Raw genomic sequence first — 52500 nt, forward strand, 5'->3', positions numbered from 1 at the left:
TGATTGGATCATTGGGCAAACATAACACAGGAGGGAGGGGAGAAGCAGGCAGAGCCAGCACGGAGGGGAAACAACAAACCAAACCAAGGTGTGACTGACTGGAGACAAAACACACAGAAACACAACAGGGCTCGCTCCTGGAGGAGGCCTGCTGAAAAATGTGTATTTTGTGATTGGCTTTTCGCAAGGATTAAAATGAATATTGTATGTGTTATGTGAGAAAGTTACGCTGTATTAATTTCCTTAAGTATTACATTAACTATTAAATACAGTTTTAGGTTATAACAGAATGTTAAAACAGAAACTATGCTATGTAAGATATTTGGTTAAGAAAGGACTCGCACCAGACAGCAGCCACAGGACACCTAAATCTTTTAGAGAAAGGGAATTTATTGCTCCCTTATCAGTAGAAAACTAACTTCCTCCTGCCTTGTTCAGTGAAAAAGATGCCATTAGGATTAAGAGGAGAACTTGAAGATTACCAAAGTCCTGTGTTTGAATGGAATTTATGCGTATGAATATTCATACATAAGTGTATGAATATGCAACAGGCTGTTGTTCTCCCTTATCAGTAGAAAACTAACTTCCTCCTGCCTTGTTCAGTGAAAAAGATGCCATTAGGATTAAGAGGAGAACTTGAAGATTACCAAAGTCCTGTGTTTGAATGGAATTTATGCGTATGAATATTCATACATAAGTGTATGAATATGCAACAGGCTGTTGTTTTTAAGGGTTAATCCTCTGTTAACGGGTGTCCTTTTTCGGGCTTGTGTTGCCCGAAAGGATGAAAGTTTGACAAGAAAGTCTCACAAATATCAATGCTTGACAGAAAGGTTTTTGAATGCAGAAGCTGAGGAAGGAATAGAGATGGAAGTAAATCTTGATATAGAAGAAAAGAATTGCTGAGCCACTCTCACTGGATAACCAAGGAGGCAAAGGGCCTGTTAGTTAGAAGGGGTTTTAGGGCTCAGAGCAAAGGATAAACCCACCTCAAACAAGATGTTTTTACCAAGCAGGAAGACTCCACAAGCAAACAAGTCAGCAAATGTTGCAAGTAGAAAAAAGGTCTCAGAATTTTCCACTGCAAGAAAACTGAAAAACAACTTCTGGCTTAAACTGTAATGTGCTAACCTTTAGTGATTGGAGAATAGTAACATGAATATGGTAATTATAGTAGTTGTGATAGGCTATAGATAAAAGCTAAGGTATAGATTGGTTCTATTGTATTAAGATGCTCAGTAAAGAAAAGTATATAATGCATTTGTAACCTAAACTCGGGGTCTCCAGGCCTGCCTGCAGATGCAGCCGACGGCTGTAGGCACAGGCTCTGTCTGCTGTAACACCTTGGATGTAGTAAACTGCATTTGGAAGAGCCACCTGGAGTCCCGCATCTCTCAATCAGGCTCTTACAATTGGCGCCCACGTTTTAGTTGGCAAACTCGGACTTATTGACAGTAAGAGACCTCTCGGTGAACTCAGTAGGAAGCGGCCGCGCGGATCAGGCACCTGAAAAGAAGGTGACCGGGGCCCGGACAGGAGTTGCTGCTGGACAGTGCCTGGATCGGAGCCTCCATATTCAGCACCTGCTGCATAGCTGGACGGCAGGTGAGCACCGGGAATAATGGGGCAGAATAAGTCTGTTCCTCGGAGAGATGTGTATCAGCATTTAAAATATTTAATTAAGTCAAGTCCAAAATCCTTGCCTAAGCGAGAGCTCAAAGAGCTTTTTAAATGGACTATAACTCGTATCCCAAATGCTGACTCTGAAGCCTTCTATACCAGAGACTGGGAAATCAATTTAATTTATTACACAGCTCTTCTCCCCAGACTCCACTCCCAGTTTCTCTGCCTCCCTGTGGGACAGGGGGATAGGGAACTGGGGCTGCAGTCAGTTTATCATACCTTGTCACTGCTTCTCCTCCCTCATGGGAAGGACTCCTAGCACTCTTCCCCTGCTCCAGCATGGAGTCCCTCCCACAGGACTCAGTTCTCCACAAGCTCCTGCAGTGCAGGGGCTGCAGCTCTTGATGAAGGGCAGCAGCGTGAGTGCCCTGCAGGATGCATCACAAATCCTGGCAGCACAGGGCACCTTCACCGCGGGCTCTCTGCTGTGGAGAGTTTTGTGCAGGAATGGCTTGATGAGAAAGGACACAGTCAAATTGGCCTGATAAAACTAGATGGGAAAGGAGGCTAATGATATCTTGAAGGACAGGGTGTCCTTCAGAAGGGAAAGTCTCGGTAAGACTGTATCAATAAGTTGCAGAATTAGGGACTGAGAGTTAGCTCTAAAATCACAAAAATGCAGAAGAGACCTTCAGATGATGTAATGACGCAAATAACACATTAACCAATGATGAGCTACAGTTTTGCACTATGCATGAGCTAATTAAGTGTTGTATTTAACCAAGTGTATGATTATCATTAAACTGAGAGTTTGCTGATGACCGTCTGGTGTCGCCTCTCCCTTCTTCGACAAAACTCTGCACACACTCACAGCCCGGAGCCTGCAGCAGCTGGGTGGGGGCTGCAGGGACATGGGAGCCCCTCTGTGCCCCCGGGCAGGGTGAGCTCGCTGCCTTCCCTCAGCACCTGTGGGATCTCAGCACATCACTGTGGATGTGCAGAGACACCAGGGGAGCCCCTGGGGGGCTCGCAAACCCTGGAATGCTGCCAAAAGGGTTTGGTGGTTGGATTTCGATCCATCAAAAGGAGAAGAACCTGTGATGGAGGAAATGAGAGCTTCTTAAGAGGAAATGAGAGTTTCTTGGGTGTGAATGGTACATTTATAGAAGGAAATATAAATTTTAGAAAAATAGGTACAGGGGGGTCATGAAGGCAAGATGGAGGATTCAGGGCGTGGTCCTGTGTTCTTCTTTCTTCTTCATGTCTTCCATTTTGTGTGGTGATGTTGGCACTTGGGGATTGGTTCATGGTGAAGGTACACTTGTCTATAAGGGTGAATAGTATTGGGAAATAAAGGTAAATATGGCACACGTAATTTTTACTATAAAAGACACAACCGCCCTGTGGGCGGGGGAGAGTGCACTCGACTGTCCTGCTGAGCGGACCTCGGCTGGGCAGAGAGAAAACTTTGTAGATAAGAGATAATAAACAGAACTGAAGACCGAAAATCTGAGAGTCCAGACTCATCCTTGGCAATCGCGGCCGCCCAGAACCACTGTCCCCGTGTTGGGGCAGAGACACACAACAGCGGACCCCGACAAGCACCCCTCTCCAGAGCCAAGCAGGGAAGCTGAGCAGGCTGGGGCCCTCGTCACAGCAACTTCAGCAGCCCCTCACTGAAAACAAATTGCTGGGAAAGCAGCTAAGGATGTATCCCTGCTTCCCACCCAGGCAGCAGCTGGGGTAATTTACACGCAAGCAGGTCCATAGTGATGCCATTTTGGATTTTGCCTTTTTTTTTTTTTTTTCTTTTCTATGTTCTCTGTATCCTTCACACATAATTTGCTCTGTAGCCTATTGTATTAGTGACTTATTTTCCCTGTAGTTTTCCATGGCCTTTCCCTGAAGAAAAAGAAAACAAATTCCAGAGCTCCAAGCCCCAGGGGTACAAAGCCCCTGTGCTGTCTTGGTTCTCCCTGGCTACCAAGGCTGAGAGCAGCTCTTGGAGATCCAAAGTACAGCCAGTGCCAAGGGAGGGCTCCAGAGAAGGGGGGAATTCCATCACCACTTGTGCTCCTAATTGGTGATTTCATCAATTATACCGATTTGCTGAACTTCGAAAAGCTTTACTCATCCCATGTGGGTGGGCTTCTGTGGACATCTCTCCACAGCTGGCCCTGAAAGCCCCCAAATAAAGATCCCTTTTAGATTACCTCCTTACTAAAACTGTCTCAGGTTTCATTTCCAGGACAGGAAAAAGGCAGCAGTACAGGGAACGTGCTCTGGCAGGACCCCCAGCACACCTGGCTGCCCCAGCCCGGACAAGCCCCTCATCCTGGAGCCTGCAGCACCTGGGAGCTGCTCCCTTTGCAGCTGCTGTCCTTGTTTGTGCTGGGAGGGTCAGGAACAGACACGTCTGTGTGTCTGTCCAGCAGCCAGCAGTGGCTGGGCAGAGTTAGACTGAGCTCATCCTCCTCCTCTGCTCAGCCTGCGTGCTGAGTCCAGCTCTGGCTCAGTTCCAGACAGGGACACGCTGGGGAGCCCAGGAAGCTGAAGGGGCTGGGGCATCACTGCTCCAGGGGCAGGGGAGGGAACAGGGCAACTCACCCTGCAGCAGGGAACCTGTCCGTGGCTACAAAGACCTGCAGGGGAGGTGCCCAGAGGCCAGGAGCACACAGGAGGCACCCTGGGAGTGTGAGGAAACACTGCTTCACTGTGAATGTGTGGAGTTCCTGTGAGCAGAGACTCCAAAGTACCTGGACACAGTCCTGGGCATCTGCTGCCAGGCTTGGAGCAGGGAGAGGGGCTGGACAGGGAGCTCCAGGAGTCCTTTCCAGCCTCAACCAGTCCTTTTGGAGCCTGCAATTCCCACAGCATTGGGAATGAGGGGAATGATCCCCTCCCCAGAACACAGGATGTTTGTGTCACTGCTAATCACAGGTGAGAGCAGTGGGTCTCTGAGGTGTCACGGGATACAAAAATCCCACGAGGATGTTCCAAACCCAAATTACTGTCTGAAGCAGCAACATGCCAGAGATGGTGTCCTCTGGCATTCCAGGCTCGTTTCACACAGCAGTTTGGTGGGGATCCTGTTCCTCACAAGCCCTGCTGACTCCTGGAGCCATACTGCAGTGAACAGCTCCTGTGAGGCCGATCACCCAGGAGTGAGAATTGAGAGGAACCAGAGTGAAGGATCTCTGCCAAGGGCTGGGAAGCCTCAGCTCATTGCTCTCCATGAGGGTGTTGTTACCAGCTCCAAATCACACAACTCTCCCTCCCCCAGGAAAATAGCCAGGATAGCAGAAGTGACAAAAACTGTGAACATTACAGTTTTTGAAGACAGGATTACACTGACACTTCACAGAAATAAAAAGGTGTTATGTAAGTCACACTCTTTGTCTCCCTGCTTCTGACCTTGAACCTGGGAGGGGCCATGACCAGAATCTGCCACCTCAAACTGTTCCCTTGTGCTCCAGCACACCTCCATTCCACATCCAGACAAACTAGGAAAAAAAAGGTTTTATTACAGCTTTTTCTATATAAATAGAAAAAAAGCAGCATTTTAGTGAGGTGAAACCCTCAGCCTGGGTTTCAGCTGGGTGAGGGCTGCTGCTGGACCCAAACTGAGCAGATGAAGGCATCCCCATGACATTGTGAGGGAGGGGCCGTGTCCCCCCACACCTCCAGGGCCTCTCAGTTCATTTTCTTGCGCTTGCGCTGCCCCTGTGGTGCCTTCTGCGTGGGCAGGGGCAGGGACAGAGTGCCCAGCTTGTGGTTCTGGTCGTTCTCCAGCCCTGGCACCCCCTTGGCCTTGGACACCCTGAGCCGCAGGGCCTTGGCGATGTCCAGGATCCTGGGAAACAGGAGAGATGGCATCAGGGGGGCTGAGCCCCTGTGCCTGACCCCACAGGGGCCCACAGCCCCGGGAGGGCCCAGAGGGGTCTCTGTGCACAGGGGTGCCCTGGAGGCAGCAGCTGCAGCCCTCCTGGGGACAGGGCACTGCTGCATTCCAGCGGTCCCAGCCTGCTCCGTGCTTTCCCCACAGCACATCCCAAAGCTGGGCATCAACTGCCACAGCCAGCCTGGACTCCTGGAAAAGCTTAGCCCCAGAAAGAAAAAGGGAAAATGGATGGAAACCAACAGCAGACTGCTTTTAAACCCACTAACTCCACCACTTCTGATCAAAGAATGTAACGGGCAAAGTAAGTGGTGGCATCAAAACCAATGAGGAAGCTTGAAAACCAAGAAGTGACCAAAGGTTTTGGTAAGATCCAGTAAAAACTAAAGTTTTGGCCAGAAAGCCTGATCCAATGAACTCTGCAGGGCCAAGGACAGGAGCACAGCTGGAGCACAGCTGCAGCTGCCAGGTGATTCCTGGGAAATGCAGGTCCCGCACCCACAGACAACTGCCTCTCCTTGCCTGGGAAATCAAAGCCCTCCCCAGGCCCAGAGACAGTCCTGAGCCCCCCCAGGGTCTTTGGGTAGGAGGATCCTGGCAGGTGTGAAGGAACAGGATGACTCACCTGCTCTCTGAGAGCTTCATGTCGTTCTGCAGGACGGTGAGATCCGTCTGGAAGTTGTTAATGTGCAAAGCCAGGGCAATGACATAGGCGGTGATTTTAGCCTTCATGGATGCAGAGATCAAATTCTGGATGCTGTGTGGCAAGAGGGAGAACTCGTGAGGTGTGCAGCCTCCTGATGCTGTGTGTGTGGCCCCTCAAGCTGGGCTCTGCCAGGCCTGTGCCTCAGGAGCACCACACACCATCCCTCACCTGCCGTTGTTGTAGGTCAGCGAGGTGAAATTCCTCATGAGTTTCTTGCTGATGATGTGAGGGCACTCAGGACCCATTGGATCTAGGGCAGAAAGGGGCTTTGCAGTGGAATGAGAACACACACGCTACCTTGCACTGCCCACCCACCACAGCAGCACGTGTATCACCCTGACACTCAGCATGGGACATCAGAATACCCACGGGGACCACTCAGCCCAGCCCCGGGAATCCCACCACTTAGAACAAACCTAAAATGAACCTTGGTGCTTCCTTTCTAGGTCTCTTACTTTTGCAGGCCTGAGAGAATCCCAACAGCTTTTATTTCCCCAGTAAAAGCAGTCTCCCAGTTCCATACTGTGCAATCTAAAATGCACACACACCTATGCATGTGTTCTTTTTGCCACAAAACGCTGTTAAAGCTGAGACCACGCTCACCAGTCCCTACCACCACCAAGGTTAGTCATTCCCACATTCTCCTTGGACAAGTCCCATGGGTGACTGCTGTGTCTCAGCAATGCAGGAAGATATTTAAAGCCAGGCTTGCCACTTCCTCCTCCCTCAGCTCTGCCAAGGACTGACAAAGACACACGAGTTCTGAGGAGGATGGCAAGTCTGGGAATTCTCAACCAAAATGTTTTGTGTGGTGCTGTTTCCTGAGCAGGACCCTGAGCAAGGCAGAGGTAGGACCCACACACTCAGCTGGCGATCAAAGGATGATGAAGACTTTCCCAAAAGCATGTGTTTATGAGCTGAAAACTCTCTTACGCTTCTTCTTGATCACTTTCTGCTGACTGAACTTGATGAGGGTGTCCAGGAACCAGAGGCATCGGGCTTTGTGGTCCCTGCTCTTCTCATCAGCGGGCAGGAACTTCAGCTCCTCCAGAACGAAGGAGCAGAGGCTGCAGGAGGGAGAGGGGGAGCTCAGCTGCCCACAGGGCCCCTTGCTGCTGCGCACACCGGCGTCCCCCACGCGCCCCGAGGCAGGGGCTGCTCTGCCACGCCTGGATGCCATGTCCTCCCTGTGCCCTGAGCTGTGGCACTGGCAGCAGCAGCCCCAGTGCCCCTCAGGCAGGACGTGGCCCCTGGCAGGGCCTTACCTTCTCTCCTCTGCTCTCTTGGCCATCTCCTCCGCGGTGGCGCTGGCCAGGGCGGCTGCTGGCACGCGCAGCGCCTCGTACTCGGCAGGAGACAGCACTGGCAGGATGGTAAGGAAAAGAACCTGGCCTCGCCCTTCCAGGCAGGGCAGTTCTGCCCACACTCACCTGACAAGTGGGCAGGGACCTGTCCAGGAACCAGGGCCTCTCACAGGCTGTGGCACAAGCACAGCATCCTGCTCTCCAAAGCAAAGGGGCAGGACACAGCACCTGCAGGCCCCAAAAGCCAGGGCAGCCCCAACACCTCGCTCCCAGCTCTTGGCCTGTGAGCAGCAGAGGCTCAGCTTGCCCCCAGCAGCCCAGGTGGCTGCATGGCACAGAAAAGATACAGTCCTCAAACCTGTAGACGTGCTCGGGCCGGTCGGCGTCCTCGTGGCACGGCGGGAGGAAGGCAGAGATGTTCTGCACATCATCCTGGGCCATGTCCTGCATCAGAGCTTGGGAGGGAAGCGGGACAGGAGCGTTTGGATCATGATAGCCAAAGTGCAGAGAACAGCAGCACAACCCAAATCCTTTAGAAGCAAGTTTACTCAAATGGGTCGACACTACTTTAGTCACGATTGTAGTTTTAAACTTTTAAAACTTCCATCAAGAACCTTCTGGTTCTGGTCATAGAAATTTAGAAAGACCAGTCCAGACTAGAGAAACACAGCTAGGAAAGAAGGGCACCTAGCACAGTTTTGGCACCTGTGTTGCAGTGGAAACCCACTTGGCACAAAGCAGCTCTGAGAGCACAGTCCATATCCACCTTGGAACAGAAGGGGTGAAAGGTGGTGGGATCTGCAGTCCACAGACATCTCTCCTGTTCGTGCCAGTGGCACTCCCAGGATCCCAGAAGTGCTCTGGAGAGGTCTTGTCTGCCCTCCCTCCCAGATGTCCATAGTCAGGGCAGCCCCAGCTCTCTCCTACCAGCTTGGAAGCCCCCAGGGATGGTGACACCACACTGTGCTGTGTCCCAAGGCTGCACCGCTCTCTGAGGTAAGGAGGAGCCTTTTCAACAGCCATGCCACAGAGCTCAGACCAGCTAAGCACAATGCCTTTATGCCAGTGAAGCCATACCCCACAGGAGCATCCAAAGCAGGCAGGATGGACACTGATGTCACAGGGACCTTCCCTCATTCTGGCCCAGCAGGACCAGAAGCAGCAGCTCCTCTACACGTACCCATCTCAGCTGTTGAACCAGCTACCTCCTCATCACTTAAAGAAAACCCCTCTTCTTCCTGCCACACCTGGCATGGACAGACAGCAAAAGGCACTTCAGGTTGTCCTGATGACAGCCCGAGGCAGAATCCTCTCACCTGTCACTCCCTTGGCATCTATGACGTTGGCAGCTGCTTTTGTCACAGCCGTGCTGACGATGTCGCTGCCCACGGCGTTCATGCGGCGAGAGCTCAGAGCTCGCTTCTGCTTGCTGGTTCCGAAGGCCTCAATGCACAGATCCATCTGCACAAGGCACAACACGCCCTGGAACACCCCGTGCACCCAGGGGGACACAAACCCCGCTGCTCCTTCCACAGACACGGCCTCTAACAGAGCTGACAACTCCCCGCCAGCCAAAACCCGCAGCACGCGCTGGTCTGCCAGGGCAGGAGGTCACTGGGGTGGGGACCAGCCTGAAACAACCAGGAAAACCAGGGGAACACTCCTGAGCCAGGCAATGCCTGTGCTGCCTCCTGGTTTACCCTGCAGGACAGCAGCCTCCCTGCCAGCTGGACAGTCACAGCTTTCCACTTTACCTTCTCCCTGTAGGATTTCTTCTGGTACTCCTTTGTGTCGTCAGGCATCACGTTATCTGCAAAACAACAACAGTTACTGTGCCTGGACAGGAATTCCTGTAGTCCTGCGACTGACAGGCTTGGCACAGGATCTCCTCCATGTGACCTGGGTAATTACAGGACACACCAAATATGAGAACCTGGGAAAAAAAGGCTTTTTCGGCTTTTTCTACAAAGCCCACATGGACCGACCCATGCCCTGCTGCACAGGGTAAAAATCAGCTACCAAAAGATGTGATCTTTTGGGTTCTTATCCTGGGGTCAATGAAAAAAAACCAGTCCTGCTGGATAAAACCTGTTTTGGGGCTGTTTTTGTTATTTTGGTTATTCAGGGGTCCAATTCCTGATGAGTCTCAGGCCTCCCTCAGCAGAACACACCCAGACAAGGCTGCACTGGAGCAGTGACACTCTGTGAGTGACTCCCACCCTCCACACCCAGCCTGTGCTCCCCTCTCCTGGCATGCACAAGTGAAGGAATTGTCCTTGCTGCCTGCCAAGGGAACAAGGCAGCAGGGACAAGGACAGAGCCACCCAGCAGCTGTGACTCCCAGCACCTCCCACCTGAGAGCAGGGGCTGCATGTTGAATATTTCAGCATTGTAGACCTCCATCTGCCCAGAGCTCTTGTCTAGCACTCCAACAAAGTACCTGGGGAGAATGGGGGCAGTTGATTAGTGAGAGGCAGAGCAGTGGAAATTATTTGAATTACATGGTTTTCTCACACCCCAGCAGCTCTCCCACCCTGCACATACAGCACTGTGATTAACCAGGTTACCTCCAAGGCATGTGTACATATAGAAACAGAAAGACTTGATACTCTAAGTAAATGCACAAGTCTTGAATCCACTGAATTAGGTAATGTGTGGGTGCCAGAGTTCTGCTGTTTTCTTTTCTCTTTTTTTTTTGCTGTGCCAGGACGTGATGGCCATGGCTTCAACAACACCAAATTTCCAAACTTCTTCCCAGAGCCCTGGATCTCCAGAGGTGCAGGCAAGCAGCACTTCAGCCCCCAGAACCACCTCTTCACAGTGTTCAGAGGCAGCAGCACTTAAATCTGCCTGCAAACAATACTGAATTAAGACCTGCACCACACACATTTGTTAAACTGCATTTATCCCTCCAAACCCGAGCAGAAACACAGCCCTGGTGCTCTTTTTTCAGCTGCAGCATCTCACAGTGGACACTGCCCCAGGTGAGGCTCCATCCCTGCTGGGGGCACTGCTCAGCCAGGACAGAGGCTGCTGTGGCCGTGCTCTGACAGGCTCTGCAGAGGGAAGCCAGGCCCTGGTGCAGAACTGCAGAGCACCTCAGCTGCAAGGGCCCCAGACAATGACCCTGCAGCACTGCCCAGCTGCTGGTAAAGGCAGCTCCTCCATCCTAGCTTCTTGGAAACAGAGCTCCATCCTGCTGCACCACTCCATACCCTCACCCCAGAGGTCACAAAATGTTTTCAGCCTGGCCAGATTTACACACCACAGCTTCCACTGGGTGTGCAGGAAGAGCCAGAGCCCCGTGCCCAGGGAGGAGCCCTGAGGCAGGCAAGGGAAGGGAGCAGGAGCTCTGAGTGTGGCAGCCCTGTGCTCCTGCTCTGTACCTGCACAGGGAGTTGCACTTCGTGGCCTGGCTGCCAAAGTTGTGTCCCACGTAGCAGAGCCGCTCCGTCTCCGAGACCTGGGGAAGCAGAGAAACCCTTGGAAAGGCTGGGGGAGAGCAGAGAAACCCTTGGAGAGGCTGGGGGAGAGCAGAGAAATCCCTGGAAGGGCTGAGGGAAAGAACAGAAACCCTTGGAAATGCTGAGGGAAAGCAGAGAAACCCTTGGAAAGGCTGGGGGAGAGCAGAGAAACCCTTGGAGAGGCTGAGGGAAAGCAGAGAAATCCCTGGAAAGGGCTGAGGGAAAGCAGGAGAGCTCCTTGGAAAGGCTGAGGGAAAGCAGGAGAAATCCCTGGAAAGGCTGAGGGAAAGCAGGATAAATCACTGGAATGCTGAGGGAAAGCAGAGAAACCCTTGGAGAGGCTGAGGGAAAGCAGAGAAACCCCTGGAAAGTGCTGAGGGAAAGCAGAGAAACCCTTGGAAAGGGCTGAGGGAAAGCAGAGAAATCCCTGGAAAGGCCAAGGGAATGCAGGAGAAATTCCTGGAAAGGCTGAGGGAAAGCAGAGAAACCCCTGGAAAGGCTGAGGGAAAGCAGAGAAACCCCTGGAAAGCCTGAGGGAATGCAGAGAAACCCTTGGAAGGGCTGAGAGAAAGCAGAGAAACCCTTGGAAAGGCTGAGGGAGAGCAGAGAAATCCCTGGAATGCTGAGGGAAACAATAGAAACCCCTGGAAAGGCTGAGGGAAAGCAGAGAAATCCCTGGAAAGACTGAGGGAAAGCAGAGAAACCCCTGGAAAGGGCTGAAGGAAAGCAGAGAAACCCCTGGAATGCTGAGGGAGCCCAGTGCCAGTGCTCTGCCCTGGCAGAGGGGACCAGCACAGCAGCCCTGCCCAGCCCCAGTGCTGCAGTTTAAATTTGGATTCCAGGGGTTCATTTCAGCTCCAGCACTGGAAGTGCCTGCAGTTCTGCAGCTGCAAAGGCAGCCTAGCAGGGGTGCCCCAGCCACCTGCAGGTATCCTCATGGCAACGTGTTGGCTTCTCTGCTCTGCAGAAGGGTTGCTGCAGAGCATTTCCCCTAGGGATGTGGCTGGAAGGCCCTGTGCTCTTTGGGAGGAGTGGATGTAAAGGTCAAGAGCAGCTCCCTCTGATGGGGGGCTCAGCTCCCCCTCACAGAGACCCCCTGGGATGCACAAAGACACCTGAGGAGCAGGTTTCCCAGCGAGGGCAAAGCACACTGACAGCAGCTCCATCCACAGGCACACGAACCTTCGGTTAAAACATGCTTATTTTGAATAAAATACCTGCTTTTAATGCTCTGTGCACTAAAACACAAGGCACGGAGCTCCACTATCAAGCTGAGAACTCCTGTCACCATGATATTTAATGAAAAAGCCTTCTGCCAGGATTTTCCCCTCCTGAGGAGCTGAGGGCCTCAGGAGAGAAATGCAAACAGTAACTGTGCTGCTGTGGAGTGCAGCAGGTGCAGCTGGCATTGGTGCATGTTGGTTGTTTCTGATTAAAAGCCAGTCACAGATGCAGCTGCATGAGACTGAGAGTCACAAGATTCTGTAATTCTATTCTATTCCTGTTCTTTCAAGCCCTCTGATGAGCTTTTCTCTCTGCTCTTTTAGTACAGTTGTAATGCAGTATTTTAATGTATATCCTAAGATAATAAATCAGCCTTCTGAGAGAATGGAGTCAGGCCTCGTGTCTCCACACATGGGGAGCTCCCAGCAAACTCCCCAACACCACACCAGACTTTTCTGCAGCTCAGGGAGTTATTCCAGACAAGAGTTAACACACAGACCATTGCTCCATTTGCCCTTGCTTTTCCACTTCTTACACAATTTTCTCGCTGACTTATTTTATGGCTGCTGCTGAGCTCCACTCTCAGTTTTGCTGTCCCTGAAGCCAGCCTTCTGCAGCTTTCCCAAACCCCTCTGATTTTATGGATCCCCATGGTTCAGTTCATCCCTGGTTCTGCCAGCTCCCCCCTGCAGTGTCCCTCAGGAATGGCAGTGACAGGGACACCCTGGAACACAGGGACACCCTGGAACACATCCCTGTGCAACATGCTGGGCTGAACCCTGACTGTTTGACACAAACCTGCTGCAAAGCCCAGCAGAGATTTCACAATCCCAGAGCGGTCTGGGTCACAAGAGCCCTCAGAGCCCCTCCAGTGCCACCGCAGCCACGGCAGGGACACTTTTCCTGTCCCCCAGTGTCCAGCCTGGCCTGGGGCACTGCCAGAGATCCAGGGGCTCTGGGCAGTGCCAGGGCGGAGTTCCCCGCTCCAGCGGGGTAATTAATAACCTGGGTAATTAACAACGCTCGCAGCCCGTTACAGCCGGTACCCGCTGTCCCGGAGCCTCACCACGATCCGGCGGTGCCTCTTGCGGGGGTGCGCCGAGTCCCGGTTCCGGTACACCGTGAAGCGCAGCGCCTCGGGCCGCTCCAGCCGCCCGTTGGCGAACCGCACTGCGGGAGAGGAAGCCCGTGAGAGGCGGGCCCGGCCGCCATCCCCGAGCGGCCCGGGACCCGCCCCGCGGCCCGGCCCCGCTCACCGAGCGCCGCCGGCCGCTCGCCCTCGGGGTCCCCGCGGTAGCGCCAGGTGGCGGTGGCCATGGCGGGGGCTGAACGAGGCGCTGCCTGGGGATGGCGGCGCGGATGGCGATGGCGGCGCCGCTCCTCCGCCTCTTCCGCCGCTGCCTCCCCGTCGTGGCAATAAGCTCAGCCCCGATTGGGCCCGGTGAGACCTCCGCCGCGGCGTAGAAGTAACGAGGCCGCCGGTTGGCTGTCAGCAGGGCCCGCGCCGCCAGCGGCCGGAAGTGACGCGCTGTGTCGGCGCGGCGGGGCGGGGCCGGAGCGGCGGGAGCGGGGCCGGGGCCGAGCCCAGTCCCAGGCCTAGGCCCGATCCCAGGCCCGAGCCCAGGGCCGAGCCTCCGCGGCCCTTCCCGCACGGACACCGCAGGTGAGCGGGGCGGGGGGCGGCGGCGAGGCGGAGACCGGTGGTCACAGCGTCGGGTGTCCCCGTTATGTCCCGTGTGCGGCCCTCTGGGGAGGGGCACGCATCTTGGCTGTTCCAGGTGACGCGAGAAGGAAAGAACGGGGAAAACGAGGCAGTGTGTGGGAAGAGCGCCTTCCGGCAGGAGACCCGCGGCGACCGGCGGCACTTACCGCTCCGCACTTCTCAAAGGCTTGGCGTGACTCAGTTTCCCCGCGCTGAGTACCCCGGGGGCAACTGTGAGTGAGCTCCCTGTTGTGCCTCCATCCAAGGACACTCGGGGGGATTCCTGGGATGTCCCGGGCACGGCGAGGAGCTGCCCGGCAGAGACAGGGATGGCAGGAAGGAAAAAGCAGCAAACGCCGTCCCTGTTTGAGGATGGACTTTCTCAATCGGCCGGGTTCCACTTGATCCCTCCTCAAAAGTACGGTTCTGGCCACGTGACCTTTTCTTTTTTTGGGCTGGTTTGTGGTCCTGTGCCCTTTGGTGTTGTCTTGTCGCTGCTGGAAGATACACGTGAGCGCAGGGAGTTCTGTGTGTGTGCCCGTGCGCAGCCTTCCTGCCCTCCAGATCCCACGCCCTGCTGTTGAACCCTGAGGAGAAGTCAGGGCGCGGCCGAGGGTCGCCCACGCAGCGCTGACTGGCTCCACTGAGGCAGGAGTGGTGCTGTGTTAGTGAGAATCAGAGAAGGAACCAGCCTGCCTGCTTGTCTCGCTGAGCAGCGCCTTGCCTTGCCTTGCCAGCAGCCCGTGGAGGGTTGCCACCTCTGTGAGCAGCATGTTGTTGCTGTAATCAGACTTTCTTACGAGCCAGGACTGGGTGTTTTGCTCAGGGGTGTGAAGGTGCCCCACGCTGCCCAGCTCCAGCACGGCTGCGTGGTGCTGAGCTCAGCTCTGTGGCAGAACCTGGCCTTTCACTGCTCTTCCTTGTCCTCCAGACTGCTGCCTCTGGTCCTGTGCCCATCTGGTGCTGGTGCACTCAGCCCAGTTTCTGTTTGTCTGTCGGCTGCCACCTTTTCTCCTCACTGCCACGTTCACTGCAGCACTTTGGGTTGGGAGGGCACCTTTTCTTGCCCCACCCCTGCCACAGCAGGGACACCTTCCCCTGCCCCAGGTGCTCCAGCCCCAGTGCCCAGCCTGGCCTTGGGCACTGCCAGGGATCCAGGGGCAGCCCCAGCTGTGCCAGGGCCTGCCCACCCTGCCAGGGAGCAATCCCATCCTCTGCTGCTGTCTGTTGGTGATTCCTCTCCGTGTGTGGAGACACGAGGCTTGACTCCATTTCAGAAGGCTGATTTATTATGTTAGATATTATATTGAAATACTACATTAAACTATACTAAAAGAACAGAGAGATCAGAGGGCTACAACAAGAAAGAACAGAATAACAAAAATCCTGTGACTGCTCACAGCCTTGGCACAGGTGGCTGTGATTGGTCATCAATGGAAAACAATCCACATGGACCAGTCATGGATGCACCTGTTGCATTCCACAGCAGCAGATAGTAATTGTTTACATTTCTCTCCTGAGGCTCCTCAGCTTCTCAGGAGAGGAAAAATCCCAGCAAAGGATTTTTCATAATATCATGGCTACAGCTGTCTTTCAATTTGAGCTCACTCCCTTTTCTCCTTGGCTGCAGACTCCTAAACAGACTTGTCCCACCTTCAGTGTAGCCCCCTCAGAGCTGGCAGGGCACGGTGAGGTGCCCCTGCAGCCCTCCCTCCTGCGGGCTGGCCAGCCCCAGTTCCCTGGCGCCGTGCTCGCTGCGCAGCTGCTCTGCTCCTCCTGGTGGCCCACGCAGCGCTCCTTTGTGTTTTGCAGGACCATGGATTTCCCAGGGCACTTTGAGCAGGTCTTCCAGCAGCTCAACTACCAGCGGCTGCACGGGCAGCTGTGCGACTGCGTCATCGTGGTGGGCAACCGGCACTTCAAGGCGCACCGCTCGGTGCTGGCCGCCTGCAGCACGCACTTCCGCGCGCTCTTCACCGTGGCCGAGGGCGACCAGACCATGAACATGATCCAGCTGGACAGCGAGGTGGTGACGGCCGAGGCCTTCGCCGCGCTCGTCGACATGATGTACACCTCCACGCTGATGCTGGGCGAGAGCAACGTGATGGACGTGCTGCTGGCCGCCTCCCACCTGCACCTCAACTCGGTGGTGAAGGCCTGCAAGCACTACCTGACCACGCGGACGCTGCCGCTGTCGCCGCCCAGCGAGCGCGCGCAGGAGCAGAGCGCGCGGCTGCAGCGCTCCTTCATGCTGCAGCAGCTGGGGCTCAGCATCGTCAGCTCGGCGCTGGGCTCCTCGCAGGGCGCCGAGGAGCCGCCCGGCGCCGTGGGCGCGGCGCTGCGCGGCGGGCTGGAGCAGCGCGCCGCCTTCCCCATGCGCCGCCTGCACAAGCGCAAGCAGTCCTCCGAGGAGCGCGCCCGCCAGCGCGTCCGGCCCGCCATGGACGAGCCCGTGGGCGACGTGGCCGCCGAGAGCGGGCAGCCCGTGGTGCACTCCAGGGAGGATTTCTTCTCTCCCGACTCGCTGAAGATGGTGGACAACCCCAAGGCCGACGCGGTTGCCGACAACCAGGAGGACAACACGATCATGTTCGACCAGTCTTTCGGGGCTCAGGAGGATGCTCAAGTGCCCAGCCAGTCAGACAATGGCGGGGGGAACATCTCCCAGATGTCCATGGCGTCCCAGGCCACGCAGGTGGAAACCAGCTTCGACCAGGAGGCCGCTGCTGAGAAGAGCAACTTCCCGTGTGAGAATCCGGAGGTCAGCCTCGGTGAGAAGGAGCACATGAGGGTGGTGGTGAAGTCTGAGCCGCTGAGCTCCCCGGAGCCTCAGGATGAGGTGAGCGATGTCACCTCCCAGGCGGAGGGCAGCGAGTCGGTGGAGGTGGAAGGAGGAGTGGTGAGTGCAGAGAAGATAGAGCTGAGTCCCGAGAGCAGCGACCGCAGCTTCTCGGACCCTCAGTCCAGCACCGACAGGGTGGGAGACATCCACATCATGGACGTGTCCAACAACCTGGAGCACAAGTCTTCCTTCAGCATTTCAAATTTTTTGAACAAAAGCAGGGGAGGTGGCTTTGGCACCAGCCAAAACAACGACGACAACATTCCCAACACCACCAGTGACTGCAGGATGGACAGCGACGCCCCTTACCTGATGAGCCCGGAGGCGGGGCCCGCCGGTGGCCACTCCTCTGCCGCCGTCTCGCACGTGGAGAACCCGTTCAGCGAGCCCGCGGACTCCCACTTTGTGAGGCCCATGCAGGATGTGATGGGCCTGCCCTGCGTGCAGACCTCCGGCTACCGAGCGGCGGAGCAGTTCGGCATGGATTTCCCCCGCTCAGGCCTGGGCTTGCACTCGCTGTCTCGGGCCATGATGGGCTCCGTGAGGGGCGGGGCTGGCGGCTTTCCTGGCTACCGCCGCATCGCCCCCAAAATGCCCGTGGTGACCTCTGTGCGGGGCTCGCAGCTGCAGGAGAGCTCCTCGGGCTCGCAGCTGATGATGAACGGGAGCGCGTCCTTCGAGGCCGGGCACCTGTCGCAGCCGGGCCCGCCGCAGCTGACGCGCGCCTCGGCCGACGTGCTGTCCAAGTGCAAGAAGGCTCTGTCGGAGCACAACGTGCTGGTGGTGGAGGGCGCGCGCAAGTACGCCTGCAAGATCTGCTGCAAGACCTTCCTGACGCTGACGGACTGCAAGAAGCACATCCGCGTGCACACGGGGGAGAAGCCCTACGCCTGCCTCAAGTGCGGCAAGCGCTTCAGCCAGTCCAGCCACCTCTACAAACACTCTAAGACCACCTGCCTCAGGTGGCAGAGCAGCAACCTGCCCAGCAGCTTGCTGTGAGCTGCCGGCCCGGCGCGGAGGAGCCCCGCCGCCGGCGGGGACGGGCGGGCGCACACCGGCGTGCCGCGGTGCCAAACACAGTCTTGGCTCTGCCATTGGGGATATCCGGTACCTACCTCGCGGGTGTCGCCGCCGGAGCCGCGCGGCGGGATGGGGATGAGGCCCCACTGTGGGGATGAGACCCCACTGTGGGAATGAGACCCCATTGTGGGGATAAGGCCCCATGGGTGGGGATTAGACCCCACAGGTGGGGATGAGACCCCACTGTGGGGATGAGACCCCATGGGTGGGGATGAGACCCCACAGATGGGGATGAGACTCCACGGGTGGGGATGAGACTCCACGGATGGGGATGAGGCCCTACGGGTGGGGATGAGGCCCCATGGGTGGGGATGAGGCCCCATGGGTGGGGATGAGGCCCCATGGCGGGATGGGGATGAGGCCCCACGGGTGGGGATGAGGCCCCACGGGTGGGGATTAGACCCCACAGGTGGGGATGAGACCCCACTGTGGGGATGAGACCCCATGGATGGGGATGAGACCCCACGGGTGGGGATGAGACCCCACGGGTGGGGATGAGACCCCATGGATGGGGATGAGGCCCCACTGTGGGGATGAGGCCCCACTGTGGGGATGAGACCCCATGGATGGGGATGAGGCCCCACGGATGGGGATAAGACCCCACTGTGGGGATGAGACCCCACGGGTGGGGATAGACCCCAGGGCGGGATGGGGATGAGACCCCACTGTGGGGGCGGGGATGTGACCCCACGGCGAAGAGCCCCTTTGCAGGGCAGAGGGGTGACAGCACGGGGGTCTCCTGAAATCGCACGGTTTGAGAACAGCGAACTGACGTGCGCGTTTTTTTTTTTTTTTTTTCTTTTTCCTTCTCTCTAAAGCATTTTGTAACAGTGAAAGCATTTAAATGATTACTGTAACATGAGTTGCTGCATTACGTGAGGATGGTGGTGCAGAGCCCTTACCTTTAAAAGAGAAAAACGGCTTAGGCTGCACCTGTCTGACATAATGCTTTAAAATATGCTAATTATGACAATAGTTCTAGGATTATGAATGTATGTTTGGCTGTTTTGTAGTAAAGGACACTGTGTAATCAAGGTGCTTAAATTAAATCCCAGACAAGTAACTTCTGGACTGCCAGGTGTACATATAACTTTAATACAGCAAGATCTGGATATTTGGCTGTTTTTTTTTTTCCTGTAGAAACGAGTATTAAGTGGTAAGTGAAGTACTGTCTGTTGTTTGTGCTATTCCTAGCAGTATTTTAACCAGTTTGTATCTCCTATGTTACGATTCTATATACACAGAAGTTTGAGCAGAGCTTGTCTTTGTCTGTCGTTTTGAAGGAGAGGGAGTCTGTGCTGGCTTTTTTGGCCACGGAAGGCAAGCAGCATCTGGCTGCTGCCAGATGCCCACAGTGCATCTGGTCCCCGTTATGGCGTGAGCATGTTGTCTTTTCCTCTTTATCTCCAGGCTTTAATTTCCTGCCCGGCGCGCTGGGCGACTTCCCTTGGCAGCTGTGCATCTGTCCTTGGGGCGCGTGGCTCCCAGGTCAGGAGCAATCCTGCTTTGCCATATTGCACAGAGTCACAGGCTGTGCTCAGCTGGAAGGGAGCCCTCGGCACCACTGTGTCCAGCTCCTGGCCTTGCCGGGGATACCCCAACAATCCCATCTTGTGCCTGACACTTCTTCACCTCAGGCAGCCTTGGGGTGCTGACCCCGTCCCTGGGGATCTTGTTCAGTGCCAGACCAGCCCTCTGGGTGAAAAGCCTTTCCTGGTAGCCAACCCAAACCTCCCCTGACTCACCTTCAGCCGTTTTCTCACGTCCTGTCACTGGTCATGAGCGTGAGGAGGTCTGCACCTGCCCCTCTGCTGCTCCTCAGGAGGATGACGAGGGGGATGAAGACCTCAGTGCCCTCTCCTCCAGGCCGAGCAAACCAAGTGCCCTCAGCTGCTCCTCGTAAAGCTTCCTCCCCGTTCCCCTCAGCACCCCACGGCCTCCTTTGGACAGGCTCTGCCAGCTGAATGTCTGCATGATGGTGCTGACACTGCCCCAGCACCTGGGGTGAGGCTGCCCCAGAGCAGAGCAGAGCAGGACCCCCTCCTCACCCTGCTGCTGACACCCCCAGGACACAACTGGCCCTCCTGGCTGCCAGGGCACGGCTGGCTCACATCCTGTAAAATGTCCTTGTCAAATCCACTGAAGCTAGTGTCATAAAAGTACTTTCCCCCTTACATTTAAAAAAAGCTAATGTGAAATTAATTTTAAAGAAATGGCACTGTACACACACACAGCAGAAAGTTGTCTTTTTTCCACAAAAGTTATGCAAAATGACTTTTTAATTTCCTCTTCTTTGGTGCCACAGTCACTTTACGCTGCCTGCAGTCTCCTTTCTTCCTTGTCAAAGGTGCACACGAACTGGGCTCAGCATTCTTGAGTTTTAAAAAAAACTTTCAGAGCATTTCTGCTGATGGAGACCCAGGGGCTGGGTCCAGGCTGCAGCGTGTCCTGCTCAGGTGAGACAGAGGACTCCCTGCACCTGTCAGCCTGTCTTGCACCTTGACCATCTGAGGAGTGCAGAAACACAGGAGATGGTTGGATTAATTCCTTTAAAGTGTTAATATTTTGTTATAGGGTTTACTTAATGATCATATATCTGGCTCTTGATTTTTTTTTTTTTTTAAGCATTAAAGTAACACTTTTTTAAAGCAGTGGGATATGCTGTGTTTTGTTTTAAATAATCTCAGTACTGGGGACTGACAGCATTGAGCTGCATAAAACACTCTCCCAAACATCAGTAAAATGCAGTATTTTGTACTTTAATATTTTCTTGTGTTGCTTTATTAAGTAACACTTTCATCTTTGTTGCATTTCTAGTGTTTTGCATTTCAAAAACAAGGCTTTTTTTCCTGTTGTGTTTCCTGTAGCACATCCACATTTTTGAATTGTTGCAATGTTTTGGAATAAAGCATCTCTCTGTGCAGTGAGACTAAGTAGGAACTAATACGAGCAGATAAACACTTGACTGGACTCTTGCAGTGTTTTTATCAGAATTGTAGCGTGGAATATCAGTGCAGGAGGACTTCTGTATTCTTTCTTTGTGAAGAAGTTTGGCAGTGCAGCGCAGCTTTAAATTCCGTGGTCGGTTGGTGTGAGGCCTGGGGCCTGCAGCTGCCTCTGCAGCTTCCCGAGTCTTCCTGAACAAAGCAATAAATTCCTGGGAATAGCACGAATGAACACCTGGGGCCTGAGCTGCCTGCTCCAGTGAAGGGTGTCCCACCCCACAGCCTGGAGAGCTTGTGCTGAACTGAGCTCAGAGGGGAGGTGTGGGGCTCTCTGTTCCGAAGCACCTGGAAATAAACCCTGCATCTGGTGTGGCTGTGTCTGCCTGGCTTCACTGCTCGGGTGCTCTGCACAGCAGCCTGGACAGAAAAAACTCTGACTGCACAGGGGATTGTAAAATCCTGACCTTGGTAGTAACTCTGTCCCCCGTAGAGTTCTCTGTATGACTGTTGTTAATGAAATAACATTTGCAGAGCCACCTGTAAAATTCATCACTCGTGGTCAGTGCTGCTCTCTGAATTCCTCATGGGAAGATGTCTCAGGTGCAGGAGGTGCTTGTCTCCAGGGAGTTCTGGGATGGACACCTGAGCCCAGTGCCCTGTGGCAGCTGATTGAGCAGCTCGTGGCTGTTTGTTACCACACCTGGGGGGCCTGACACAGCTGCTCAGACACCAGCTCAGTCCCTGTCACCACCAGGAGCCTCTCAGATGCTTGGTCGCCATCCTTCAGTGTCACAGCAGCTCCACCAGCAGCACAATCTTCAGTGTCAGCACTAGGGAGTCTTGGGGAGCACTGAGCTCCCCCCTGGACCCTTGCCCTGGTTCCCACTGGGTCCTTTGGGAACCCCCAGCCAGCTGGGATGCCAGAGCACACTCCCTCCTCACCGCCACGGCCACCAGTCTTTCCTGCTCAGTCCAGGTGCCAAACCTCCAGAACTATTTCTGAGAGGCCAGCAGAAGGCAATCACATGCTTGTGAATCAAAAGCGTGATATTTATCACTATAAATGTGTCAGAATTCCTCCTGTGGTGCAGGACAACTCCCCCAGCTGTTGCTGCTATCAGAGAGTGCTTCACTGAGCGCCCAGGAGATCCCAGCAGAGTGGCACAAGGGACAGCAAGGGACACGGGGTGTGCTGGCTGAGCCTCAGCTCTGGCTGCAGGCTGTGCCTGGGCCCTGGTTGTGGTGCCAGGGTTGTGGTACTGCCAGCTGCTCACCCCAGGACCCTTTCCTCCTGCCCCCTGCACGCTCCCCCTGTGCTGCTGGCCCCAAAAGCTCTGCTCCCCTGTCTGTCCCCTGCAGGCTGAGGGGCTTGTCCTGGGGCACAGCGGTGGGAAAACCTGCACAAACCCATCCCTGTGGGGCAGGTCAGCCACTGGCACCACAGTGCAGCTGGGCACGCCACAGGGGCTGCTGTGGAGGCTGCTGGAGAGCCACAGCTGAAAAGGAACCTGAGCCCAGGGGTGCTCTTCAGCATGAGGAGCTGGCGTGGGATGGTGAGAGCGACCTCCAGAGCACACTGTGGGGTGGCTGGGGTGGGCAGCACTGCGTGGCTGTGACAGGGCTGTGACAGGGCTGTCCTGTCTGCCTCATGGTCACCGATGGTGGGAGGGCACACGGCGAGGGGCCATGGCAGGGCCAGGGCACATCCACCCCCCTGCTGCAGGGTGGGCCAGCTGGACCCCAGGCTCCTCAGCCTGAACGTGTCCAAGGCCGGGCTGGGCAGGGCCTGCACCCCCTGGGACAGTGGAAGGTGTCCCTGCCCTCGGCAGGTGGGCTGGAATGAGATGGTCCATGAGGTCCCTGCCAAGCCAGCCCGTTCCATGATTCTGTGACCAGTGGCACGGACAGGTGGGCTCAGGTTCCAGCCCCTTTGTGAGAGTGGGGCAGTGGCTGCAGGACACTTGGATCCCCAAAGCCCTCGGGATGTGCCCATCAGCCTCTCCTGCCCCTGGAGGCTCAGGCTCTGCTCAGGCTCTCCTCTGCTCCAACAAATGCCACTGCACACCGCAGAACCACCAGGGCAGCCACAGCCAGAGCCTACAAAGGGGTGGCAGAACCTCCCAGTGAATTCCAGTTTGCCATCCACTCTGGAGCTGTGCCTGGGATTGCTTGTGGATACAAAGGCAGAGCTGCAGGTTCCTGGGGAGCTGCACAGGCCTGTTCTGTGTTTTAATTTGGACCCCTCAAGCAGAGGCTGATGCAGTGCCACTGCTGTGTGGGCAGCAGCAGCCTGCATGGCAGCAGCAGCCTGCATGGACACAGCTGCTCCCTCTCCTCCCTTCCTGGCTGCAAGCCCAGGGAAGGCAGCCCTGGCCTCTCAGGGTGACAGCAGCTCCCTCAGGTGCCTCCAGCACGGCAAGCATCCCCCGTGCAGGGCCAGCCCCCTCCCCACGGCCTGCTGGCACCCGCAGAGTGCCCAGCACATGCCCTGCTCTCAAATAACACCAGCACCACACCGTGCTTGGCTGCTGCTCTTTAATGGCTCCTGGCCACGCAGGGGGGACACAGCTGGCGTCCCTCGGCGCTGCTGGAGCAGGGTCTGGCTGTCATCAGGGGCTGGCCGTCGGGGTCTGGCTGTCATCTGGGGCTGGCCATCGGGGTCTGGCTGTCATCAGGGGCTGCCTGGGGCTGGCCATTGGGGTCTGGCTGTCACCAGGGGCTGGCCATCGGGGTCTGGCTGTCATTGGGGGCTGGCCATTGGGGTTTGGCTGTCACCAGGGGCTGGCCGTCGGGGTCTGGCCATCGGGGTCTGGCTGTCATCAGGGGCTGGCCGTCGGGGTCTGGCCATCATCAGGGGCTGGCCATCATCAGGGGCTGGCCGTCGGGGTCTGGCTGTCATTGGGGGCTGGCCATTGGGGTTTGGCTGTCACCAGGGGCTGGCCGTCGGGGTCTGGCCATCGGGGTCTGGCTGTCATCAGGGGCTGGCCGTCGGGGTCTGGCCATCATCAGGGGCTGGCCATCATCAGGGGCTGACCATCGGGGTCTGGCTGTCATTGGGGGCTGGCCATCAGAGGCTGGCCATCAGGGTCTGGCTGTCATCGGGGTCTGGCCATCAGGGTCTGGCTGTCATCGGGGTCTGGCCATCAGGGTCTGGCTGTCATCGGGGTCTGGCCATCGGGGTCTGGCTGTCATTGGGGGCTGGCCATCAGAGGCTGGCCATCAGGGTCTGGCTGTCATCGGGGTCTGGCCATCAGGGTCTGGCTGTCATCGGGGTCTGGCCATCAGGGTCTGGCTGTCATCGGGGTCTGGCCATCGGGGTCTGGCTGTCATTGGGGGCTGGCCATCAGAGGCTGGCCATCAGGGTCTGGCTGTCATCGGGGTCTGGCCATCAGGGTCTGGCTGTCATCGGGGTCTGGCCATCAGGGTCTGGCTGTCATCGGGGTCTGGCCATCGGGGTCTGGCTGTCATTGGGGGCTGGCCATCAGAGGCTGGCCATCAGGGTCTGGCTGTCATCGGGGTCTGGCCATCAGGGTCTGGCTGTCATCGGGGTCTGGCCATCAGGGTCTGGCTGTCATCGGGGTCTGGCCATCGGGGTCTGGCTGTCATTGGGGGCTGGCCATCAGAGGCTGGCCATCAGGGTCTGGCTGTCATCGGGGTCTGGCCATCAGGGTCTGGCTGTCATCGGGGTCTGGCCATCAGGGTCTGGCTGTCATCGGGGTCTGGCCATCGGGGTCTGGCTGTCATTGGGGGCTGGCCATCAGAGGCTGGCCATCAGGGTCTGGCTGTCATCGGGGTCTGGCCATCAGGGTCTGGCTGTCATCGGGGTCTGGCCATCGGGGTCTGGCTGTCATCGGGGTCTGGCCATCATCAGGGGCTGACCATCGGGGTCTGGCTGTCATCGGGGGCTGGCCATTGGGGTCTGGCTGTCATCGGGGTCTGGCCATCGGGGTCTGGCTGTCATTGGGTGCTGGCCATCGAGGTCTGGCTGTCATCGGGGGCTGGCCATTGGGGTCTGGCTGTCACCAGGGGCTGGCCATCGGGGTCTGGCTGTCATCAGGGTCTGGCCATCGTGGTCTGGCTGTCACAGCTTCAGCTCGTGGGGCATGGGCTCCCCTCGCAGCCCGGCCAGCAGGTTCTGGGCTGCCAGCACGGCCATGGTGCTGCGCGTGGCGTACGTGGCGCTCCCGATGTGCGGCAGGATCACTGCGGGGACAGCAGGGACACTGCTCACCTGTGGCTGCCCCAGCAGCCCCTCACACGGCTGCCAGAGCTGCTGCAGCACCCAGGCAGGTGTTACTTGTGTATTAATAACAGTATGGTATTGCTGCTGTAAGTAAGGCACTCGATAAGTACACGTGTACGAATGATGTCCTGCCTGGCCTTGTTTCAGAGATATCAAATCTCCAAGTCCTGCAAATGTTTCCAGAAAGTCTCAGCTCTTATCACTCCTCACACTGTCTACTTTGAGAAACAATGCAAACAAATACATACCTGTAGCTGTTGTTTTATCTTTTAGCAAAAAGATAAAACAACAGCTACAGCTCTGTATTTCAGAAGCAGACACGTGGTCACGGGCAGTTCCAAATTTTCATGCATGTCCCTATGCTTTCTTTTTGGAACATACTTTTCCTACCCCAGAAACCTTCTCCCCTGGAGAGAGGACAGCCTGTGAGACACTGGCCAAGCAAGCTCCTTCCTCACCTGCATCATCCTCCTGCAGAGAAGCCAGGTCTCAGCCCTGGCCCTGCCCCGTGTCCCCCCTACCCAGCCAACAGGCTGCCCACGGCAGCACTCCCGGGACCAGGACTCCTCCAGGCACACCCAGCAGCCCACCTTCAGTCACTGGGGAACTTTTCCATCACAGTGTGTGCTCAGGAGCCTACAGAACACCTGAGCTGGGAGCTGGTCTCTCTTTCATGCACCTACTGATATCAGACCCTGCACAAATTTCACACATTCAGCGAAGGGCCACCACAAAGCTTATCTCAATGGCTTTCTGGACAATTAGAACAGCTCCCACACTTGTTTGGCACCACGTTCACAGAACACCCGAGCTGGGCAGGGCCCGAGCTGGGAGCTGGTTTCTCCTTCATGCACCTGCTGATACCAGATCCTGCACAAATTTCACACATTCAACGAAGGGCCACCACAAAGCTTATCTCAGTGGCTTTCTGGACAATTAGAACAGCTCCCCACTTGTTTGGCACCACGTTGACGAGTTCTCACCCCACATCAGCTCCCTGCATTGTACAGCAGCCCAGCTAAGCACAGCTGACCCGCCTGTCACTGGCAGACCAGTGGGGCCGGGGGTCCCTGTCACCTCCCTGCTCTGGGGGAGGGCTCAGGCAGCCCCCACGCTCACCGCAGTTCCCGAGGGTCAGCAGGGGGTGCTCAGGGGGCAGTGGCTCCGGCGTGGTCACGTCCAGCCCGGCCGCCGCGATCTGCCCGTGCGCCAAAGCCTCGTACAGGTCCTCCTGGTTCACCACAGCCCCCCTGCCAACGCCAGGCTGTGTCACTGCCACAGGTGCAGGGGTCCCCAGGACTGCCTGAGCAGAGCTCAGACCCCCCCTGGCTGTGCCTGGACCCCCCCAGCAGAGAGCTGCCCACACTGGGGAAGAGCTGCACGCTCCTCGATAATTTATCTTGCCTTTGGCTCACTCCCAAGGGGTCTTGGCAAATGCTCCCAGTGGCTGCAGCCATGAAGGCTGTCTGGACCCACAGATCCCCCCACACCCTCAGAGCTGTGGCAGGGCCACAGCCACTCTCCAGGCACGGCTCTGGGCTGCCAGTACCTGCTCGTGTTGACAAACACTGCACTCTTCTTCATCCTGCCGAAGAAGTCCTTGTTGCACATGCCCTGGGTAGCTGGTGTCAGGGCACAAGTGACCACCACGAAGTCTGACTCCTCGGCCAGCCTGGTGAGCGGCACTGAGGGGAGACCAGGGAGACACCCACTGCAGCCAGCCCTGCCCTCAGCAGAGCTCCAGGGGCAGCCCATCCCGGCAGGACAGCCTGGAACCCAGCCTGGGGACAGCCCACCAGAGCCTCCCTCCTGCCAGGAGCAGCTGCCACATTTTGCTCCTGTCCTCTGTGTCCAGCTTCCCTGTGGGAATGAAGCTGGCAGAACTGCCCGTGCAGGACACCGGGCAGGGGAACAGCAGCAGGACCAGCTGGGGTTCCCACAGTGCTGTGACCCCTGGCTCGGGAGGCAGGGTCCCCCTGTCACCCCCACCGTGGCACGTGCAGCCCCTCCTCGCTGCCCCCTCGCCCTGGGGGCCCCCCAGCTCCCGCCCTGCAGGTGACAAGCCCTGTGAGTGACACCCCCGAGCTGTCCCAGCCTGGCTGGTGCCTGGCACGGCCCTGCCCTGGCGCTGTCCTTACCAAACTCAGCCCCAAACTCTGCCGCGCTCTCGGGCTTGGGGCCGCTGCCGGTGTACAGGAACCTGCTGACCCCAAAGGGCTTCAGGCGCCGGGCAACTGCCTGTCCTAGGAGCGAGGAGGAAGGGGCTGGGCTGCTGTGGCTCACAGCACCCCAGGGACCAGCACCTGCCGGCTCTGAGGGGCTGCAGCAGCGGGGTCAGCCCTGCCCGGCTGTGGGGTGGGGCTGCAGACGTTCTGCTCTGGAAAGGGGCCCCGGGCCCCGACCCCCCTGGCTGCCCTGGGGAGCAAGGACAGCGAGGACTGCCTGCTGGCAAAGTCCACAGCTGGATGGTGCCGAGTGTCCTGTGGACTTTGCCACCGCGTTTGTGCAACCGAGGAGGCAGGATTGCAGCAGGGCTGGGGCTGGTGGGAGCACACGGCACCTGAGGCTGCACGGCTGAGGCTGGCACAGGCTCTGCAGCTCCCCTCGCCGTGCTCACGGGGCTTAGACAGCTGAGGTTTAAAACCCTGCCAGCACCTCGGCTGGGTCACAGAGCCCCAGCCCAGACTGGGCTGGGAAACTCTGCAAAGGCCATCTCACTCCAGCCCTCCCACCTCCAGCAGGGGCACCTGCAGCAGCCCAGGCTGAGGGTGAGGCTGCAAGCCCACCCTGCCCCTGCTGGAGACGCAGGGATCAGCCCTGAGCTGCCCTTACCGATCCTGCCCAGCCCGATGATGCCCACGGTGCTGTCGGACAGGCCGTACCCACACATCCACAGCGGCTTCCAGGTGGTCCAGCCGCCGCTGCCAGGGACATGGAACGCTCAGAGCCCAGCCCAGGTGCTTGCCGTGAGCTGCATGAACCCCTGGCCCTGGTCACCAGCCCCTTGTCCCAGCCCGGGGCGCTGCCTCACCTGCGGACCTGCTGGGCAGCCTCGGGCAGCCGGCGGCAGGCGGACAGCAGCAGGGCCACGGTCAGCTCGGCGGTGGCGTCGGTCAGCACCTCGGGGGTGTACCCCACTCGGATCCCCCTGCCACCAGAGCGGGCTGGGGGCAGCCCTGGCTGCTGCCCGGCCAGCCCAGGCCGGGTGCCAGCACTGTCCCCGTGCCCGGGGACGTCCCTGCGGCTCAGCCCTCCTGCCAGCCCCGGGCCCAGCCCTGGCGTGGCCCGGTGACCCCCGGGCAGCAGAGGGGTGCAGGGGCTGACCCCAGCCCGCCCCGTGCCCCCGAGAGCCCACCTGCCCACAGGGACCAGCGGGATGTGGCTGTGCCGGGGAGGGGGTCCCGAGCTGGGGGCAGGGCAGGGGGGAGGGAAGGGATGGCGGGGGCAGAGCAGGGGGGTGGGAGCACGAGGGGTCAGAGCAGGGCAGGAGAGGGGCAGCTCGGTTACCGCTTCTTGATCTCGTCCAGGGCGAGGTGGTCAAAGCCCACGGACAAGGTGCTGATGACCTTCAGGCCGGGCCCTGCAGGACACGAGGGGCGCTGCCGTGCCTGTCCCGGGGCCCCGGGGCACGGCTGGGGCAGCCGGGGGAGCAGGGGCTGGGGGAGGCGGGGTCCCGCACGCACCGGCCGCGTCCAGCACCTCGCGGTCGATGCGGTCCGAGAGCAGGCAGAGCAGCCCGCTCGTCCCCGCCACGCCCGCCAGCAGCTCGGCCCGCGGCACCGGCTCCTCCGAGTCCCACTGCTGCACGCGGCACCTGCGGCACCGCCACCGTCACCCACCGCCACCGGCACCGGCACCGGCACCGGGACCCGCACCGGGACCCGCACCGGCACGGCACCGGCCGCCCACCGGCACCCGCACCGGCACCGCCACCGTCAACCACCGGCACCGGGACCACCACCGTCACCCACCGCCACCGGCACCGGCACCGGCACCGGGACCCGCACCGGGACCCGCACCGGCACATCCCATCCTACCCACCAGCACCGGGACCCGCACCGGCACCGGGACCCGCACCGAGACCGGGTCTAGCACCGAGACTGGCACCGGCACCGGGACAGGCACCGGGACCCGCACCGGGACCGCCACCGTCACCCACCGGCACCGGGACTGGCACCGCCACCGCCACCGGGACCCGCACCGGCAGCGGGTCTGGCACCGAGACCGGCACCGGGCCCCGCACCGGGCCCCGCGGGCAGCGTCGCCGAGCTCACCCGCTGGCCTGGGACAGCACCCGCAGCCCCTCGGCCGGGATCCGCCGCGTCACGAACACCGACATGGCCCGTGCCACCGCCACCGCCACCGCCGGGACAGCCCCGAGCCTCGGAACGGCCGGGAACACCGGAACAGAGCGCGAACACCGGAACAGCCCCGAGCAGCGCCGGAACACCGGAACAGCCCGGGCACACCGGAACCGCCCGCCCGCCGCTCCGGGGCCGCTCCGCCCCGGGCCCGCCTCCTGCGCGCCCTGCGCTCGGCCGCCCGTACCTGAGCGGGCAGGTGTGCCATGCACAGGTGTGCCACACACGGACAGGTGTGCCATGCACAGGTGTGCCACACACGGACAGGTGTGCCATGCACAGGTGTGCCACATAGGGACAGGTGTGCCATGCACAGAGGGGTGTGGCCATCCGCGGGCATTCCTGCACAGCAAAAGGAGGCTCAGGGGGCCCTTGTGGCTCTGCACAGCTCCTGCCAGGAGGGGACAGCCGGGGGTCGGGCTGTGCTCCCAGGAACAGGGACAGGAGCAGAGGGAACGGCCTCAGGCTGAGCCAGGGCAGGCTCAGGGCGGGCACAGCAGGAATTTCCCCATGGAAAGGGGGCTCAGGACCTGCCTTGGCACTGCCCAGGGGGGTCTGGAGTGCCCATCCCTGGAGGTGTCACCTGGAGGTGGCACTCAGAGGGGTCCGTGGTGTCAGAGCTCCTGTGCAGCCTGGGGGATCCCCAGTGCTGTGACACCCACGTGCCTGCACCCCCCTGTGCACACTCACACACACAGCCTGGTGCACCCGGCAGGACACACCTGTCCGTACAGGTGTGCACATTCCTACCCCGGTGCTGTACCTGCACCCCCCTGTGCACACTCTCACACATGCAGCCTGGTGCACCCGGCAGGACACACCTGTCCGTACAGGTGTGCACATTCCTGCACACACACAGCGTCGGGGGCTCCTCTGGTGGCAGATTTGGGGCGTCCCACAGGCTCTGGATGGGTTAACTGCCCCCTCTCACTGGGCTGTGAGACTCTGCTCGTTAATTAACCCAGATTTAAATTGTCTGCAGACCTGATTTGAACAGGTTCTGTGGCCGCAGGTGCGGGGCAGGGGGGCCCAGGTGATCTCGGTAGTTAACAGAGCTGTGCTGCCCTTTGGAACGGGCACACAGCTGAGGGTGACACATCTGTGGAGAGGAAGGTGCAGTTTGAGGTACACGCACCAGGATGCTCCACGTGGGATTCATTCTGCTGCTGCAGGTGGGATTTCCCTTTATCGTGATGCACCATCAGCATGCTGCCGGATTGTGCCAGCAGAACTGGTTTTATTTTTTCATAATTGCTGGAGAGTTTGCTTTATGCTGCTGAGCTGGGTGTCATTCGAGCTGACAGCTTCTCTGCCCCCTGATCAGTGTGGATTAGCGTCGGGAGCACCTGCTCTGCAGTGTGACACCTCCAGGCTCATCCTGCTGGGGTTCCCCAGCTCCCCAGGGATGTGCTGGAGCCACCCCAGCAAGCTCTGGGCCAGTGCTCCCAGTGCCACCAGAGAGGAGCCCCCCGGAGCAGGGTTATTTACCAAAGAGTGCACAGCTGTGGCCACAAGGTGCTTTTATCCGTCAGCAGCACTGTGAATGTCTCCTCTACTGCGATGTGGAGCCCCCCAGTCCTGCCTGCTCCCCGCTGGAGGGAGGTCGTGGTGCTCTGCTCCTGCTCTGCATCCCTCAGGGCCCCTGGCAGCAGAGCTGGGGCCGCCCTGCCTCTGGATAACCATCCCTTGCTTCCCGTTTTGGGGGTTTCTGGGTGAAACCCACACTCGTGTGTAAGTGCATAATTCTGTTGTGGTTTGTTGCAGGCAGACCTGGCCCTGGGAAACTGGGAGCCTTTCAAGGAGGGCTGGAAGGGAGGGAGGGGAGAGGCTGGTGGGACACGCACTGCCTCACCCCCTGCCACCCAGGTGTGGCTGCCACTCCTCCACACCCCCGGCCCTGCTGCTGCCAGGGGGCAGGGCTGGCAGGCTCGGGAGTGCCAGCCCCTGGTGCTGCTGGGGTTTGACAGCGCCAGGGAGGGACAGGAGCAGCCCCCAGCCTTGTCCCTCTGGAGGGAAACACCCCAGGCACAGAGGGCAGCTCCCGGGGGATGCAGCAGCGTGGGGGCAGCTCCCTGCAAATAGCCAGAGAGTGGCTGGGTCTCTGCCCAGCCGTCCATTGTCCCATCCTTTTATCCCATCCCATCCCATCCCATCCCATCCCATCCCATCCCATCCCATCCCATCCCATCCCATCCCATCTCCCATCCCATTATCCTATCCCATCCCATCCCCTTATCCCATCCCCTTATCCCATCCCACTCCATCCTATTATCCTATCCCATCCCATCCCATGATCCCATCCCATCCCATCCCATCCCATGATCCCATCCCATCCCATCCCATCCCATGATCCCATCCCATCCCATCCCATCCCATGATCCCATCCCATCCCATCCCATCCCATGATCCCATCCCATCCCATCCCATCCCATGATCCCATCCCATCCCATGATCCATCCCCTTATCCCATCCCATGATCCCACCCCACTGTCCCATTATCCCGTGCCACTGCCCCGTGGTCCCATCCCAGGGGCTCTCTGGGAGCGCAGGGACGGAGCTGGCTCCCGGGATTTCTGCAGCAGGAGCAGCCCTGCAGGAGCACAGCTGATGGGGCCAGTCCAGCAGGGCTGATCCCGGTCTGTCCAGAGCTGCTGGCTGGACACACCTGGCCAGTGGCAGCGTGTGCCAGGGCAGGAGTGTGCCAGGGCAGGTGTGTGCCAGGGCAGGAGTGTGCTGTGTGTGCCAGGATAGGAATGTGCCAGGGCAGGAGTGTGCCAGGGCAGGAATGTGCCAGGGCAGGCGGTTGTGCTGCTGCTGCTCCCTGGAGCTCCTTTCCCAGCCGGAATCCAGGTGTGTGTGTCCCTCCTGCCCCCTGCTCCGGCAGCAGTTCCGGCTGGCAGGGAGGGTGTCCCGGGGTTTTTCCTGGGTATTCCTGCCAAACCCGCGATCCTGAGCTGGCTCTGAGCTGAGCCCACCTGGCAGTGCCCCCTGAGGTTGGCAGAGCCCGGGGGCAGCGGAGCTGTCCCCGCAGCACTGGGACATCCTGCCAGCCCCGGCTCCCCCGGCGCCACAAACGGGCAGGGACACGGAGCCCAAAGGGAGCCCAAAGCCCGGGAGCTTCCCACCCTGTCCTGGCCGCAGCTTCTGCTGGCCTGGCTGTGCCCACCCTGTGCCCCTGTGCCCCTGTGTCCTTGTGTCCCTGTGTCCCTGTGCCCCTTTGTCCTTGTGTCCCTGTGCCCCTGTGTCCTTGTGTCCCTGTGTCCTTGTGCCCTTGTGTCCCTGTGCCCCTGTGTTCTTGTGTCCCTGTGTCCTTGTGTCCCTGTGTCCACCCTGTGTCCCTGTGCCCCGTGCCCTCTCCCCCTGGCTGTGCCCACATCCCCATGTCCCGGTGTCCCCGCTGTCCCTGCTCTGCCCTGTCCCCATGTCCCCGCTGTCCCCGTGTCCCTACTCTGCCCATCCCGTGTCCCCGTGCCCCGCAGTGCCCATCCCATGTCCCTGCGGTGTCCCCGTGTCCCTGCTGTCCCTGTGTCCCCGTTGTGTCCATCCTGTGTCCCCGTGCTCCACAGTGCCCATCCCGTGTCCCCGTGTCCCCGCAGTGTCCCCATGTCCCTGCCGTCCCCGTATCCCCGCAGTGCCCATCCCGTGTCCTTGCTGTCCCCGTGTCCCCGTTGTGTCCATCCCGTGTCCCCACAGTGTCCCCGTGTCCCCGTAGTGTCCCCATGTCCCTGCTGTCCCCGTGTCCCCGCAGTGCCCATCCCGTGTCCCTGCTGTCCCCGTGTCCCCGCAGTGTCCATCAGCCAGGTGACATCCCGCATTCACCGTGCCCAGGAGCGGCTGGGGCTGGGGGCTGCTGCCAGCAGGGCGTTCACAGCATTCCCGGGTGTCCTGCAGGCAGGAAGAACGAACTGCTCCCTCTGGGGCTTCAGCCTTTGGGGTCCCTAGTCCCCCCTGAGGCACAGCTGGGGTTCTGTACCTGGGAGCAGCTGAAATGCTGCTGCTCCAGGAGAATCTTTTAATTCTCTCCTAAAAGAAGCCTTGAAGGAAGGCCTGCAGTGAATTCACAGTGCCCACATCTGTCGGAACCCAGGACATCCCTGCGGATGGCTCAAAGCCCTGGCAGGGGCTCAGAGACCCTGATAGGAAGCCAAAGGCACTTGGAATTTGATCTCAACCCATGGAGCAAATTACCAACTCCATATGAAGAATTACAGATCACAGAAGTTTAAGGAGCACAACAGCAGCTGTCACAGGGTGGAAGCTGGAATTTTGACGAATTTCACTCTGGGGGTCATGGGGACAGGATGGAGGGATCTGGGCATTGTCTTGTCCTTCTCCCTTCTTCTTCCCAGCCTCCATCTGCTTGGTGATGGTGGCACTTTGGGATTGGTGTGGAGTAGAAAGTCCCTGTCTAACACAGGTGATAGGCACTGGGACACAGCTGTAAATATGGAATACGTAGTTTGTAGTGTAAAAGACAGCACCAGCCCCGTGGGCAGGCAATGTGCCTCAGGCTGACCTGCAGAACAGACCCTGGCAGGCCAGACAGAGAATGGTTTAGATAAGAAATAACAAAGAGCCTTGAGAACGACAAGCTGAAGATTTCTGATTTCTTCTTGGACAGCTGGGTTGGGGAAAAGAGCTTTTAACACACCTCGGGGTCACTTCAAGCAGAGGAGCCCCGAGACACGCCAGCCTTGGTGCAGCCTGTGGGGCAGAGCTTGTGCAGGACCTCTGGTGAATCCCACAAAAGGGAATAACCCCACAGCCTGTGCCTGCAGGGCACACCTTCCCAGCTGCCCAAACACACCCTGCCCCTGGCAGCAGGGCAGGGCGAGGGGGACAGGCACAGCAAAGGAAAGCAGGACGGGGATAACCACTGAGAATTTAGGCAAAATGCAGGGAAAAGGCAGGCAGATGGCATGAATATTAGTGCATGAAAATGACTAGCACTCTGAGAATTTCCCAGTGTACTTCTGACTGGTTTGGGCTTGCTTTTATAATTAATTTATGGAAAGCACTTAAATTGGGAATAAACACAATCTCGCAAATCCCTGCTAATCTCTGCCTGTATTTTTGAAATGATACCCTGAAGGTATAGTTCCTCACAATGATTAAACTGCTTTTCTTTTAAGCATTAAAAGGGGCCTTTTGCAGGTGGCCCTGCCCGTGTGAGCAGCCAGGGCCATGCTCTGAACTGCTCTGGCTGCTGGAGGAGCCCGGGCAGGGCACTCCCCACTGCACTGCTGCATGCCAAACCTGACAGTGTTCTCAATTTGGATTCACGTATTTTAATGCAAAATATGACCCGGTGCGTTGTCAGCCTGCGACTCAGGAGCACTCAGCTATTAGCATAAATTCAGAAAAGCTCCTTGAAAATGGAAGGGAATGTGTTCAATGGAGTGTCTGGGCGTGGGGAAGGGGCTGGGCTCGGGGCTTCGGCTCTGCACGCCGGGGAGGCTGGGCACTCCCAGGCTGTCCTGCCGAGGTGCCAGGGCTGGCCCGTGTCCCCTGCACTGGGGACAGGACAGCTCGGGGGGCTCCCCCATCTGCAGAGGGACAGGGGACCCCAGGGCGCTGTGGGGTGGCCCTGAAGGGTCCGGGAGTGACGGCAGAGAGGCGCGGGAAGCAAACACAGATTTTGTTACACATTAAACAAAGATTTTGTTAATATTTTATTGTATTATTTATTATATTCTCATGCTTCAGCATGGAAGTCCAGGCAGGAATCACCTGGGGCACAGCCTGCGCCTTTGCTGTGGCCTGTGCAGCTGAGCCGTGCACAGGAGGAGCACTGTCCTTGTCCCCTCCCTGTCACAGCTCGGGGACGGGGCTGTGCTGCTGGGAGCCCCTCACAAGGGGGCACTGGGCACGTGTGGGCACTGCCAGCAGCTCCAGGCACCTGGCACAGGGGCACGGGGCACACTGGGCTGGCAGGGCACAGTGCCGTGCTGCCAGTGCCACCCTGGGGCCACCCCAGGCACGGGGCTGGCACCTCCCGCTGCCTGGGCATGGCCAGGAGGGCAAGATGTGGCACTGCCACCCTGCTGAGTGCCCGTGGCAGGGCCCTGCAGGGCCCTTGTGGCACCGCTGCCCTGGCACTGCTCTCCACAGCAATCCCTGCCCATCCCTCAGGGCACAGCTCCAGATCCCAGAGAGGGCACAGAACCTGGGGCTGGATTTTGCAAATTCTGTGTAATATAGATATATTACACAGAGTTTGCAAATGTATAAAATATCATATATAAAATGTATTGCAAAGATATAAAATATAATGCAATCTATATTACATATGTAGGATCTATTCTGTAGAGTTATTTATTGCTCTCCTGCTGCACTGATTTGTTCCATCACAGCCATCCCAGGGCTCTGCACCCTTTTTTTTATTTTTGCTCAGCATTTCCCTCCTACACATAGGAGTGATAGGTTCCAACATAGTTCATTTCTTCAGGGAAGAAGAGAGAGACTGTGAAAGACTGAATGCTATCTTTGTTTTCAAAACAATGTTGCAGTAATTAAAATGCTGGGAAAGTTGTTCTGTTCCCTGAAGAAATAAATAGTTTTGACTGCTTTGCCCCATTAATTGCACATTACTCAAATACATTCCTTGTCCCCTCCCTGTCACAGCTCGGGGACGGGGCTGTGCTGCTGGGGAGCCCCTCACAAGGGGGCACTGGGCACGTGTGGGCACTGCCAGCAGCTCCAGGCACCTGGCACAGGGGCACGGGGCACACTGGGCTGGCAGGGCACGGTGCCGTGCTGCCAGTGCCACCCTGGGGCCACCCCAGGCACGGGGCTGGCACCTCCCGCTGCCTGGGCATGGCCAGGAGGGCAAGATGTGGCACTGCCACCCTGCTGAGTGCCCGTGGCAGGGCCCTGCAGGGCCCTTGTGGCACGGCTGCCCTGGCACTGCTGCCGTGGCACTGCTCTCCACAACAATCCCTGCCCATCCCTCAGGGCGCAGCTCCAGATCCCAGAGAGGGCACAGAACCTGGGGCTGGATTTTGCAAATTCTGTGTAATGTAGATATATTACACAGAGTTTGCAAATGTATAAAATATCATATATAAAATGTATTGCAAAGATATAAAATATAATGCAATCTATATTACATATGTAGGATCTATTCTGTAGAGTTATTTATTGCTCTCCTGCTGCACTGATTTGTTCCATCACAGCCATCCCAGGGCTCTGCACCCTTTTTTTTATTTTTGCTCAGCATTTCCCTCCTACACACAGGAGTGATAGGTTCTAACATAGTTCTTTTCTTCAGGGAAGAAGAGAGAGACTGTGAAAGACTGAATGCTATCTTTGTTTTCAAAACAATGCTGCAGTAATTAAAATGCTGGGAAAGTTGTTCTGTTCCCTGAAGAAATAAATAGTTTTGACTGCTTTGCCCCATTAATTGCACATTACTCAAATACATGTACTTTATAACACGCGTATTCACTCACCTGCTTGCTCTGAAAGTCAAATGCAGGTTTGAATATGCATTATTCCCTGTAATGCACAGTCACTGTGCAGCACCAGGCGGCCCCGAGCTGCCCTTCCCGGGCTCCCTGGGGCTGCAGGGTGCCAGCGGGGCTGGGGGCAGCCTGTCCCCGCTGCCAGCAGCCCAGCAGGGCCCGGCAGCAGCCAGGGTCACTGCGGGCCCCAGTAACAGCCAGGGTCACTGCGGGTCCCGGTAACAGCCAGGCCGTGCGGGTCCCGGGAACAGCCAGGGTCACTGCGGGCCCCGGTAACAGCCAGGGTCACTGTGGGCCCCGGTAACAGCCAGGGTCACTGCGGGCTCCGGCAGCAGCCAGGGTCACTGCGGGCCCCGGTAACGGCCAGGCCATGCGGGCCCCGGGAACAGCCAGGGTCACTGCGGGCCCTGGTAACAGCCAGGCCATGCGGGCCCCGGAACAGCCAGGCCGTGCGGGCCCCGGTAACAGCCAGGGTCACTGCGGGTCCCGGTAACAGCCAGGGTCACTGCGGGCCCCGGGAACAGCCAGGGTCACTGCGGGCCCCGGTAACAGCCAGGATCACTGCGGGCCCCGGTAACAGCCAGGGTCACTGCGGGCCCCGGGAACAGCCAGGGTCACTGCGGGCCCCGGCTGCAGCCAAGCCATGCGGAGGGAGTCAGCTCCTGCCAGCCCCCAGCCCCGGGAATTCCAGGGAACATTCAGGAATCATCGCTGGGCTGCACAGGGGAAGCCTGCCTGGCCCAGGGGAGCACACCACCAGGTTTGGGGTAGAACTGTGAGGGTCTGGGCAGAACCATGAGGGTCTGGGACAGAACCGTGAGGGTTTGGGGCACGACTGTGAGGGTTTGGGGCAGAACCATTAGGGTCTGGGCAGCACTGTGAGGGTCTGGGGCAGAACTGTGAGGGTTTGGAGCAGAACTATGAGGGTCTGAGCAGAACCGTAAGGGTTTGGGGCAGAACCGTGAGGGTTTGGGGCAGAACCGTGAGGGTCTGGGGCAGAACCGTGAAGGTTTGGGGCAGAACTAGCAGCCAGGCCATGCGGGCTCCGGGAACAGCCAGGGTCACTGCGGGCCCCAGGAACAGCCAGGGTCACTGCGGGCTCCGGGAACAGCCAGGGTCACTGCGGGCCCCGGGCACAGCAGGCCATGCGGGCTCCGGTAACAGCCAGGGTCACTGCGGTGCCTGGTAACAGCCAGGGTCACTGCGGGCCCCGGTAACAGCCAGGGTCACTGCGGGCCCCAGGAACAGCCAGGGTCACTGCGGGCTCCGGGAACAGCCAGGGTCACTGCGGGCCCCAGGAACAGCCAGGGTCACTGCGGGCTCCGGGAACAGCCAGGGTCACTGCGGGCCCCAGGAACAGCCAGGGTCACTGCGGGCTCCGGGAACAGCCAGGGTCACTGCGGGCCCCAGGAACAGCCAGGGTCACTGCGGGCTCCGGGAACAGCCAGGGTCACTGCGGGCCCCGGCTGCAGCCAAGCCATGCGGAGGGAGTCAGCTCCTGCCAGCCCCCAGCCCCGGGAATTCCAGGGAACATTCAGGAATCATCGCTGGGCTGCACAGGGGAAGCCTGCCTGGCCCAGGGGAGCACACCACCAGGTTTGGGGTAGAACTGTGAGGGTCTGGGCAGAACCATGAGGGTCTGGGACAGAACCGTGAGGGTTTGGGGCACGACTGTGAGGGTTTGGGGCAGAACCATTAGGGTCTGGGCAGCACTGTGAGGGTCTGGGGCAGAACTGTGAGGGTTTGGAGCAGAACTATGAGGGTCTGAGCAGAACCGTAAGGGTTTGGGGCAGAACCGTGAGGGTTTGGGGCAGAACCGTGAGGGTTTGGGGCAGAACCGTGAGGGTTTGGGGCAGAACCGTGAGGGTTTGGGGCAGAACCGTGAGGGTTTGGGGCAGAACCGTGAGGGTTTGGGGCAGAACCGTGAGGGTCTGGGGCAGAACTGTGAAGGTTTGGGGCAGAACCGTGAGGGTCTGGGGCAGAACCGTGAAGGTTTGGGGCAGAACTGTGAGGGTCTGGGGCAGAACCATGAGGGTTTGGGGCAGAACCATGAGGGTTTGGGGTAGAACCGTGAGGGTTTGGGCAGAACCGTGAGGTCTGGGGCAGGCCAGGCCGTCGCCGGCTGCACAGGGGAAGCCTGCCCGGCCCAGGGGAGCACACCACCAGATTTGGGGCAGAACCGTGAGGGTCTGGGGCAGAACTGTGAGGATTTGGGGCAGAACCGTGAGGGTCTGGGGCAGAACCGTGAGGGTCTGGGGCAGAACCGTGAGGGTTTGGGGTAGAACCATGAGGGTTTGGGGCAGAACCGTGAGGGTTTGGGCAGAACCATGAGGTCTGGGGCAGGCCAGGCCGTCGCTCTGGTGGCTGTCACCGCCCAGGATCAGCTGGTTCTGCTTTGGGGCTGTGGCACATCACCAGGAGGGACCAGCAGGGTCTCCGACCCTCAGGGAGGGAGGGAACAGACCTTGCCAGGTGACCTGAGAACCGAGGGACCTCCAGAGCGTCTGAAAGCTCAGCAGCCATGGCCAGAACACCCAGGAAATCTGATCTCCCTGATCTCCCTCCCCTGCCAGGTGGCAATCAGCCCGCAGCTCCCACCAGCTGAACTGGTGCTGGGGCAAAGACGAAATAATGCCCAGGCACAGGGCTGATGTTGTTCTGCTGCGTCCCTTCCTCCTGCTGCTGGTCCCAGCTGCTTCTGGAGCCCTCACCTGAACGGAGAGCACCCACCTGGGACGTGCAGGCAGCACCCCACAGCTGCAGATGGGTAATTGCCCCCTGTGCCCAGGTCTGTGAGGGTGGAGCAGCCCCCAGGACGGGCCCTGTGGGGATCCCTGCCCCTCAGAGCAGTGCTGAGCTCCCCACAGGAGCAGCCCAGGGCACTCAGCTCTGGTGTGGCAGCGCTGGGGCAAACCCAGGGCAGAGCTGGGAAAGGGGACAGGATCCATGTCCTCTGCCTGGTCCCAAAACAGAGGAGCATGCACCTCCCAGCAGAGCCACATCTCTGCAGCTGCCTCTCTCGGTGGCTCTGGATGGCAGGGGGGGCAGGAGCTGTCCCCAGCCCGTGTGCCCTGCCTGTGCCCTGTCCCCAGCAGCCCGGGCTGGTGGCCCTGCTGCCAGCGACAGGTCCGGCTGCAGCCACGGAGGAACAATGTGCTCCTACTGTATGGTACCAGATTGTACATCAAAACTATTATTTCCAACATCTCTGGCTTAATTGTAAAACTATAATACAAATGACATTGGGGGTTTGCTGGAGTTAAATTTTAATAGCAAGCCAGCGCCCTTTTAATGACATTTTATACATTTAAATTGGGCATGATCCCTTTGGGAACAGTAATTTTATTCATGGAGATTATGTCTAATTTGAATATAAAAACACGACTAAAAAGATATTGGATTTGCTATTTTTCACTTGCAGGAGCTGCGGAGTCCCATCTTCCCAACTGGCTGGGCTTTGGCGGATTGCAAACTCCAGGAAAGTGCGGGATGAGATCCCAGCCGCCCCTCTGCCGGCCTGGGCTGGCTGCGGGGGCTCTGAGGGCCGGCCCCCGCTCCCCGCGCACGGCTGCGGGGCCGAGGGGCAGCGCCCGGGATGGGGAGCCCAGGGGTGGCGGCTGTTCCTGCGCTGCTCCTCTGCTCCTCTCCCTGGCGCTGGGGCTGGCCAGAGCCCCCCAGCTCCAGCGCCAAGCTACTGCGGCTCCTGTCAGGCTGGCGGGTGCCGCGGCGGGGTGCAGTCCCCCCGGAGGGCAGGGCAGGGTCCGGAGGGTCCGGAGGGTCCCAAGGGTCCGGAGGGTCTGCAGGGTCACAAGGGCAGGGCAGGGTCTGCAGGGTCCGGAGGGTCCCAAGGGCAGGGCAGGGTCTGCAGGGTCCGGAGGGTCCCAAGGGCAGGGCAGGGTCTGCAGGGTCCGGAGGGTCCCAAGGGCAGGGCAGGGTCTGCAGGGTCCGGAGGGTCCCAAGGGCAGGGCAGGGTCTGCAGGTCCGGAGGGCAGGGCAGAGTCCGGAGGGTCCGGAGGGTCTGCAGGGTCCCAAGGGTCTGGAGGGTCTGGAGGGTCATAAGGGCAGGGTAGGGTCTGCAGGGTCCGGAGGGTCCCAGGGGTCCAGAGGGTCTGGAGGGTCCCAAGGATCCGGAGGGTCCAGAGGGTGCCAAGGGCAGGGCAGGGTCTGCAGGGTCCGGAGGGTCCCAAGGGCAGGGCAGGGTCTGCAGGGTCCGGAGGGTCCCAAGGGCAGGGCAGGGCAGGGTCTGCAGGGTCCGGAGGGTCCCAAGGGCAGGGCAGGGTCTGCAGGGTCCGGAGGATCTGGAGGGTCCCAAGGGTCCGGAGGGTCCCAGGGGTCCAGAGGGTCCGGAGGGTCCCAAGGGTCCGGAGGGTCCGCCTGGCGCGGGGCTGTCGGCAGCAGGGTCACGGGCTGGCAGCGCGGCTCTGCAGGGACTGTCACCCACCCAGCTGACCCTGCCCGTGCGCGGGGGACCCTCGGCTGGGAGTGCTTTGGAGAGCCGGGAACACCGGCACAGCCGGGCACGGAGCACCGGGGCCGGGAACACCGGCACAGCCCGGGCACGGAGCAGCGGGGCCGGGAACACCGGCACAGCCCCGGCACGGAGCAGCGGGGCCGGGCGGTGTCCGCGGGCCCGGGGCGGCTCTGCAGCGGCCGGCTCCTCGCCAGGAGGATGCCGAGCACGGGGCAGCCGGACGGAGTGACCCGTGCGGGGCCGGGGCAGCGGCTCCGGTGGCTCTGTCCGTGCGGGACCGGCAGGAGCGGGGCCGGGGCAGCGGCTCCGGTGGCTCTGTCCGTGCGGGACCGGCAGGAGCGGGGCCGGGGCAGCGGCTCCGGTGGCTCTGTCCGTGCGGGACCGGCAGGAGCGGGGCCGGGGCAGCGGCTCCCGCAGCCCGGGGCGGGTGCGTGCCCGCCGTGTGCGGGACTGCGGGGCACCGGGACCGGGCGGGCTGAGCCCCGCGGCCCGGAGCGGGGACACCGAGCGGAGCAGCGCTCCCCGGCTCCTCGGGGACCCCCGCGGGTGAGAGCAGGACCGCGGGGAGCGGGGCCGCAGCCCCCGGCGATAACGGCGCTGCCGGGCCCCGCACGGAGCGGCTGCCTCATCTCCGAGAGCGGATAAACTGTTTGGCCTTCGGACAAGATTATTTCTGTTCCGAACACGATTGTTATCACTTAATTGAAAATAATTATCCAATGCAAATTGGCTTCGAGTTGGCAGCCGAGCTGAGGAGATGGCGCCTTTCCAAGGCGTCCCGAGGAGAGCCGAGCGCGGTGGGAGGGCGAGGGGCCGGGGCTGTCCGCGGGGCTGAGCGGGGACACTGCGGGCAATGTCCCTTTGCAGCACCTGCACCCCACGGGAAACCGGCCTGCCCAGGGCTCTCCTCCCCTGGGGCCCCGAGGGTCGCGTTCCCGCAGCAGCGGCAGCGCAGCGCTGAGCCAGCGCTCCAGCCCTCAGCAGCCAGACACGACCGTGCCTGCACCCCGCATTTCGGCACCGAGGAGGTGCCTCGGTGGGGCTGCGGCACAGCGGGGCTGTCACCCCTCCGGAGAGCCCAGCAGGAGCAGCCCTGACCCAAGCAGGCAGGGCAGCCTCAGCCGGGCTTGTCCCCCTGTGCTGGACTCGGCTCCAGGGCGAGCTCAGCCCCAGCTCCGGCAGCTCCTGCGGCCACTCCGCCCTCGGCATCGCCTCTGCTCCCTCCTCCTCCTTTTCTGAGTGGATTTGGATCAGACAGGACCTTCCCAAAGGCACACAATGCCCTGCCAGGGCATAGGTACACCAGAGAACACCAGCTTTGCACAACAGTATTTCTATGATTTAACCAGACGGGCACAAGGTTAATTTAAAAAAAAGCCCCAATGTTTAAATGCAGTTTCATCAGGCGAAGTGCAAAATGCCTCTGCAAGAATTTCTGCCAGGACTTTTCAAACCTTGCAAAGCACAATTAGACACAGTCAAATATTGCCCTGGTTAAAGACTATTAGTTTTCCTTACATTTGTCATGAATTAATTTTTTTCCTGCTGTATCAACAGTGTTTCCTTTATAAATACAACTGGCTCCTTTACACTGAAAAATTAAATTTGCTCTGATAATGAACTGAGGTGCTAATAATCATTTTGCAATGCAAAAAAAGTGCAATTACTGGCTGCTGTGCCCTGCGGTGCCACGGTCGGGTGTCAGTGACCCCGCTCTGCCCTTGTCACCCCAGCCCCCTCGAAGGTGCAGCAGGGCAGGGCCCATCCTCGCTGTGCCAGCGCCCACCTGGTGGGGTGATGAGCCCAGGTGTGCCTGGAGCAGCTCCTCAGCGACACGAGGTCTGCAGCGGGGCTGGGAAGGATGGGTTTGACAAGAGAGTCTCACAGATATCAATGCTTGGCAGAAAGATTTTTGAATGCAGAGGCTGAGGAAGGAATAGAGATGGAAGCAATTTTTGATACAGAAGGAAAGAATTGCTGAGCCACTCTCACTGGATAACCAAGGAGGCAAAGGGCCTGTTAGTGATAAGGGGTTTTAGGGCTCAAAGCAAAGGATAAACCCACCTCAAACAAGAAGATGTTTTTACCAAGCAGGAAGACTCCACAGGCAAACAGTGAGCAGATGTTGCAAGTAGAAAAAAGAATTTTCCACTGCAAGAAAACTCTTACCTTAAACTGCAATGTAGTAACTTTCAGTGCCTGGAGAACAGTGCCATGAATGTGGTAATTGCAGTAGTTCTGATGGGCTGCAGATCAAGGTTCAGGCACAGACTGGTTCTGCTGTATGAAGGTGCTCAGCAAAGCAAAGCACAGAATGCATTTGTAACCCAAACCCAGGGTCCCCAGGCCTGCCCTGCAGCTGAGAGCTGAGGCTCAGGCTCTGTCACCCACGGCCTGCAGTGCTGTGACTGCTTGGGTGTGATAAATGCACTTGGAAGGGCTGTGACTGCTTGGGTGTGATAAATGCACTTGGAAGAGCCCCTGGAGCCCGCATGCCTCGTCTTGGCTCTCACACAGCGGGGCTGAGCCAGCCTGGGCCGGTGTCAGCGCCGGGGCTGCTGCCGAAGGGTGGCCCTGTGGTTAGGTGATGGTCCCTGCACAGCAGCTGGACAGAGACTGGTGTTTTGAGACAGACTGTAGGGTAGGAACACCTCAAGGAAGAGCCAGACCCGTGCTATGTGACAAAGACACATCCAATTCCCCCCACAGGTGTGCAAGGACACAGACACCTCAAATCTCAGCACTCCTTCTTCCCTCAACCTCTCTGTGTAGTGGCTGCAGCAAATGATGGGCCCAGTACTCCCTTCTCCCCTCTTCACTCCTGGGACAGCTGCCCCCATTACCCAACAAGACTCTGACCTTCTGATCAACCCGTCTTGTCTCCTGTGCAGTGCTGGGCCTGAGCTGCAGCCCTTTATTTATTCACACAATGTAGGTTTCCTCATGCTGCCTCACCAGTGCACATCAACGGCGACCTCGAGACACCGTCCTCTCCTGGGATGAGCATGTTTTCCAGTCCCAGGCATCTCTGGAGTAAGGACTGACAGCTCCCCAAAGGAGGGGGAGAGCAGGCGGGAGGAGTGACAGGCTGAGGAGCACTGTGCTTTGCTGGGATGAAGCAGAGCTCCACGGAAGCAGCTCAGCCTGCCAGCTGCCAGGCCTGCTGCAGGCTCCAACACAGCACTGCCCTTTCACAGCACCTGACCTCTGATATTGATGATGCTGGGAAATCCACCCCTCTTTGCCTTGTTCCTTGTCCTCTGCTCCTCACTGAACGTAAACAATCTCCTGCTGCTTTGTTCTCGTGCTGAACTCTCCAAGATCCCCCAGCTGCCCACAGAAGCCTTACAGGGTGAGCTGGGTGGCACTGGCTGCTGGACGCAACCCGCTGTGCTCCGAGCTGCAGGCCCCAAATTATGTCACAGCTGATTTACCCAGGCACTTGCCAGCCAAAAGCCAGCCTTATCCCTGTCCCTTTCCTCGCTGGGACTATCCAGACCTGCCAGTTCTCCCCTGAATGCCCTGCTGGGTGCAATTTCTGCCAAGCCTGACACTGGTCAGTCCTGGAGTGGATGTCATTCCCTGCCAGGACCCACACTCACCCTGCTCCATGCCCCAGGCTGGATGTGCCACTGCAGGATCTTGTTTCTTTTCCCACAGTGCCAGTGCTGCTGCCTGCCAGCTGGATCCTGGCCTGGGGCCTGGAGGATGCTCCCTCACCCAGATCCCTTCTGCTTCCAGGGCTGCTGCTTCCCTTTTTCCCCTTCCCATGGTCCTGAAAATCGTGCTTCCCCCATCTTTTACTCTCTGTCCTGCAAGCAGCAGGCATCTCCCAGAGCAAGGGCTCTGTGGGGCTGGTGCCTGCAGGAGCTGCAGAGGCAGTTCCCCCACAGGCCACGCTGGTGGTGACAGCAGGTGACAGGCAGGAGCCACCAGGGCAGCCAGACCTCGCGGGGGTGTGAGTCACTGTGCCTGAAGTGCCATCACCTTCCCAAGGCAGGCAGGCGTGCCCAGCAGCACCCAGCAGGCTTGGAACAGCCCCCAGCAGTGCCAAGGTAAAATATTCCTGCCCGAGCCCCCTGAGCAGCAGGGGAAGAGGCTGGGACTGCCCCTGGCCTGGCTCCTGCTCTGCTGGCAGGGACCTGGTGCTCAGGGGGGCTCAGAGGAGCTCTGCCCTGCTGCACCTCTGGCACTGCACGGGCGTGATGCTCAGGCACCTCTGAGGTGCAGGAAATGCACTCAGCTCGAGACACCCCAGCTGGCCAGATGGCCAAAGCCACACTGCACACAGCCCTCCTCCTGTCTGCCCGGTTTGTGCTGGTTTGGTGCTGGCCAGTGGTGACTTTTGCTCAAAGGAAACATGGGATTCAAAACCAGAAAGGGATGTACAACTCAGCACCTGGGAAAAGAGCTGTTTCCATGTCAAAAACAAGCCTTTTCAGGGGTGGAATTAACATAGTAATTTTTTCAGTACAGCTAAAACTGATTTTCTTTTCAGTATCATCAGGAATTTTTCAATCAAGCAATAAATGAAGTTAAGCAAAGCTTGTTTTTGTTACCAAGGTCACACTGAGGCAAAGCTATAAATCAAGTTTGCAAATACTATGCAGGTGTATCTCACCAGTACCTCTGAAACAGGATGACACGGCCACCAGAACACCTCTGCTCCCACGCTGAGTTTGCTAAAAAAAAACCTGATGAATTTAGGGAGTACTGGCATGGGATAACACTGGCATAGTGAGAGTCCTCAAATTTTTCTTGGGTGCCCATGTCCCTTTCCAGGTACCCTTTCAGGGTATAAATAGTCTCTAATTTCAACACAGGAATGCTGCAGAGGGAGAGGAGCTGCACCTCAGGGACACTGCTGTCACCATCAGCTGCTCTCAGGGGAGCACATCACAGAGCAGCAGGGTACAGATAATTTCCTTTTCACAACAGTGGAGTATAAATGCATTTTTTGCTTTACTCTTGCCAGGGGTGATGCAGTTTCAGCTCAGGAAAGAGAACATGATGCTGTTTTCAATTTTGTTTGGAAAGCAAGGAAATGAGGAACAAACCCATTCTCTTCATATTTCTCACGTAAAGTTTTATTTGTGTTAGTCCTTTGATAAAGCATTTTACTCTTACAAACCTTAAAACAACATGCTGAATTCCAGTGTACAAAAATAACTGTCTTTAAAAAAAATTAAATTTTAGCACAGTGTGACTGGAACCAAGTGTGTTCTTCATACTCCACTCCTTTTTCCTCCAACACATTACAAGGAACAAGGACAGATTTAGTGTGAGATGTAAACTCTGTTCCAGGCCCAGCTGCTCATTCCTGCTCTGCTGAGCAGCTGGTTAGGACAGAATGTATCCCCAAAAGTTGAGCCCTGAGGGCAAGGATTGGATGGCACTGCTCTGGAGAGTGAGGTGGGGGACTGCTGCATCCCAAAGCACAAAGCAGGGACTTGGCTGTCCCTTCCAGGGGGAGGGAAGTGCCCAGTGCCCTCCTGCTCCCAGGAGGGGACTGGTGGCTGAGGGGATGTGCTTTGTACCCACGTTCCTGCTTTCCACCCCGAGCACCCCTGACCCACGTCTCCCTGGCACTGGCCCCAAAGGTGCTGTGCTCCAACAGCACAGCCACATCTCAGTGCTGAACAAACAGAGCCTGCAAGCCCAGCGTGCCCCCACACCCCCAAGCAAAGGAAATAAACATACAGTGGTCCCCTGTGGCTGTGCAGATGGACAGGGGGTGATGTGCCCAGCATGCTGGGTCAGGACAGACTCCAATTCGTGTGCTAAGCCAGGGGCAGGAGTAAAGACAAGGCAGAGCCAGAGCAGGGAATGCCAGTGCTACCTGCCATCACCAGGATTTCTGTTTGGACTTCTTCTTCCGCTGCTTTATAAGGAATAGATTGTCCCTGCTGTCAGGACTGGCAATTTTCTGCTTTTTCCATTTCATCTTCCTTCTGGCAGCCTCTGGGGGCTGCTGCACACACAGGCCCTTGCGGCGGGCCCTGCTGCCCTTGCAGCCCTGCTGCCTGCTCCCCCGGGGGAACTCCTCGGGCTCCCCGTGGGTTCCAGCATCCTTCCTGTGCTTCCCCTCCGGGCCTTTCTTTGCCCGGCTCACCTTCAGCTTCTTCTGCTGCTCGCTGTGCCTGCTTTGCTTCCCCTGGTCTTTCCAAAGTTTGCTCTTTTTCTTCTGGCTGGGCACCTCAAGGTGTTCTTCCTGCAATGGTGTTTCGGACTGTTCTGGCAGAAGGCCAGCTTCCTGCAGGTCTGGAAAGCAGAGTGGATTATGTCAATACCTAAAAACCCTAAAACTGGGCAGCTGAGCCATCACACCTCTCCTCTGTTACGAATGAAGTTAGACAAAATTTATCTCTGGCAGATTTCTTCACTGTGGGTTTTTCCTGTCATCAGGCTAGAATCTTAACAAATAGTGATTTAATCCTCTTTGTCCTATTTCATGGCATTTTTAATGTCAGCAGATTTTTCAGAATTAAAACATCTGACAATGCTCCCTGAGTGACTTTGACACAGTCAATTTCCATGATAGACACGGATGAGTAAAGTCACAAATCTTTCACTACCACCAGGCTACCTGTTCAAATCCACAGCTTTTCCCAACACATGGAAGTAATCCCAGCGTGTTTCTAAAAAGCACAAACACAGACCTGGAAGGGGGGAGGGATCTCCCAAAACACACTGTACCTGCCACCTTTCTCTTTAACCTGTTGGCTCTCCTCCTGATGTCGCACTCGTCGTCGTAGTAGTAGACGAAGGGAGAAGTGGGGAACATGTTGCCCTGCATCCTCTTCTCTGAGCACTCCTGCAAAACACATCCCAGGTCACTAGGGGGGTGAGTGCTGCCCTCCTGGAGGTGAAACGGTCCTGCAGGTCCTGGCCCGTGCTTGTGGCATTTTCATGAGCAGCTCGTCGTCCCCCTGCACACAGCGAGACCCAGGAGCAATGCCCGTCCCCCCGCACGCCTGTGACAGCACAGCACAGCCCCGAGGAGCAGCTGCAGGCCAGTGCTGACAGAGCTGCTGGGCACAGGGACGGGCAGGGCCCCAGCACTGAGCACACACCCGGCCCTCCGAGGCAAACAGGGCGCCCGGGCTGCTGGGGAGAGGCTCCCTGCACAGGGACCTGCACGCACCCCTGTGCCCTGGGTGCCCCTGGCAGGGCCTGGGGGGTCCTGGCAGGAGGCCAAAGGCACTCGGGGCTTTGAGGTTAACCCATGGAGCACATTGCCAACGGTGCATGAAGAAGTACAAGTCACAAAGGTTTAAGTGGAGTGATAATGAATTAATCACAGGGTGGAAAGTGGAATTTTGGGGATTTTACTACAGGGGTCTAGGAGGCAAGATGGAGGGATCTGGGTGTTGTCCTGTCTTTCTTCTTTCTTCTTCCCAGCCTCCATCTTCTTGGTGATGGTGGCACATTTGGATTGGTCTAGAGTAGAAGTAGACAGTCTAACATTGGTGATGATAGGTATTGGGAAATAATGATAAATGAAGTACACGTAATTCATAGTATAGAATGGAGACACCAGCCCAGGGGTGGGCAGTGTGCCCTTGACAGACCTGCTAGACAGAAAACTCTCTGGGTCCAAAAAAGAATGTTTTAGTAAACAACCCTGTGAACCAGAGGCGAAGAATCCCAACCCTTTCTTTGACCATTGGGCTGGGAAAAAGGGACTCGGGGTCATCCTGCCTGCAGGGAACCCGAGAGGGTGGCAGCCCCAAGGAAAGAGGGAGCCAGAGCCTGCAGCAGCCAGGGAGGGTGCTGTCACTGTGTGCCACTCCCTCACGGGGACAAACCACAGGCAAACCCTGCAGCAGGCTGCCCAGCACGCCTCAGAGAGCAGGGAACAGCAAGAGGCAACAGAAGAGCAGGAGAGCCCTGAGCAGCTGAGGTGAGGAAGGGCTGACTCTGGCATCACATGCATGCCAGCCTGTTTCCCAAACACCTGGAACAGGAATGTGAGTTTTCCAATGCTGTGCACACAGTTTCATCCATGTCTTGAGAGTCAGGCTAACAGGAACACTTCCTATGACAGGTGCTTTATTCTCCTTTATCCTCCTTGCAAATTGCCTGTTACCTGCTGTGCTCTGCTTCATCATCTTTCTCTTTTAGATACTGCTGAGATCACAGAAACGCAGAATCCAACAATGGCTTGGCTTGGTAGGGACCTTAAAGCTGGTCCCATCCCATGGCAGGGACACCTTCCCCTGCCCCAGGTGCTCCAGCCCCAGTGCCCAGCCTGGCCTTGGGCACTGCCAGGGATCCAGGGGCAGCCCCAGCTGTGCCAGGGCCTGCCCGCCCTGCCAGGGAGCAATTCCTTCCTGACAGCTAGTCTAACTCCACTCTCCATCACTTTGAAGCTGCTCCAGTGGCATCTGAGCCTCACCAGTCTCCAGGAGCTGCCAGGAGCTTTGGCTCACATGATGTCTGCACTGTGGGACCAGCAGCTTTCCTGCATGTGCTGCTGCTGCCACTCAGTGCCACCCTGGCAACCCCTGTCCCTGCCTGCTCCTCTCTCCTTCCAGAGGCACAGCGGATCAGAGATGCGTTTTTGATGTATTCTGCATTTCTCAGCTTATTTTTGGCATTTGCTTGGCTGAAATGTAGTGAAGAATCAGTTTTCCTGGAAGTGTTTTGCCTGTTTTTGGGAACAGTGTGCACATGGGAAGATCTGGTATCTCTGTCCTCTTGTGCTTCTATTGGGTTTTCCCCTTTAATTCAGTCCTTGCTCAGGCTGTTTCTGCTCCTTGTACACTACTACAAACACTTTCTTATCTTCCTTAACTTTGACAGACAGAAAATGTCCATGGGTTGCTTTCCTCCCTTTCTGATTCTGTACAGTTCAATCTGTTTTCTACCACTTCAAATTGGCTTTCCACCAGTTTTCAAACTGTTTTTCTACCAGTTTCAATCTAAGTATTTACCATCAGCTATAGTAAATACTATACTAATATAGTATATATAATCAGCTATAATATACACATAATTTCTAAATATTTTTACATCAGCCTTAATAATGACTTCAATAATAGATTTACAGCATCCCTAATAATTACTCATTAATTCTACAGCAGCCTTACTTGTATCCATGTGTGTCTGTCTTCCTCCAGTGCCATTTTTTGGACAGTTTAATAAAAAGTCAACTAAACTAAAGGCCCAAGTTTTTAACAAAACATACAGGATAGTTGAAGGGGCTGACACACAAGAGCAGGCAGAAGGGAACAGAGGAATATGCTGGCAATTTGCTGTTTCTAAGCCACAGGAAAAAATAAACTAAACCTATTCAATGCAGGATTAACATTAATTTTCTAGAATATTTGTGGCTTGGCTTGGGCTCCTGCATTTATTCCATAAAAGAAAAAACCCTGTTTCTTGTTCTGGTAATTGCAGGTACAGAGCTGAACTTGCTATGATAGGCACTAGAAAAGGTGATAAATATCATAAAAACACCCTGGAAGATGCAGCCACATTTCCTGGTTTTACTGAAGCCACTTAAGGCTCATGATGCCTCCTTTACCAGGCTGCACCTCACAGAAGGATAAGGCCAAACTTAGGTCAGATGTTGAACTGTAACTAGGAAACTACAAATAGGGATGATCACAAGCAGGCAGAAATGGGAGATTCCCAAAAGAGCACTCAGACAGCTGGGCTGAGCGCGGTGAAAAACCTGACGTGATGTTGAAGGTGAACAAAAAGAAAGGGGGGAGAAAAGCTGTATTCAGAAACCGCTTTCCAATGAAGGCTCTCTCTCCCAGGCAGTCTCAAAGGAAGCTGCCAAGGAGAGAGAGCAGCTCTGTGTCCCCATCTCCAGATCAGAGGGTGAGCGCCCTTCGCGCGCTGGCTGCGGCGGGTGCGGGCACACTGCTCCCGTGGCACACACCAGCCTGGCTCCTGTTATGAATAAAAAGATACCTATTTTTGTTTAAGGTTACAGAGAAAAAACCAGCTCCTGCAGCGCTTCCCTGGCGGGGCAGGGCTGGATTTCCAGCCAGAGGCACGGCCCTGGCAGGGAGTGCCAGACTTACGTATCCGAGGTGTCCCTGGCGAGAGCAGTTGTAGCAGTAGACGGACACCGCGCGCTCCGCGGGCGCGCCCGCCGCCTTGATGGGCCCCGGCTTCGTCTGCAAGAGGGAAACACGGGCAAGTCAGCTCCGGCACCGCTCTCAATGCTGAATTAAAAATAAATTAAAAGTGCAGAAATATAATTTTATTAAGCTTAGATCAACACGCTCCTGCTCGCTGCTGGAATATTAAGTTTGGAGAAGCAGCAACAGGCTGAGGCTGCTGTAATTTTGCAGAGCGAGGCTCAGCCTGGGCATCACAAATGAGGTGGGAAGAGGCATCGCTGCCATCCTGCCCACCAGGCCTGAATGCAAACTGCTGATTTATCTCTGCCCTCCTCTCTCGGGGGCTGTCAGATGCAGCTGGGGAGGCACAGTGCCACGCCACAGGGAGAATGGCAGTCCCATGTTCCACAGCACAGACACGATGCCACAGCCCACGGCGTGGGCAGGCACCAGGGCTAACAAGAATTCTGGCCCAAAATCAGTGGGGCTTAGGAGCCACCTTATTGAACTCTGTGTTTCCTTCTCTCTGGGGCTAAAGGAGCATGGAAAAGTGGCCCTGATTTCACAGAAAACTGCAGTATTTGGCAAAGCTCATTGCAGGAATGGCTCCTTCCTTTCAATGTGTATTGCCATGCTCCTGTGCTGTGGGAACCACTGTGCTCTCAGTTGGAGCCTCCAGAAGAATGACAGCAGTGTTTGTAAAATAGGCAGGAACAAGGAGAACCTTCCAGTGCTGTTCTTTGTGAATCTGATCACACTTGCAGTGTCACCTTATTGTGAACTCCCCAGCCCTGGGTTGAAATGTGTGTTTCAGAGTCATGTTCCTTAGCTCACACCCACGCACCAGGAGGGGCCTGAGGGAAGACTAAGAAGAGTGACACATCCAACAGTGATTTGTGACAAAAGGTGGGCAAACAGGGAAAGGGAAAACCGACCACCTATAAAGCAATCTGAGTATTTCTCATCCATGTCTCACAGCAAGAGCTCTCCAGCTAACAGCAGTGTGTAAGTGACACACTAAGCTGGCTCAGATTTTCAGGTATTCTTTTATCATAAGTATATAGAAGAGACAAGGAAATAAAAAACAACACACTG

At 57.5% G+C, this 52500-nt stretch overlaps 4 protein-coding genes across 6 annotated transcripts in view; 1 reads left to right on the forward strand and 3 right to left on the reverse strand.

The window, feature by feature from the left end:
- Window positions 1–5131: 5131 nt before the first annotated feature.
- POLR1E (RNA polymerase I subunit E) lies at window positions 5132–13648 on the reverse strand. Its single transcript, XM_041407983.1, has 12 exons — window positions 13476–13648; window positions 13286–13389; window positions 10918–10994; window positions 9886–9971; window positions 9286–9341; window positions 8848–8992; window positions 7879–7986; window positions 7493–7589; window positions 7161–7294; window positions 6396–6477; window positions 6147–6278; window positions 5132–5476 (listed from the first exon to the last, which is right to left on the reverse strand). Exons 1-12 carry the CDS (start codon window positions 13534–13536, stop codon window positions 5317–5319), a joined length of 1242 nt encoding a protein of 413 aa, XP_041263917.1. The 5' UTR covers window positions 13537–13648; the 3' UTR covers window positions 5132–5316.
- A 94-nt stretch (window positions 13649–13742) lies between these two features.
- Window positions 13743–20455, forward strand: ZBTB5 (zinc finger and BTB domain containing 5). Of its 3 annotated transcripts, XR_005952936.1 has the most exons (3): window positions 13743–14339; window positions 15734–17870; window positions 18662–20455. XR_005952936.1 is itself a non-coding variant. In XM_041407980.1 (2 exons), the coding sequence occupies exons 1-2, from the start codon at window positions 14251–14253 to the stop codon at window positions 17760–17762; spliced, it is 2118 nt and encodes a 705-aa protein (XP_041263914.1). In that variant the 5' UTR covers window positions 13743–14250; the 3' UTR covers window positions 17763–19972. The 3 variants fall into 3 exon arrangements, 2 of the variants coding, with proteins under 2 accessions (XP_041263914.1, XP_041263916.1); XM_041407980.1 differs by having other exon boundaries at window positions 15734–19972; XM_041407982.1 differs by having other exon boundaries at window positions 13750–13882; window positions 15734–19972.
- Window positions 20456–24563: 4108 nt separating this feature from the next.
- Window positions 24564–29492, reverse strand: GRHPR (glyoxylate and hydroxypyruvate reductase). The gene is made up of 9 exons (XM_041407984.1): window positions 29306–29492; window positions 28715–28845; window positions 28539–28611; window positions 28063–28179; window positions 27864–27952; window positions 27170–27274; window positions 26581–26716; window positions 26151–26281; window positions 24564–24991 (listed from the first exon to the last, which is right to left on the reverse strand). Exons 1-9 carry the CDS (start codon window positions 29368–29370, stop codon window positions 24870–24872), a joined length of 969 nt encoding a protein of 322 aa, XP_041263918.1. The 5' UTR covers window positions 29371–29492; the 3' UTR covers window positions 24564–24869.
- A 16899-nt stretch (window positions 29493–46391) lies between these two features.
- ZCCHC7 (zinc finger CCHC-type containing 7) overlaps window positions 46392–52500 on the reverse strand; it is a 34398-nt gene continuing 28289 nt past the window's right edge. The window contains exons 5-7 of the mRNA XM_041407985.1: window positions 51364–51459; window positions 48023–48140; window positions 46392–47587 (exon numbers count right to left, since the gene is read on the reverse strand). Of these exons, the coding sequence (XP_041263919.1) occupies window positions 47172–47587; window positions 48023–48140; window positions 51364–51459 (630 nt within the window). The 3' untranslated portion in view covers window positions 46392–47171. The remainder of the gene's footprint in view (window positions 47588–48022; window positions 48141–51363; window positions 51460–52500) is intronic.

Source organism: Onychostruthus taczanowskii, unplaced genomic scaffold (genome assembly GCF_017590055.1).
Source record: "Onychostruthus taczanowskii isolate IOZ18803 unplaced genomic scaffold, ASM1759005v1 scaffold282, whole genome shotgun sequence".
Classification (NCBI taxonomy): Eukaryota; Metazoa; Chordata; class Aves; order Passeriformes; family Passeridae; genus Onychostruthus; species Onychostruthus taczanowskii.

What these genes read in the sequence shown, in the direction of transcription:
- GRHPR (XM_041407984.1), bottom strand. Translation starts at nt 29,370, where the DNA reads ATGTCGGTGTTCGTGACGCGGCGGATCCCGGCCGAGGGGCTGCGGGTG. An exon ending in GCTGCCCAGCAGGTCCGCAG is followed by an intron (nt 27,953 to 28,062) that starts GTGAGGCAGCGC and finishes TGTCCCTGGCAG; the next exon opens with CGGCGGCTGGACCACCTGGA. An exon ending in AGAGTTTGGGGCTGAGTTTG is followed by an intron (nt 26,717 to 27,169) that starts GTAAGGACAGCG and finishes GTCTCCCCTCAG; the next exon opens with TGCCGCTCACCAGGCTGGCC.
- ZBTB5 (XM_041407980.1), top strand. Translation starts at nt 14,251, where the DNA reads ATGGCAGGAAGGAAAAAGCAGCAAACGCCGTCCCTGTTTGAGGATGGA. An exon ending in CACTTGATCCCTCCTCAAAA is followed by an intron (nt 14,340 to 15,733) that starts GTACGGTTCTGG and finishes TGTGTTTTGCAG; the next exon opens with GACCATGGATTTCCCAGGGC.
- POLR1E (XM_041407983.1), bottom strand. Translation starts at nt 13,536, where the DNA reads ATGGCCACCGCCACCTGGCGCTACCGCGGGGACCCCGAGGGCGAGCGG. An exon ending in CGAGCGGCCGGCGGCGCTCG is followed by an intron (nt 13,390 to 13,475) that starts GTGAGCGGGGCC and finishes CCTCTCCCGCAG; the next exon opens with TGCGGTTCGCCAACGGGCGG. An exon ending in ATGAAGCTCTCAGAGAGCAG is followed by an intron (nt 5,477 to 6,146) that starts GTGAGTCATCCT and finishes CCTGTTTCCCAG; the next exon opens with GATCCTGGACATCGCCAAGG.